This window comes from Zingiber officinale, chromosome 2B, assembly GCF_018446385.1.
Source record: "Zingiber officinale cultivar Zhangliang chromosome 2B, Zo_v1.1, whole genome shotgun sequence".
NCBI lineage: Eukaryota > Viridiplantae > Streptophyta > Magnoliopsida > Zingiberales > Zingiberaceae > Zingiber > Zingiber officinale.
This window is the reverse complement of record NC_055989.1, coordinates 2,612,321-2,684,409: the sequence shown is the minus strand read 5'-3', so window position 1 is coordinate 2,684,409 and position 72,089 is coordinate 2,612,321. Positions and strand designations below refer to the sequence as shown.

At 37.2% G+C, this 72,089-nt stretch overlaps 1 protein-coding gene across 1 annotated transcript; it reads right to left on the bottom strand.

The window, feature by feature from the left end:
• Positions 1-41,103: 41,103 nt before the first annotated feature.
• LOC122045068 (noroxomaritidine synthase-like) lies at positions 41,104-43,124 on the bottom strand. Its single transcript, XM_042605123.1, has 2 exons — positions 41,769-43,124; positions 41,104-41,659 (listed from the first exon to the last, which is right to left on the bottom strand). The coding sequence occupies exons 1-2, from the start codon at positions 43,029-43,031 to the stop codon at positions 41,333-41,335; spliced, it is 1,590 nt and encodes a 529-aa protein (XP_042461057.1). The 5' UTR covers positions 43,032-43,124; the 3' UTR covers positions 41,104-41,332.
• Between the last annotated feature and the right edge of the window lie 28,965 nt (positions 43,125-72,089).

Sequence of the window (72,089 nt, the reverse complement as noted above, 5' to 3'; positions counted from 1 at the left end):
AATTCTTGGCCTAGTGGAAATCCCAACCTTTGCAGATTCTCCACATACCCGATCATTTTGAGCACATAAGGCCCTACGAGAGTTCCTTCTTGCATTCTGCATTGAAACAGTGTTTTAGAAATCTCAAATCTCTCATGCCTTGCTTGTCCTTAATACAGTTGTTTAAGATGTTCAACCATATCATAAGCATCCATGTTCTCATGTTGCTTCTGAAGCTCAGAGTTCATGGTGGCGAGCATGAGGCATGACACATCTACTGCATCATCTTGATGCTTCTTGTAAGCATCCCTATCAGCTCTAGTGGCATTAGCAAGGGGTGCTTCAGGAATAGGCTGCTCTAGGACATATAGTTTTCGTTCTTGTTTCTCAAGTTTCTATACCAGTCCAGAAAATTAACTCCATTGAGCTTGACCTTATCAAGGACAGATCGCAAAGAGAGGGTATTTGTTGTACTTGACGACATAGTAATCTACAACAGTGAAATACAGGTCTTAGTATCATATATCTATCATTTAATTATGCCTTTAATTAAATGATTCTGCCACTAAATTCTAAAGCTTGATAGAAGCAAGTCACTACTAGTTCTATACCCATACGCAAAGACATTCTAGTGGGACAAGATCCACATTATACCTCATCTTGAGTTAGCTTTGGCTAATCGCCCAAGATTTGTATAACTTAGGTAGATAACGTTCACCAATTACATCCTATGTAAGTCTTGTAACCTTAGATGAACAACACTGTTTGTTCGTTTTCCCATCTTATGAAATCCATATTATAATTCATCTTGAGTTAGCTTTGGCTAATCGCCCAAGACTAGTATAATATGTTGGTGCGGGAAGCATCCGACGATCGAACCCGAGTTTTGATAAATGGCAAAGGATTCAAAGTTAAGGTGTTTGGTGATCTAACATGTTGAATGAGTGTTTCAGCAAAGTCCTAGCTGCGGTTAGGCAAAGGGAAAACCCTAGGGGGCGGTAACCCTAGGTCATAGGGGGTGGTAACCCTATGCGGAAAGTCTTGGCAGGTCGATGGTTTCAGGTAAAAGTCCTAGGGGGTGGTAACCCTAGGTGGAAAGTCCTGGTGTCGCGAACCAGGTGAAAGACTGAACTAGCCGGGAAGCGGATGTCCAGCAGAAAGTCTGGAAGCGTCGAGTGCTGAGCAAAAGTCCAGTCGATCTGGAAGATCGTACTGGCAACATGTAAAATCTCCTGAGTGGAGTAGGTGAGGACGCGTTCCCCGTAGAGGGAACAGTAGGCGTCGGGTCGACCTAGGGTTTTCGGGCGGAAACCCGAAGTCAGACCCGGACAGTCTGAAGGCTGTCAATTCATTTGTTTATATATTATCTTTTGTGTTCTAACTCTGTTTTGCAGGAAACTAACACTTTTGTGCAGGGTTAGTACTGACCGGGATCAGTCGACCGAACCTTGGGGATCGGTCGACCGAACCTCCAAGCTACCAGATCAGATCTCCAGAAGTTGGACCGGGCTCGACCAGGGATCGGTCGACCGAACCTTGGGATCGGTCGACCGAACCTAGGATAGGTATCGACTGGATCAAGCCGAGGTGCCGGGTCAGAGGAGACTGATCGGTTGACCGAACCTTGGGATCGTTCGACCGAACCCAGGGATAAAGTTTGACCAGATCGAAGCGGATCGACGGATGGACGGATCAGATGTGGTGGAGATCATCTGATCGGTCGACCGAACGTGGGGATCGGTCGACCGATCCGCTTCGAGTCAAATCTAATCCCGAGGTGATCGGATCTAGATCAGCTTTCACAAAGCTATAAAAGAAGGCATCGGGGTGCAGGAAGCACATCGAACTCGAACAGAAGAACTCCCGTGCGCTACTCCGAAAGCTTTGACGACACTCTGCTGCTCCGATAATCAGCTACCACTCTTCATATTTGTAGTATTGTCGGTATAACTTTTCTTTGAGCTAATTTCTGTATTCATCTACTTGTAAAGATTTACGTGATATAGTTGTTGCCCACGGAAAGCGATCAAGGATCGCGGGCCTTCGAGTATGAATCGCCACAGGCTCCGAACGAAGTAAATCTTGGAGTTCTTTGTGTTGTTTACTTTCTGTTTATTCCACTTCTTTAACTCGTACGTTTTATAATTACGATTCCAAAATTAACACAATAGCCACGAGCGCTATTCACCCCCCTCTAGCGCGTCTCGATCCAACAATTGGTATCAGAGCGGGGTCGTTTTGAATTGGTGCAACCACCTTTCAAAACAAATTTTCGTGGTGTTTTCAGATTTTTCGGAGTCAATTAGAATTTAGCCTTATCGCTATATTCTAATTCTTTTATCGAATTGGTTTTTGCTCGAAGTCGTTGCAACACCGCTCGAGTTCGAATTTATTATCATACTTCCCGCACTGCTAATCCAAGACCTAGTCTTGGTACATTTCTGTCATTTTTTTTGTGTTGCATATTACAAATGGCCCAACAAGAGGGTTTCAGTACTGTGCGTCCCCCGCTATTCTCCAGAGAGGATTTCGGTTACTGGAAGGGAAGAATGGAGACTTATCTGAAGATCCAGTTCGAAACCTGGATGATCATCAAGACGGAACTACAACTACCATCAGATGACGACGGCAAACCTACACCCTGCGAGAAATGGGAACCATCTCTAATCAAAAAGGTGGAAACTGATGCCAAAGCTACCTGCACCCTCCAGTGCGGTCTTACCAAGGAGGAGCTCAACAGAGTCGGCCCGTTCTCTTCCGCAAAGGAGCTCTGGGAGAAGCTGATTGAACTCCACGAAGGCACTGTCGACACCAAGGTAAGTAAAAGAGACCTTTTACTTAATAAGTTATATAATCTGAAGATGCAGGAAGGCGAGACGGCGAGTTCCCTACACGCAAGAATCCAAGACATCCTCAACTCCCTTCACGGAATCGGGCAGAAGATAGAGAATCGGGACGTCATAAGGTATGCTCTAAACTCGTTTCCGAGGAACACATTGTGGGCATCAATGGTAGATGCCTACAAAGTTTCCAAGGACTTGTCTTCTTTAAAATTAGATGAATTGTTTAGTGAATTTGAACTTCATGAGCAGACTAATGCACAGCCAACCGAGAAAGGTATTGCGTTGGTTGCAGGTACCAATCGAACACGGGAACTGAGATCACGTCGAAGAACTGAACCGGAGTCGGAAGATGAACCAGACTCTGATGATGAAGACGATGAAATTACAACTGAGCTGGTAAACCTTGTGAAGAAGCTCTACAAGAAGAAGGGCTTCAACAAAAGATATCTAAAGAAGGTAGTGAAAACAAAGGAAGGTCCACAGAACTCGAAGGTGAAGTTTGAAGTAACCTGCTACAGGTGCAACCAGAAGGGGCACATCAAAGCCAACTGCCCTAACCTGAAGGAGGCCAAAAAGCAAAGAAGAAAGAAGGTCCTTAAGGCGACGTGGGACGAATCTTCTTCGGAGGACGACGACGACGAACTCGAACAGACGAGTTTACTCACATTGATGGCCCGGGATCAGATCGTCGAATCCGAGAGCGAGAGCGAGTCGGAGGCGGAATCCGAGCAAAGCCACGGATCCGTTTCCGTTTCCGAAGGGCCAGTCCCCGCTGTAAGTATCTCCCGTTTAAACAATTTAGTCAATTATTTATTACGTAAATTAGCTAAGTCAAACTTGAAAATTAAGTCACTTCTAAAGGAAGTAACTGTCCCTAAAGAAGTGGCTAACACTAAATCCTTACCTGACCAAAGTCAGACTGAAGTTTCAACTCAAGTTCAAAAACTTGAGGAAGAAAATTCAAGTCTGAAAAATCAGGTCAAGGATTTAAAAAATACTTTAGAACGGTTTTCTTTAGGTTCCAAGAATCTTGACCTAATTCTTGGGACGCAAAGGGCCGTATACAATAGAACTGGGCTAGGATATAAAACTAAAAAGAAATACAAATCATATTTATCGTTAATTAATAAATCAAATAGAAAGGTAATCCAAGCATGGGTCCCCAAGTCTAACTTGGTTAATCAAGTTGGACTTGGTCAATACTGGGTCTCGAAGGATCAAATACACTAACTCGATAGACCCTATCGAGGCTACGATCCAGGGGGAGTAAATACAAAAACTATTAAAATTCAAAATTACAAATTTAAAATTCGAAATTAAATTAAAATTAAAAAATTCAAAATACAAATTTAAAATTCGAAATTAAATTAAACTTCAAAAATTCAAAATTCAAGTTACAAATTCGAAATTAAATTAAAATTCAAACTTCAAAAGAGGAGGATCCAGAATAACTGGCACCCCTAACTAAATTACCCGACAGGGTAACTGAACTTAATTTACCCGGAATGGGTAAAACAAGAGTAGATTACCCGACAGGGTAATTAAGGTTAGATTAAAACGGGCTAGGTTTAACTTGACCCACAGTACTGGTGAAGTTTTTGGATGATAGTACGTTAGGGAAGCTTGGGCATCGCATGTCTAGGAAGACATGGCTTCGACCTGGTGCATTTGGCCAAGTGGAACTGACCGAAGCTACCCTTAAATGGATCCTAACTAGTTAGACCAAGGTTTAGTATTAAGTTCAATGGGTAGGACTATTTGGAAAACCTCAAAGGCATGGTTACTTTAATGAGTTCCTTGTGACTCACCATAGCCCAGAGGTTTATCCAAAGAATGCTTACTTGTTAAACCCAAAGCTAAACCTGAATCTAACATAATGTTAAATAAAACCCTTAAATTAAACCGCAATTCATCTCACAACAATTATAGGAGTACCTGATCGATAATTTAGATTGGGTGAGATGACTAAGTTTAAAATCTAGATCAAAATTAAAATTGATTAAATAAAACTTAATTAAGTTAACTTAATTCAAAATTAAACTTACCTATGTTCAATTTTAAATTAATAACTCTCAAATTAATTTAATTATATCTCAAATTAATTAAATTTAATTTAACTTTAAAATTACTTTCAAAATTAATTTAACTTTAAAATTACTTTCGAAATTAATTTAACCTTAAAATTATTTTCAAAATTAATTTAACCTTAAAATTATTTTAAAATTAATTTAACCTTAAAATTATTTTCAAATTAATTTAACTTTAAAATTACTTTCAAAATTAATTTAACCTTAAAATTATTTTCAAAATTAATTTAACCTTAAAATTATTTTAAAATTAATTTAACCTTAAAATTATTTTCAAATTAATTTAACTTTAAAATTACTTTCAAAATTAATTTAACCTTAAAATTACTTTCAAAATTAATTTAACTTTAAAATTATTTTCAAAATTAATTTAACCTTAAAATTATTTTCAAAAATTAATTTAACCTTAAAATTATTTTCAAAATTAATTTAACTTTAAAATTACTTTCAAAATTAATTTAACTTTAAAATTACTTTCAAAATTAATTTAACTTTAAAATTATTTTCAAAAATTAATTTAACCTTAAAATTATTTTCAAAATTAATTTAACTTTAAAATTATTTTCAAAATTAATTTAACCTTAAAATTATTTTCAAATTAATTTAACTTTAAAATTATTTTCAAAATTAATTTAACCTTAAAATTATTTTCAAAATTAATTTAACTTTAAAATTATTTTCAAAATTAATTTAACCTTAAAATTACTTTCAAAATTAATTTAACTTTAAAATTACTTTCAAAATTAATTTAACTTTAAAATTATTTTCAAAAATTAATTTAACCTTAAAATTATTTTCAAAATTAATTTAACTTTAAAATTATTTTCAAAATTAATTTAACCTTAAAATTATTTTCAAATTATTTAACATTAAAATTATTTTCAAAATTAATTTAACTTTAAAATTATTTTCAAAATTAATTTAACCTTAAAATTATTTTCAAATTAATTTAACTTTAAAATTATTTTCAAATTAATTTAACTTTAAAATTACTTTCAAAATTAATTTAACTTTAAAATTATTTTCAAAATTTATTTAACTTTAAAATTATTTTCAAAAATTAATTTAACCTTAAAATTATTTTCAAAAATTAATTTAACCTTAAAATTATTTTCAAAAATTAATTTAACCTTAAAATTATTTTCAAAATTAATTTAACTTTAAAATTATTTTCAAATTAATTTAACGTTAAAATTACTTTCAAAATTAATTTAAATTTAAATTTACTTTCAAAATTAATTTAACTTTAAAATTATTTTCAAAATTAATTTAACCTTAAAATTATTTTCAAAATTAATTTAACCTTAAAATTATTTTTTTTAATTAACTTTAAAATTATTTTCAAAGATTAATTTAACCTTAAAATTGTTTTTCAAAATTAACTTAAAAATTTTCTTCAAAATTAATTTTACTTAAAATTGTTTCAAATAATTAATTTAATCAACTATCTCACAATCACCCATAGGATTAACTGATTGCTAACTTAAATTAGATGAGATGAAAAACTAGGGAGCCTACTTCAGTCAAACTATCTTTTTATCCATCAACAAGAAACCAATTCATTCACTTTATGTGTAGGAGTTGGATCAATGGATGTTGGATAGTGGATGCTCCAGACATATGACTGGAGATAGATTGAAGTTTACAGAGCTCAAACTAAAGAATCTAGGGTCAGTTGCTTTCAGCAACGAAGGTCAACTTAAGGTAATCGGAAGAGGTAATATCGAACTCAGTTCCGATTTTATTATTCAAAAAGTTCTGTTAGTTGAAAATTTCAATTTTAATCTACTAAGTATAAGTCAATTGTGTGATAGTGGATACTTAGTAACCTTTGACAAAGCTAGGTGTTTAGTCAAAAATATTGAAAATCATGAAATCACACTTAAGGGACTTAGGAAAAATAATATGTATTCAATCAATCTACCCACATCCTCAATAAAATGTTTTCTGACACAAGAAGAAGAAACTGAATTGTGGCACAGAAGACTGGGTCACACTCACACTAGACTCATTTCAAAAATGAGTCAAAACGGTCTAGTTAGAGGTTTGCCCAAATTGAAATTTATTGAAAACTCAATCTGTAATGCTTGTCAACAAGGAAAACAAACCAAATCGACCCACAAGTCAACTAACTTAGAAAGAACTAACTCCTTACTTGAGCTCCTTCACCTTGACCTATTTGATTCACATGGAGCCAAGTCACTAAGCAAAAACCAGTATTGCTTAGTGATAATTGACGACTACTCTAGGTTCACATGGGTAAGATTCCTAAAAACAAAAGATGAAACCTATGAAATATTTAGTAATTTTTGCAAATTAATAGAAAATGAAAAAGACACTAAAATTAAAAGAATAAGAAGTGATCACGGGGGAGAATTTGAAAATCATAGGTTTACCCAATTTTGTAAAATAAATGGATATCAACACGAATTTTCATATCCTAGAACCCCCCAACAAAATGGTCTAGTGGAACGTAAAAATAGAACACTACAGGAAGCCGCTAGGACTATGTTAAATGAATATAATTTAAAACATCAATTTTGGTCTGAAGCAATAAATACTACAAATTACATTCAAAACAGAATTTTAATTAACAAATTTCACAATAAAACCCCTTATGAACTATATTACCATAAAATACCTAACTTAAACTATTTAAAAGTATTTGGGTGTAAAGTTCACATTTTAAACACTAAAGATTACTTAGGAAAATTTACACCAAAATCTAACCAAGGAATATTTTTAGGATACTCCTCAACCAGTAGGGCATTTAGAGTATATAATCAAAGTACCTTCAAGGTTGAAGAAACAACTAATATAATATTTGATGAAGATAATAACGTTAATAAACCTATAGAAGATAATATAAATGAAAATGTTGACATCCATCCAAGAACTATAGAAGATGATGAAATTCAACCTAACGTTAATAAACCAGAGGAACCAATTTCTGACCCAAACATAAGATCATCTAGAGTAAGTACTTCTCACCCACCTGATCAAATTTTGGGTGACCCAAACATAGGAGTTAGAACTAGATCCTCCTATAGAAACCTTAGTCAGATTGCCCTTATTTCCAATATTGAATCTAAAACCATAGAAGAAGCCCTACCTGACCCAGGCTGGATCATTGCAATGCAGGAAGAATTAGCCCAATTTGATAGAAACCAAGTCTGGGAACTTGTACCTAAACTCATAGATAAGTCCATAATTGACACCAAATGGGTATTTAGGAACAAATTGGATGATCAGGGTGATATAGTAAGAAATAAGGCAAGACTAGTAGCAAAAGGGTTTAGTCAAGTTGAAGGGTTAGACTATGACGAAACCTATGCTCCAGTAGCTAGACTAGAATCCATTAGAATGTTGTTTTCCTATGCTACACATAAAGGATTTAAATTGTATCAAATGGATGTCAAGTCAGCCTTTTTAAATGGATTTATCAAGGAAGAGGTCTATGTAAGCCAACCCCCAGGATTTGAAGACTTAGAGAACCCAAACCATGTATTTAAACTAAAAAAGGCTTTATATGGACTAAAACAAGCCCCTAGGGCATGGTATGAAAGATTATCCAATCACTTAATATCCAAAGGATTTAACCAAGGTAGCATCGATCCGACCCTATTTGTAAAAACCATAGAAAAAGACATCTTCATAGCTCAAATCTATGTTGATGATATAATATTTGGCTCAACTAACTCTAACTTTTTAAAAGAATTCGTTAAATTAATGGAAAACGAATTTGAAATGAGTATGGTTGGCGAACTAAATTTTTTCTTGGGTTTACAAATTAAGCAAACTAAAGATGGTATTTATATCAATCAAACTAAATATGCTAAAGAAGTGATTAAAAAATTTAGCATGGAGAATTCAAAGATAATCAATACGCCAATGGCTACTAATGCTAAAATTGACTCAGACTTAGAAGGTAAACCAGTAGATTTGAGATACTATCGAAGTGCGATAGGAAGTCTACTGTACCTAACTGCGAGTCGACCAGACATTATTTTCGCAGTAGGTATGTGTGCACGATATCAATCTTGTGCAAAAGAGTCTCACTTAACCCTTCTCAAAAGAATTCTTAGGTATGTTAAAGGAACTCTAAATGTAGGACTTTGGTATCCTAGATCTGGCACTCTTGACCTAACCGACTATTCTGATTCAGATTACGCTGGATGCAAGTTAGATAGAAAAAGCACAAGTGGTAGTTGTAAATTTCTAGGACAATGCCTAGTAAGTTGGTCAAGTAGAAAACAACATTGTGTTGCTTTATCTACCACTGAAGCTGAATATATAGCCTTAGGTGAATTCACATCTCAATTGCTATGGATGATGCACACTCTTAAAGACTATCAACTAGACTATCATAAAACAAAAATCTCAATTGATAATATAAGTTCCATAAATCTAGCAAAAAACCCAATTCATCACTCAAGGACTAAACATATAGAAGTGAAGCACCATTTTGTAAGGGATCATGTAGCTAAGGGTGATATTATACTCAACTATGTTGAGTCAAAATCAAACCTAGCTGACATCTTCACAAAACCCTTACCTGAACTTGAGTTCAGCTCACTTAGAAGACAAATAGGAATGTGTTTGGTAGAATAGATATTGATTTTCAAACTCACTGTCCTATTTCAAATATGTTATCATTTTTCAAATTCTAGGAAAATACTTATTTCAAAACTCTAATTTCTTAGAATTCTCAAAATTTGGATTTAGCCTAAGTTTTCCCCTAGAAATCATGTTCCCCTAGATTTAAGCCAGAGCATCTCACAAACACCTAGGTATACCTTGTTTGTGTTTGAAAAACTTAGAAACGCGTGAGATGTATAGGGTACAGCCTGGACTCAAGAATGCTTATATTTGTGCATCAATATGAGTCTGGGCATTAAACACATCATATATAGTAATCAAGTCAAGTCTTCCAACCTTAGTCAAATCTAACTGGACCAATTGACTTAACTTGACTAACCAAGTGACAGCTGCTGCCCTCTAGGCAATCAGCAAGTAGCAAAAGGTTAGACAGTTGAAAAAGGATATTCAGTTTGAAGTTTAAGCATGCTTGTACTTTAAAGCTCTGATACTTGATCAAATTACTTTAGGGCTCTGATACCTAATCAAATTAAATTAGATAATTTAATTTGACTCATGCTTGGACTTAAGGACAATCTGAACTAAACATTTCGCTACTCCCTCTTTGCTAATAAAACCTTTTAACCTAAATATTTTTAAATATGCGAATGTTTTTCTGTTACTTTAAAACTTAAGCTTTTATTCTTTTTCAAAAATAAAGTATTTGCAAAAAAAAAAAAAAAAACTTAGTCCAGTGCCCTCTATGATTGAAAATTCAAATATTATAGAAAATATTTCAACTTAGTTAATTGTATGAACATTTTATTGAAAAATCTTTTGTAAAGAACTAAGTCGATTTCTTTTAAAAAGAAAATTTTTCTAGATTTGTTTTCACTTAGCTAAAAGATTACAACAATGAAAATTAATATAACAAAGCTAAGTGTTATAAAAGCTCTTTTAAAAAACCTTTCTAAACTCTCAATTTTTTTAAGTAATGAATTTTCAAAACCTGACTACTTTTATCCCTCTTTGAAAAGTTAAGTATCAAACTAACTCACTTTTCTGAAAAATTCAGACTTCTTTTACACTGATTTATTTTGATATATGGCAAAGGGGGAGAGTAGGAAAATTCAAATTCAAAATCAAAATTCAAAACAAAAAGGGAGGGCTTTTTATTAAGGGGGAGTCTCTAGAATTACAAAGTTAAAAGTTTCCAGCTTAATTGTTCTCGCATTTGTAGTTTATTTACTTAAGCTTGGTTAAAACTTTCTGTATCTATTTGTTATTGCATGTTTTTTCTTAACTTTGAATTTCTTGTTGCCATAATCAAAAAGGGGGAGATTGTTGGTGCGGGAAGCATCCGACGATCGAACCCGAGTTTTGATAAATGGCAAAGGATTCAAAGTTAAGGTGTTTGGTGATCTAACATGTTGAATGAGTGTTTCAGCAAAGTCCTAGCTGCGGTTAGGCAAAGGGAAAACCCTAGGGGGCGGTAACCCTAGGTCATAGGGGGTGGTAATCCTATGCGGAAAGTCTTGGCAGGTCGATGGCTTCAGGCAAAAGTCCTAGGGGGTGGTAACCCTAGGTGGAAAGTCCTGGTGTCGCGAACCAGGTGAAAGACTGGACTAGCCGGGAAGCGGATGTCCAGCAGAAAGTCCGGAAGCGTCGAGTGCTGAGCAAAAGTCCAGTCGATCTGGAAGATCGTACTGGCAACAGGTAAAATCTCCTGAGTGGAGTAGGTGAGGACGCGTTCCCCGTAGAGGGAACAGTAGGCGTCGGGTCGACCTAGGGTTTCCGGGCGGAAACCCGAAGTCAGACCCGGACAGTCCAAAGGCTGTCAATTCATTTGTTTATATATTATCTTTTGTGTTCTAACTCTGTTTTGCAGGAAACTAACACTTTTGTGCAGGGTTAGTACTGACCGGGATCGGTCGACCGTGTTGGGTTTTTCGGGCCGCGAAAATCGCTTTTCGCGTCGCGGAAACCCCGAATCACCCAAAGCCGTAGATCCGTGCAAGGAAAACCGAATAAAATATAAGTACGAGTTTCAAAAACTTTAGATCTACTCCTAGATCTATGTGTTGAGAGCTTTTACCTTTGAAGCGTGCCCTCGCAAAATTCCCGCTCGTCCAAACGGTGCCGGATCTCGAGAGTGTCAAAATAGACACTCCTCTAGAAGTATCCACACGAACAAATTAGGTGGAGATGGCCCAAAACCAAGGTGTGCTAGCACCTATGTGGTTCGGCCAAGGAAGGAGGAGAGGGAGAGCTTGAGAGGAAGAAGATGCAATAATCACTTGAATGAGCAAAATTGAATTCCCATTCCAAATCAAAAGTGGCCGGCCACTTCCATAGTGTAACCCCCCATTAAATGCAATTAATGTGAAGTTATTAAGAAAATGGCTTTGTAACTTCCATGAGGTGGCACCCATGATGATGTGGAGTAACATCATTGGTCCACTTCAATGCCAACTCACCAATGAGGTGGCATAAAGTCAAGTCAAACTTGACTTTTTATCTTCCTCTCAAGTCAAGTCAAACTTGACCAAATCTCTTCCATGGTTGATCTAATCTAACCATTTGATTTAAGCCAACTTAATATAATGAATCTAATTCATTTAATTAAATTGATTCAATGAGTCAAAATCTAAATTAGACTCATTGAACACATGAATCAACTTGAGTCGAACTCAAGTTAGCCCAATTAGGATTACTCTTAATCCAATTTGATTCATCAAATGAATCTAATCCTCTTGGTTCATCATATGAACCTAATCTCCATCTAATTGTTCTAAGTGTGTGACCCTATAGGTTCTTGTAACGTTGGCAATGCCCTAAACCCATTTAGGAACATAAGTAATGAGCGGTATCTAGCAACACATCATTACTACCCAAGTTACAAGAATGTCGAGATCCGACATCACCTTGTGACTACTAATTGTGACTCTTCACAATATATGACAAGTGTCCTTCTATCCTAGACATCTAGATTGATCAATGTGAGGCATAGACCGTGTCATCCTCTGATCAATCTAAATCCTGAACTCCAAGTAGACTCACTAAATCAAATGAGCTCAATATCTCATATTGACTCATTTGGGCATGGCCATGCACTTCGTGGTCTCACTCTATCAGGAATACTGATGTCTCTCCCGTCATATAGGAGAGATAGATCTCATCTACATCACTCACATCCCTCTGCATAATTCGTTACATACCCAGTAATCGCCTTTATAGTCCACCCAGTTACGGGTGACGTTTGACGAAACTAAAGTACATAACTCCTTATGTAGGGATCTATGGTGACTTCAGGTCTAAGGACTAGTAGTTATACTAATAGCCACATGAGAAAGTATATGACACTGATATAACGATCCATGATACTTTCTCATGGTGGGTCATTTAGTATACATTTTCTAATGCATACCCATGTGTCAACTTGATATCTCTATATCCATGACTTGTGAGATTAAGTCATCGAGTTGACCTACATGCTAGTCTTATTGCATTAACATTGTCCCTGAATGCTAATACTCGACTAGGAATGATTAAGAGTAGTGTTCCCTATATCATCTCACTATCGGTTCAACTAACCGATTGATATAGATGAGAACTGTCTACTCAAGGACATTATTATACTTAGTTTATTTGGCACCAATACAAGTAAGTATAATAACCAAAAATCCAAATGCCTTTATTTATATAGAATATGATACAATAAGTCCAAAATACAATCATCAAATGATTGGCTCTAGGGCTCTAGCTAACTGACCGAACCTTGGAGATCGGTCGACCGAACCTCCAAGCTACCAGATCAGATCTCCAGAAGTTGGACCGGGCTCGACCAGGGATCGGTCGACCGAACCTGGTATAGGTATCGACTGGATCAAGCCGAGGTGTGTGGGTCAAAGGAGACTGATCGGTCAACCAAACCTTGGGATCGCTCGACCGAACCCAGGGATAAAGTTTGACCAGATCGAAGCGGATCGACGGATGGACGGATCAGATGCGGTGGAGATCATCTAATCGGTCGACCAAACGTGGGGATCGGTCGACCGATCCGCTTCGAGTCAAATCTGATCCCGAGGTGATCGGATCTGGATCAGCTTTCACAAAGCTATAAAAGAAGGCATCGAGGTGCAGCCAGCACATCGAACTCGAACAGAAGAACTCCCATGCGCTATTCCGAAAGCTTTGACGACACTCTACTGCTCCGACAATCAGCTACCACTCTTCATATTTGTAGTATTGTCGGTATAACTTTTCTTTGAGCTAATTTCTGTATTCATCTACTTGTAATGATTTACGTGATATAGTTGTTGCCCACGGAAAGCGATCAAGGATCGCGGGCCTTCGAGTAGGAGTCGACACAGGCTCCGAACGAAGTAAATCTTGGAGTTCTTTGTGTTGTTTACTTTCTGTTTATTCCGCTGCTTTAACTCGTACGTTTTATAATTACGATTCTGAAATTAACACAATAGCCACGAGCGCTATTCACCCCCCCTCTAGCGCGTCTCAATCCAACATAATATGATTTACATCTTATGCGATATGCCTTTAAGTTCTCAATCCAATTGAGGTAACTTAATTAAGTCATACCCAAAGGTCCGTAGTCGGACATCATAATTGTCCTGTCGCACTCTACCAAGATAAAACGACCTACTTTGCTTTGGCAAACCTGAATATAGATGATCGAGGTAGTAGTGAGTACCAAACTTTGGTAGGCTGTTGGAGTGTATACTGAGAGCCTAAGCTTTGTAAACATTCATTATGAATAAAGAATCACATTTGGTCTAATTATATACATTTGTTTGTAGTTGTTCATTTAATTTATATTGTAGATAACATAGTATGTGGTGTCACATACAGAAGATGATGTTATCGGTACCTTATAAATTATAAACAGTAGCTCACGACCAGAATGGAAAGGAACAAACCATTAGAAAGTCGTAGTGTAATTAGGTATTAGTTTATCTTGACTATATAATTACACTAGTACACTCAGAGTGTATTGAGTAGGACCATTTGAGGTCGTTCCTTTTATACTGACTTTATAAAGGAACAAAGACCTTAGTTATTATGGAAGTGTGTGCTCTTAATCCTAATATAATAACAAGCACATATGTTTGATATTTATTTCTTTAATTTATCAATGGGTGAGATTTAGTTCGATGAATCAATAAACCCGATAAATTGGGAAATGGTATCACTCATAGTGTGTGTTGTTGATTATAGAAGGAAACCGTGTCCTAGTGATACTAGGTTGATAATGTCCTCAAGAGGAGCTCATAAAGATTGTCATGTTAAACCTGCAGTGGACTTAGTCCGACATGATAATAAGGTTGAGTGGTACTACTCTTGGACTTAGATATTAATTAAATGAGTTGTCAATAACTCACTTAATTAGTGGACATTCGATATCTTAAACACAGGAGACTAACACACTCATAATAAGAAGGAGCCCAAAATGTAATTTGGGATTGGTGCGGTAGTTCAATGATAGTTCTCTAGTGGAATGAATTATCATTGATAAAATTAAGTTGTGTGTTGGGCAACACGGGATGCTTAATTTTATCGGGAGACCAAAACCAATTCCTCCTCTCGGTCCCTATCGTAGCCTCTTATTTATAGAGTACTATACCCACCTATACCCACCTTCTACACCCACCCAAAGGGGGCCGGCCAAGCTAGCTTGGGAATCAAGCTAGGGCCGGCCTAGGTATGATTTTGGGTGGCCGGCCCTAGCTTGAACCCAAGCTAGTAGGGCCGGCCAAATAAAATTAAAAAAGAAATTTAATTTTAATTTTTATTATTATGTGGAAGATATATTTTAAAGAGAATTAAAATTAAAATATCTCTCTTATAAAAATCTACAAAAGATTAAAGAAAGAGATTAGATCTCTTTCCTTATTTGTAGATTGGAGAGATTTTTATTTTCTTTAAAATTATTCACATGTTAATAAAATTAAAATTATAGATATTTCCTTTTATTAACCATGAAGAGATTTTAAAGAGAAATTTTATTTTTAAAATTTCCGGAAACAAATTAGGAAGTTTTAATTGTTGATTGAAACTTGTCCTATTTGCCTTCCAATGATGTGGCCGGCCATCACAAATTAATTGGGGAAATTTTATTTTATTTCTCTCAATTAAATCATGACAAGGAAATTAAGGAAAATTTATTTCCTAATTTGCCTAGGCCAAGGAATATAAAAGAAGGGGTGAGGGTGCCTTCACAAAAAACAACCTCTATTGTTTTCTCTCCCTCTTTCCTTGGTGTTGTGGCCGGCCATTACCCTCTCCCTCTCTTCCTCTTGTGGTGGCCGAACCTCTCCCTCTCCCTTGGAGTTCTTGTGGTGGCCGGATACTACTCGGAGAAGAAGAAGAAGAAGGAGAGAAAGCTAGCATCTCTTGGAGCTTGGTTAGTATTTTGTTTTTCCTCCTTGGTGAAGTTTCCCTTTGTGGCCGAACCTTGCTTGGAGGAGAAGAAGGTGGTTGGTGGTTTCTCATCTTGGAAGATCGTTGCCCACACAACGTCCGAGGTTAGAAGAGGAATACGGTAGAAGATCAAGAGGTTTTTCTACAAGGTATAACTAGTAATTTCTATTTCCGCATCATGCTAGTTATTTATGGAAATAATACCAAATACAAGAGGCTTACGTTCTAGTATTTCGAATATGTTTTTTCGAAGTTGTGTTCTTTTGTTTCTTTCTTTTCCTTGTGATTTGATTGTTCTCTTTGGTTAACCTAAAGTTATTTTAGGAAATTAAATATTAGCTTTCTATTAAAGGTTTTGTCTAGTCGGTGGTGGTTGCTCCCATATCCAAGAAGGCCATGTGCCTCGCCACGTCAAGACTTGGGAACCTTTTATGGAAATTGATATTTAATGGAATTAATAACTTAAGGAGACTTGGGTCGAACGTGTTAAGTTCCGCAGAGATCCAAGTCAAAACCTAAAGAACAAATAGATTAAGTTTTGGATCAAACGTGTTAAGTTCCGCAGGCGATCCAAAATTTAATTTAAAAGAACACATGGTAGCTAGGAAAAGGTTCAGACCTTTGTACAAAATTTTTGTACAGTGGAACCTCTAGGTTTTCCGAGTAGCAACCAACAATTGGTATCAGAGCTAGGGTTTTGCCTCTGTGTATTTGGTATTTAGTTTAATTATGCACATGTCATACATAATTTAGGCAGGATAATAGTAGGATGTGCTAACTTTGTGGATGCAGGATCCAACTATTATGGCTTTTAGTTAATTATGTGTGTGATTGGACCCTTGGACATGTCAAGGGCAATTTATATGTGTGTGCATGATTGTATTAAAATACAGCAGGAGCTGTATTTAGTTTTATTAGGATTTTATTTTTGATCTAGATACATGTACATTCCTTTTATGGAATATAGGATCAAAATGTAAAATTCTATTTATGTCGCGGATCGAATCTTGCAAAGCGTGGAACCTTCTAAGGACCAGAGGCGCAGCGGAACTCGGAGCAAGATGGATGCGACAGATAGACCCGGTGGCGGTGGCCAAATATGGCAGCAGCTTCGGATGACAACACACGGAGGACAATTAAAGATAAAAGCCATAATAGTTGAAAATTAGATTTTCTATTTATTGCTTTGTGCTGTGTGTGCATGTTAGTTTACAAGTTTAGTAGGCTAGCATAGTTAAAATTCCTCATTTATAAATAACTAAGTGGGAGAGGGATTTTTAAGTAAATCTCATGGTCTCCATTACTGGTTTGTAAGTGATGCAAACAAGCTTGCGCGTTGGCTCTAAGTGCCTTCCTCCATAACGGATGAGCTTGTTTGCGGATCACTAGAACAGACTTCCATTTTTGGATGACTATAGGAAGTTAATTAAGAGCGTGTGATCTTCCCCAACGGAAGGGGCATAATCTTATTAATGGACTTAGTGTCAAGTAATGGTGTACACTTAGACACATCTAATAGTATCCTCCCCAACGGAGTCACTGCTATTATTTGTGTGACCAAATAATACCAACTATTAATTTTATTTGTCAAAAAGTTAGGTTGACAAGATAATAAAATTAATGGGTTAAAACCCTTCTTTTTACAAATGTTGAATTTGTATACGTCCACACTAACGTGGCATACAAAATTCACGGTGTTTTAAGGTGTTGGTTAATTTAAAATAGTATTGTTTGAGGAATCAATATTATTCTAAATTTAGAGTTCTGACCAAAAGTTATTTGTGATTCTTAGGATGACTTTCAACCCACTGTCCATCATACTTCAACAAAATAGACTTACTGGACCAAATTACATAGATTGGAAAAGAAACCTGGATATTGTTCTTACTGCTGAAAGCTATAAATTTGTACTGACTGAGCATTGCCCTGATGCACCCACTGGTGAATCTACCCAAGAGGAGATTGAATATCATAGGAAATGGGTAAAAGCGGATGAGATGGCGCGGTGTTACATTTTGGCTTCAATGTCAAATGTATTGCAACATCAGCATAAAGATTTACCAACGACTTATGATATTATGAACAATCTCAAGGAACTCTTTGGTCATCGGGATAGGGCTTCTAGACAAGAAGCTATGAGAAAGATAATGACCACCATGCAAGAGGGTACTCGTAAGGGATCATATCCTAAACATGATGGCTTATCCGAACGAAATACGATCCTTGGAGGAGAAATTGATGGGAAACCCGGATCGATATGATCCTCCAAACCCTACCTAGAAGTTTTGAGCCCGACTGAACTATAATATGAATAAAAGGATTTATTCATTAGGGAAACTGAACTTCAAGCAGAAGGGTTATTTCACAATGCTCAAATTCACTATGTTGAAAATGGTTCTACTTCTAAACCGAAGGTAAGAAGAAGAAGAAACAAAATGGTTCAGCAAAGAAAGTGAATAAATCTCAGACGGGATTTAAAACTGGAATGAAGAAGTCAAGGGCAAGTGCTTCATCTATAAGCAGGTAAAAGCGGGCTGTCCTCGTAAGAACCAAAACAAAGGTATATCTCATACTCTAGTTGTTGAAACATGTTTAGCGGTGTTATCTACCAACACCTGGTGTGTAGATACGGGAGCCACTGATCATGTCTGCAATTCCTTCGAGGGGTTTCAGGAAACCCGACGACTATCTGAAGGGGAGATTACCGTCTACATGGGCAATGCTACTAAGGTGGCAGCTGTTGCAGTGGGAGACGTCTACTTATCTTTTAGTAGAAATAAAAATTTGGTTTTAAGAAATTGTCTTTATGTACCCAGCTTTAGAAAGAATTTAATTTCGGTTTCCAAACTGTTTTAGATGGATATTCGTTTCTTTCAGAACGATGTAGTTATTAAAAGAAATAAAGTGATTATCTGTTCTGGTGCATTAGTTGGCAATTTGTATATTTTAAATCCAAATTCTTCCACAAAGCAAAACATGGAAATTTATAATTCATCTTCTAATTCTAATAAGAGAAAAGAACCTTCAGAAATGAATCAAGCATATCTTTGGCATCTAAGGCTTGGTCATATTAACTTAAGTAGGATTCAGAGGCTTATAGCCGATGGACTTTTAAGTTCATTAGAGTTGGAAAATTTTCCAACTTGTGAATCTTGCTTAGAAGGTAAGATGTCGAAGAGGCCGTTCAAGGCCAAGGGGTATAGAGCCAAAGAAGTGTTAGAGTTGGTTCACTCTGATTTATGTGGTCCTATGTCTGTCCAGGCAAGAGGAGGTTTTGAATATTTTGTCTCTTTCATAGACGATTATTCAAGATATGGATACATTTACCTAATGCGCCGCAAGTCCGAGTGCTTTGATAAGTTCAAAGAATACAAGGCTGATGTGGAGAAACGACTAGGTAAAAGTATCAAGACACTACGGTCAGATCGTGGTGGCGAATACCTCTTAGGAGAGTTTAGGAATTACTTATCAGAGGCCGGGATTCAATCCCAATTATCTGCACCTGGAACACCCCAACAGAATGGTGTAGCAGAACGAAGGAATAGGACTCTTATGGAGATGGTTAGATCAATGATGAGTTATTCAGAATTACCAAATTCGTTTTGGGGATATGCTCTGGAAACAGCAGTATACGTTCTGAACTTAGTACCTTCTAAATCAGTTTCTTCTACTCCCATAGAATTATGGAATGGGCGAAAACCGTCTAAGACATATTCGGATATGGGGTAGTCCGGCACATGTCTTGAAACCAGATCTTGATAAGTTAGAATCTCGTAAGTTCGCGTGTTTGTAGGATATCCCAAAGGAACGAAGGTGGTTTATTTTATAGTCCTAAAGACCGTAAGGTCCTTGTTAGCACCAATGCCCAGTTTTTAGAAGAGGACTATATAATGGATCACAAGCCCAGTAGTAAAATTGTTTTAGAAGAACTTAGAGAGGACATGTCTACTTCAGTACCAACAGTACAAGATGAAGTACCACAAGAGACTGCAACACGTGTCACACATGATACACAACCACAGACAGTGCCTCGTCGTAGTGGGAGGGTTGTAATGCAGCAAAGATTCATGTTTTGGGAGAGTCTTGGACTTGATCCCTAGTGAACCGATCATATGACTAAGCACTCCAAGATATAGATGCAAGATCTTGGCAAAAGGCAATGAATTCAAATAGAGTCCATGTACTCTAATAAGGTCTGGAGCTTGTAGAACCACCGATGGTGTAAAAGCCGTTGGATGCAAGTGGATCTACAAAGGAAAAGAGGGATGGGAAGGTAGAAACCTTCAAAGCTAGGCTTGTTGCGAAAGGGTACACTCAGAAAGAGGGAATCGATTATGAGGAGACCTTTTCACCGGTAGCCATGCTTAAGTCTATCCGGATACTCTTATCCATTGCTGCTCATATGGATTATGAGATTTGGCAAATGGATGTCAAGACAGCTTTCCTTAATGGAAGTCTTGAAGAGAACATCCATATGAAGCAACCAGAAGGATTTATTGAAAAAGGCAAAGAGCATCTAGTATGCAAGCTCAATCGGTCCATTTATGGACTAAAGCAAGCTTCAAGGTCTTGGAACATCCGGTTTAATGAAGTAATCCAGTCATATGGATTTATTCAGTGTCCGGATGAGTCTTGTGTATACAAGAAGTGTAACGGAAACGTGGTGGTATTTCTTGTACTATACGTAGATGATATTTTGTTAATTGGCAACAATGTCAAGGTATTATCAGACGTAAGGGTATGGTTGTCCAAACAATTTGATATGAAGGACTTAGGAGAATGTGCACATATTCTTGGGATCAAAGTTATAAGGGATCGCAAGAAAAGAATGTTGTGTCTGTCCCAAGCTTCATATATAGATACAATCCTTGCTCGTTTTAGCATGCAGGATTCCAAGAAAGGTTTCTTACCTTTTAGGCATGGAGTAGCTCTATCTAAAGAGATGTCTCCAAAGACATCAAAGGAGATAGAGGACATGAAAGCGGTTCTTATACCGTAGGAAGCCTAATGTATGCAATGTTATGTACGAGACCGATATCATTTTGCCGTAGGCATGGTCGCAGATATCGAGTAACCTCGACAAGGACATTGGATGCGGAAGCATATATTAAAGTACCGAGAAGGACTAGGGATTATATGCTAGTTTACCAAGCGAATGATTTGCTCCTGTGGGTTACACGGATTTCCAATCGATAGGGATAACATGAAGTCTACATCAGGCTATGTGTTTACTTTAGGAGGTGGAGCCATTTCATGGAGGAGTGTTAAGCGAAATGCGTTTCGGACTCAACCATGGAAGTCGAGTATGTAGCAGCCTCCGAGGCTACTAAAGAAGTATGGCTCAGAACTTTCTAATGGACTTAGATGTGATTCTGGTTTGCCCAAGATCATCACAATTTATTGTGATAATAGCGGTGATGTTGCAACTCGAAGGAACCACGAGCTCATAAGGCGAGTAAACATATTGAGCGCAAGTACCACCGATACGAGATATCGTGAAGCGAGGAGAAGTTGTCATCGCCAAGATTGCATCACGGATAACCCGCGATCCTTTCACTAAGGCCCTTCCTACAAAGCTTTCGATCGGCATGTGGAGGGAATGGGAATCGGAGGTATGGTAGAAGATATGGCAGCTTAGTCATTAGTATAAGTGGGAGATTGTTGGAGTGTATACTGAGAGCCTAAGCTTTGTAAACATTCATTATGAATAAAGAATCACATTTGGTCTAATTATATACATTTGTTTGTAGTTGTTCATTTAATTTATATTGTAGATAACATAGTATGTGGTGTCACATACAGAAGATGATGTTATCGGTACCTTATAAATTATAAACAGTAGCTCACGACCAGAATGGAAAGGAACAAACCATTAGAAAGTCGTAGTGTAATTAGGTATTAGTTTATCTTGACTATATAATTACACTAGTACACTCAGAGTGTATTGAGTAGGACCATTTGAGGTCGTTTCTTTTATACTGACTTTATAAAGGAACAAAGACCTTAGTTATTATGGAAGTGTGTGCTCTTAATCCTAATATAATAACAAGCACATATGTTTGATATTTATTTCTTTAATTTATCAATGGGTGAGATTTAGTTCGATGAATCAATAAACCCGATAAATTGGGAAATGGTATCACTCATAGTGTGTGTTGTTGATTATAGAAGGAAACTGTGTCCTAGTGATACTAGGTTGATAATGTCCTCAAGAGGAGCTCATAAAGATTGTCATGTTAAACCCTGCAGGTGGACTTAGTCCGACATGATAATAAGGTTGAGTGGTACTACTCTTGGACTTAGATATTAATTAAATGAGTTGTCAGTAACTCACTTAATTAGTGGACATTCGATATCTTAAACACAGGGAGACTAACACACTCATAATAAGAAGGAGCCCAAAAATGTAATTTGGGATTGGTGCGGTAGTTCAATGATAGTTCTCTAGTGGAATGAATTATCATTGATAAAATTAAGTTGTGTGTTCGGCAACACGGGATGCTTAATTTTATCGGAGACCAAAACCACTTCCCCCTCTCGGTCCATATCGTAGCCTCTTATTTATAGAGTACTATACCCACCTATACCCACCTTCTACACCCACCCAAAGGGGGCCGGCCAAGCTAGCTTGGGAATCAAGCTAGGGCCGGCCTAGGTATGATTGGCCCTAGCTTGAACCCAAGCTAGTAGGGCCGGCCAAATAAAATTAAAAAGAATTTTAATTTTAATTTTATTATTATGTGGAAGATATATTTTAAAGAGAATTAAAATTAAAATATCTCTCTTATAAAAATCTACAAAAGATTAAAGAAAGAGATTAGATCTCTTTCCTTATTTGTAGATTGGAGAGATGTTTTATTTTCTCTTTAAAATTATTCACATGTTAATAAAATTAAAATTATAGATATTTCCTTTTATTAACCATGAAGAGATTTTAAAGAGAAATTTTATTTTTTAAAATTTCCGGAAACAAATTAGGAAGTTTTAATTGTTGATTGAAACTTGTCCTATTTGCCTTCCAATGATGTGGCCGGCCATCACAAATTAATTGGGGAAATTTTATTTTATTTCTCTCAATTAAATCATGACAAGGAAATTAAGGAAAATTTATTTCCTAATTTGCCTAGGCCAAGGAATATAAAAGAAGGGGTGAGGGTGCCTTCACAAAGAACAACCTCTATTGTTTTCTCTCCCTCTTTCCTTGGTGTTGTGGCCGGCCATTACCCTCTCCCTCTCTTCCTCTTGTGGTGGCCGAACCTCTCCCTCTCCCTTGGAGTTCTTGTGGTGGCCGGATACTACTCGGAGAAGAAGAAGAAGAAGGAGAGAAAGCTAGCATCTCTTGGAGCTTGGTTAGTATTTTGTTTTTCCTCCTTGGTGAAGTTTCCCTTTGTGGCCGAACCTTGCTTGGAGGAGAAGAAGGTGGTTGGTGGTTTCTCATCTTGGAAGATCGTTGCCCACACAACGTCTGAGGTTAGAAGAGGAATACGGTAGAAGATCAAGAGGTTTTTTCTACAAGGTATAACTAGTAATTTCTATTTCCGCATCATGCTAGTTATTTATGGAAATAATACCAAATACAAGAGGCTTACGTTCTAGTATTTCGAATATGATTTTTCGAAGTTGTGTTCTTTTGTTTCTTTCTTTTCCTTGTGATTTGATTGTTCTCTTTGGTTAACCTAAAGTTATTTTAGGAAATTAAATATTAGCTTTCTATTAAAGGTTTTGTCTAGTCGGTGGTGGTTGCTCCCATATCCAAGAAGGCCATGTGCCTCGCCACGTCAGTACTGGGAACCTTTTATGGAAATTGATATTTAATGGAATTAATAACTTAAGGAGACTTGGGTCGAACGTGTTAAGTTCCGCAGGAGATCCAAGTCAAAACCTAAAAGAACAAATAGATTAAGTTTTGGATCAAACGTGTTAAGTTCCGCAGGAGATCCAAAATTTAATTTAAAAGAACACATGGTAGCTAGGAAAAGGTTCAGACCTTTGTACAAAATTTTTGTACAGTGGAACCTATAGGCTTTCCGAGTAGCAACCAACATGGTAGGCATATGTAAATGACCTAATTACGATAGCTACACATGCGTCACTTGCATTATGGCATATCATGACATATATCAACATATACACAAGTTTAAACGTGACATGGTTATGGCCCCCATAAACTACGATCTTCTCAAGCCAATGAGAAGAGCGATAAGTCAACCTAGGTCTAAGCCGCTTCTCTAAGCGCTTCCTTGGTTGTCATGTGTTTTTGTCCTTCCTTCCCTTTTCACCCGTCTTCCAGAAAATTAACTCTTTCTAATTTTGTACATTACAAAATCAAAAGAAACTCGAGTTACATTCTAGTGTAATCAATACCAACTATGTTTCGTTCTAAACAAAACATCTCTAGCCGAGACCTTGTTGGTCACACACCAACTTCGTTTTGTTCCAAACAAAACAACTCTATCCGAGATCTTTTTAGTCACACACAAACTTTCTATCAAGAGTCAAGATTTGGCCGAGTTGGTAACACACCAACTTTCAGTCATGACTCAAGATTTGGCCGAAACTCACAATTTTGCCAATCATAGAAAACTCTATCATGCAATTTCTATATCATATATAAAAATTCTAATAACTTAGCATATCCCTTCGCAAGTGGCTCTGATACCATTGTAAGGGAATAGGTTGCTAAACATGCAAACGCACAGCAGAAAAACCTATTTCCTCCAGAAGATCCATGCGAAGGGAAACATAATCTTATACTAAGTTAGATCTAAAGACATGATAGAGTTATACCTTTGAAGCGTGCTCACGATCTCCTGACAGCTCGGATCACAGCACGATCAAGCGTTTGCACCTCTACGATATCCACACGAACAAGTCTTGCCTTCGTTTGTCTCACAAACTCAACAAGATGGAGATCAAAACACCTAAGGTTGTGCTAGCAACCTCAACTAGGAGTTTCGGCCAAGAAGAGGGAAGGAGGAAGAAGAAGATCAAGGAGACCTTTCACCTTCTCAAGTGATCAAATCTTTTGAAAAATATCATCCAAATGATATTTATAGCCATCCCATGGAATACCAAGAGTCTCCACCCTTTCATCTTCTAATCCAATGGCTCAAAATCAACCATTCAATCCAATGGTTGAATTTTGACCATTCAACTTCCTTGTTGAACTCAAGTTCACCCAATGAGTCTAATCCATTGATTCCCATGCAATTCGACTCAATCCAACAATTGGATCTATTTGAGTCTAACTCAATTAGTCTAATTCGGATTACACTTAATCTAATGAGTGGGTTCATTCGAGTCTAACTCAATGATTAATCCAAAAAGCCTAATCATCTCATGATTGGCTCTTAGGGCTAATTACTAACAAATATGTTTTAAGGATACTACATCTAATGCAAGCATCGACATCTTCCTCTCCCAACTCGGCGTCTGCTTGAGCAACTTGCATCCCAATTTGGCTGCCCTCGACATCTTTCTCTCTCGACTTAGCATCTGCTTGGGTGACTTGCGTCCCGACTCGGTAGCACTCGAAATCTACTTGGGAGAATTTATCCCAACTTGACTACCATCGGCATCTTCCTCTCCCAACTAGGTTTCTACTCAGGCGACTTCCGTCCAACCTCGGCAACACTTGGAATCCACTCGGCAGAACTCATCCTGACTCGACATCACTTGGTAGTGGGGTGGCTTAGTACTTAGCGACTTGGGTACAAGTCGCTAATCGAGCAATTAGTGACATTCTGACTCAGACTAGACACTTCATTTAGACCACCGGAAGTTTGGCAAAACCAACTCTACTGGTAGCTTGAGATTATCCACTCAAGCATCTCAATAGATAGGACTGATTTGATTCTATAATTTCAAATTCAATAATTTTCCCTTGTATCTTCGACAATAAGAATGCCCAACAATCTTAAAACAAGCCTGATTCTGTCTGAAAGCGGGGAAGATGGCTTGCTGGACAGGTGGCTCTAGCGTTGGCTAGGTGAAGACTCCTCACTGGAAAAGATGCCTCCGAACGATCCTGAGTGTCAAAATGAACGTTAGCAACCGGGCCAGGGAAGGGATCCCCGGTGCAGGCATTTGACACTCAAGTCAGTGATCGGTAGAAGACAATGAACAGTAGGATTAACAGTGGTTATGGACGTACAAAGTTGAGTAGCCTTGCATACCCTCGCTTATATAATGATACTGTTCCTTTATACACGAATCCCAATAAGTTTTCGAAAAAAGACAGACCATAAATATGCCCTGACACCTTTCCTAAAATGGACCTGCAATCTCTATGTTTGGCAAGGGAAAACTTCTAATATACAGCTTGCATATGGAATATTCTCTGTCATCTGTGGCACAAAATGTCAAAAAAGAATGTGAGACCGTTGGGCTGAGGGACTCTCAATATGCTTAGCTGGCAAACAGGCCAAGTCCCTCCTGTAGTCTGATTGGCTATCACATTCAAGTGTTACCGAGTCGAACTTGAGGAATGTTGTTGGGAGCTCATCCTTCGCTTGACCTCTCCATTTGGCTCCAGAGTTCGGTCGAACTGAGTGGCTAGTTCATCCGATCAGACCATAGGTCTGATTGGCTAAACCACTGAACTGGAATAATTGATCATGCTATCCCTAAATGATGAATAAGACTTGGCTCTGGAAGATACTGACTCAGCTCAGGGCTTCACCAATATTGAGGGATTGGGAATCCAACTGGCCTATGGGACCGATCGGATAACCTCTCGGATGAGATGACCGACCTTACTAGCTCTGAGTGTTGACTCCTCCTTGACTTTGACTGCCATGTCAACCGACCTCTTAGACTTTGACCTGACTCGATGGCCCCGCCTTATTCACCACATCAAAACCCATTTCCATTGAGATGGCCACGAAGAGTGTTGAGGTGCAACTGACTTAATGTGTGACATCTCCCTCCATCCCAATTAGAAATGTTCTAATCAACCACGGGAAAATGCCAGAGAAGTTCACTGGGTTGAACTTTAAGCGATAGCAACAAAAGATGGACTTCTACCTAACCCTGCTGAATCTTGCTCGATTCTTAATCGAGGAACCTCCCAAGCATTCTAAGAATGCTATTGATGTCTAGACCATTAGTGTAGTGGAGGCATGGACTCACTCTGAATTTCTATGTCAAAACTACATTCTCAACTATTTTGCCAGCTCATTGTATGTTATGTATAATATAAAGAGAACAACTAAGAAGTTGTGAAAGCCAACGTGGTTGAGCATGGTCAAAACTCGAAATGGAAGAATCTCAAGTCTTCTAAGATGGGACCCACAAGAAGCATAAGCAAAAAAAAATAAAAAATCTTTGGGAAGTTCTTCAGTTGTGATCAAGTCAGTCATAAGTCTTCAGAGGGTAGAAAGCCGGATAAGAAGCAGGAGACTAACTTGAATGAGGGGCTAGAAATGGATGACCTCTGTGTTGTGGTCTCTTGCACCTAGTGGGCTCAAATCTGTGATAATGGTGAATCGATACCAGTGACACCATACATATATGTTGCAACAAGGAGCTGCTCCACAACTTTGAAGAAACCAAAGATGGGGAAAATTGTTCATAAGGAACTCAGTAACCTTTGACATCATTGACCAAGGAAAAGTGGTACTGAAGTTGACCTTGGGCAAAGAATTGACTCTTAATAATATGTTATATGTTCCAGAGATTCAAAAGAATCTAGTGTCTAAATTACTATTAAGTAAGTATGACTTTTACATTATTTTTGAATCGAACAGAGTTGTTCTATAAAAAAAAAGAGTGTTTTTAGGAAAGAATTATGTAACTGATAGGCTATTCAAGCTCAGTGTAATGGCTATTAGGCCTAAGGTCAATAAAATTGAAAACTTCCATTTATATGCTTGAGTTTTTATATTTGTGGCATGGTAGATTAGGATATGTTAACTATGATGTGTTGCAAAGTATACCTATCCGAAACGCAAGTGTGAGATTTTTGTTGAACCAAAAATAAAAAGGTCATCGTTTCAACATGTTGAAAGAAGCAATGGACCACTCAGTCTAATTCACTCTAAACTGTGTGACATAAAAGGTACATTGACATGTGGTGAGAATAAGTTCATCACTTTTGTAGATAATAATATAAAATATTATTATGTGTATCTTTTCAAAAATAAGGATGAAGGTATAGAGAAACTTAATCTTTATAAGAATGATGTTGAAAACCAACTTAATAAAAAGATTAGATGGTCGGAAGTGACCAAGGAGGTGAATATGTATCACCGTTCACTTAGTTATATGCTGAACATGAGATCAAACATAAAATAACAGTTCCTTATACTCCTCAGTAAAATATAATTGTTGAGTAAAAGAATTAAACTCTAAAGAAGATGATAAATGCTTCTCTATTAAGCTTTGGGCTGCTAGAGTTCATATGGTGCCAGAGCCCGAGGGGAGCTATATTAATAATAAATTACCTTTTAAATAAGGTATCCCAGAAGAAAATAGATAAGAGATCTTAAAATTTATGGAGTTATGGAATAGAAGATAACTATCCTACAAATATTTACAAATGTGGGGATGTTTTGCCAATATTTTGGTGCCTGATCCAAAAAGGATTAGGATAGAACTAAAGAGCTATTAATTATATATTTATTAGATATGCACATAATAACAGTGCATATTAGTTTTTTATGTATGAATCATAAATATCAGATATACATAAGAACTCAATAATAGAATCGATAAATGCCTCATTTTTTAAGCATTTGTTTCTGTTTAAGACGCAAGAGGAAGCAAGTTCCTAAAAACGGGTATATGAAATAAAAGAGAAAGAAAAAGATGATGAATCAATTGAGGTTGAGCTCAGATGAAAAAATTCTACAGAACGAATTTTATCACTTTCATATTAGAAAGTGCCCCAAAGTTACTTAGGAGCAAAGCTCTTCCTATAGAGCTCACTAAAAAGAGATAATTACATTTGAGATAGACTCTATCTTGTAAAATCACACTTGAAAACTTGTTGATCTTCCTTTAAACCTTTAGGTTTCAAGTGAATCTTCAAGAAAAAAATGAAATCAAATAGCACAATTGATAAGTATAAGGCTAGATTGGTAATTAAAGATTACCAACAATGAGAATGCCTCGATTACTTTGATGCGTATTCTCCAATGTTGAGAATAACTTCCATTAGAATATTGTTGGCTATCAATGTTATATGGAATCTAGAAATATATCAGATGGATATAAAGGTAGTTTTTATAAATGGGAATTTAGAAAAAAAAATCTACATGAAGCAACCTAAAGGCCTTTCTATGTTAGGGATAAAAAATAAGGTATGTAGATTGATGAAGTTATTATACAACTTGAAACAAAAATCGAAGTAGTGACATGAAAAAATTAATAATGCCATGAAGGATTGTGAATTCAAAATTATTGAATATGATAAATATATCTACATGAAAGCCATAGAGAATGACTATGTCATCTTGTGCCTATATATAAATGATGTACTTATCATTGAAAATAATGATAAGATAATCAAATCTACTTAAGGCATGTTGAACTCAAAATTTGACATAAAAGACATGAATCTCGCTGATGTGATTCTTGGAATAAAAATTCTTAGAACAGTAGAAGAACTTGTTCTTAGTTAGTCCCATTGCATGGACAAAATTCTTGAAAAATTCACCAAAGGTAATACTGCATTGGCATGAGAGCTAATAAATACACGTCAACATCTATCAAAAAATAGACAATGTATCTCTCAAATAAAGTACTCTTGAGTGATTGGAAGTTTGATGTACTTAATGAGTTATACACGACCCGACTTAGCCTACACAGTAAGTAAACTGAGTAGATAGATGAGTAATCCCGATGTTGAGCACCGAAAAGGAATAATAAGAGTACTAAGATACTTAAGGTATAGTCGTGAATATGGATTGCACTATATGAGATATCCTATAGTGATCAAAAAATACAACGATGTGAATAGGATATCTAACATCAAAGACTCAAAGTCTACAAGTGGATATGTATTCACTTTGGGATATATAACTATTTCATGAAAATCTTCTAACCAAACCTTAATAAACAGATCCAAAATGGAATTTGAGTTTGTAGTTCTTGACAAATATAGTGAAGAGACTGAATGACTATAGTAATTCTTTGAAGATGTTCCTAGATGGTCAAAACTGGTGCTGACAATTTACATATATTGAGATAATCAATCATCAATTGGCTGGGTATAGAGCCATTTATATAATGGTAAGTCTAAACATATATGTCATAGACATAATACCATTATACAACTATTCTTAACTGAAGTTATCATTATTGACTATGTGAAGTCAAACAATAATCTAGCAGATCTGCTAACCAAAAGGTTAAATAGAGAGCTAGTTGCAAATTTCATCGCGAGGGATGAGCTTGATGCCGATGAGAAATGTTGGTGTAAATAAAACTCAATCTATGCAGACTGGAGATCCCGAGAACTAGGTTCAATTGGATAACATAACTGCACCAATAAAGTGACTCACTATGGAGGAATGACCCAATAGATCAGTGAATAGAGGTTAAGTACACAACTTTTAATGATTTAGTAGAGTAATATGGAATACTTTTAAGAGATCACATACCTGAGAAAGAAGTAGGTGTTGGACCCCGTGGGTATTTTGATATGATCAACCAAGTTATGCTAGGTCTTGCTTGTTATTTGATCCCTGTGTCTAAGTGTGCAGGAACTTAGGAGCGCAGGAAGTCGAGCGGAAGACGCAGTTAGTGAGAAGGATGACACGGGAAGGGAGCCGACAGGCTCGGTGCATCCGAAGGACGAAAGAGCTGCAGAAGAGTATACTGGTGGACGAGAAGAATGTGCACGGCGTTCGAGGGACGAGAAGCCGAGTCGGAAGCTTGCTCGAGGAGAAGGCCGGAAATTGGGTTCGGGTGAGCCCTATTTCGGTTGGCCGAAATCACCCAAGCGATCGGAGCTTCGGAAGAAGAGGAAAAAGAGAAGCTGAAAGCTATTTATACCATGCAGGTTGAAGGCAGTATTTATACCATGTAGGTTGAAGGCGCCCTCAACATCATTGAGGGTGACCTCAACATTGAAGGCTCCTCCATCACCTTGAAGGCGCCTCAGACCAATCTGAGGCGCCTTCAAGGGCATTGGAGGAGCCTCAGACCCAGTTTTCGTGATCTTTTGCAATCGGATAGAGCTTAATCCGGTCAAACTGCTTGGAGGCGCCCTCAACCCTCTTGGAGGCGCCTTAAACACTCGGGATAAGATTTTCAAGAGCTATATAAAGACCCCTGGAGCTAGGAAATTAATGAATCAACTCAGTATTCAATTCCTAGCAATAGTTTAGAGCTTTCAGTGTGTAAAAGGCTTCTCCGCCTTCAGAGAAGGAGATCTTTTCTGAGCTTTTTCATCGCCTTGGATTAACAACCCCCTGGGTTGTAACCAAGTTAAATTCCTCTTTATTTCTGTTAGTTTATTTCTTTATTATTATTGCATTTTTTGAGTTGAAAGAAACGAGGAGGGTATTTTTATTGTGCAGGTAATTCACCCCCCTCTTGCCGGTCCTGCTGCACCAACAAGTGGTATCAGAGCCCGACAGCCTCAGAAGGGCTAACCGCCGACTGAAGCACGAAGATCAAGACAATGGCCGGAACAAGCATTCATCCTCCAAAATTTGACAGAGACTTTGCTACATGGAAGCGAAGAATGGAGGTATTCTTTAAGATTAAATTTGATATTCTTCTTACTATGAAATATGGTTTTGTAGCCCCCAAAGACAAGGAAGAATATAACTGGACGAAGAAGGAGCAAGCCAATTTCGTGGCCAACGGAAAGGCAGAGTTCCACCTGCTCAGCGTCTTGCCACCCCAGGAGGTAAGTCGGATCGGAAGCTACGATTCTGCTAAAGACCTCTGGGAAAAATTCCTGAAGCTCCACGAATGCAGCTCAGAAGCAAAGTTAGCAGGGCGCGACATCCTCCGGACTCAGCTGACGAATCTCCGGATGAACAACGGCGAGAAGGTAGCGCAACTCCAGGCGAGAATTAAGGAGTTGATAACTCAACTGACCAATCTCAGAGAACCGGTAACGAACCTAGATTCTATCCGGTATGCGCTCAATGCCTTCCCAAGAACTCCAGAGTGGGCTTCCTTAGTAGATGCTTACTACATCTCTAAGGACTTTGAGGTAAGTACTTTAGAAAGTTTATTCTTTATATTTGAACTTCATGAATCAAGAATTGCAGAACCTAAAGAGAAGTAAAGTCTCAATATTGCCCTACAAGCCGAGATGGACGATCCCGACTCTGAAGCGTCAATCGACGAAATTGAAGCGGCATTATTGGTAAGGAAGTTGAATAAATTTGTTAAAACTAATAAATTTAGATCGCAGTCGAGGAAGCATCAACGCAACAAAAGGATGGTCCGATGCTACAACTGCAACGAAGAAGGGCACATCAAGGATGCTGCCCTAAATTAAAGAAAAGGGACAAGGAGAAGTCTCGAAGACCGACGTTCTCCAAACGCAAGAGTCTGAAGGCTACATGGGATGAATCTTCATCCTCAGAATCTGAAGTCGAAGCCTTCTCGGGATTAGCACTGATGGCCAACCATCTTTTTGAAGAAACCAACTCGGAGATGAGCATAGATGAAGGGGGAGGATCATCAGAAGAAGAAAACTACGATGAAGGGGGAGCATCACCAAGTGAGGTAAGTAAGGTACGTGCTCTAACCTCTACTCAGTCCTTTCAATTTATCAAAGTGCTTACGAAAGATCTAGCAAAATTAGGAAAAGAAAATGCTGAATTAAAATTAAACTTAACAAAAGCATGTCCTCTAGAAATGTATGATAATTTGAAATTAGAATATGAAAAATTGAAATTGAAAAATTGAAAAATGATCATGCATGCCTAAATAAATTTCCAAAATAAAAAATTAAATTTATGGAAAATTGAATTGGTATATTAGAAAACACCAGGGTTAACTTAGAAAAGTTCTCAAAAGTTATGTACCCTTTAAGGTTTTAAAAAATCCAGTAGGAAGGAACCTATACTGGGTTCCAAAATCTTTGCTACTTTATTTTTTTTTAAGTTAGAGCTTACAGCGAAAAAATTAAACGTTAACATTTCTTTATGAGACTTTGTCTAAGGAAGTGGTTGTTGCTCCAATAACTAAGAAGGGCTAGTGCCTCGCCATGACCTGGAAGCCAAAATATCGAAATAAAATGTTTAATTAACTTTCTGGTAAAAGCATTAAAATTAGAATTAAATAATGCTTTAAAAAGTTTTCCAAACATCTTTTTTAAAATTCTTCAAAAATATTTTTTTTCTCTTAAGAAAAATGTTTGTTACTTAAAAAAAAAAAGAAAGATTTTTTTCTTAGAAATCATTTTGAAAATGTCGTACTTGGATTTTAAAAATCATTTTTTTTACTTAAATTTTTTTAATAATTATTACCCCATTCTTTTTGTTGTGATCAAAGGGGGAGAAAGATAGGTACAAGTTTAGGGGGAATTTTTAATATTTTTACTTAAAATTTAATTTTAACTTGCGTTGCAAATTCTATTGCAATCCTTATACTTGAACTGCTAGTTTAGTAATTTCTATAAATTATTGTTTATCTATTTTGTTTCCCTAACTTGAACTTGGGTTGATGCACATCAAAAAGGGGGAGATTGTTGGACCCCGTGGGTGTTTTGATGTGATCAACCAAGTTAGGTTAGGTTATGCTTGTTATTTGATCCCTGTGTCTAAGTGTGCAAGAACTTAGGAGCGCAGAAAGTCGAGCGGAAGACGCAGTTAGCGAGAAGGACGACACGGGAAGGGAGCCGACGGGCTCGGTGCATCCAAAGGATGAAAGAGCTGCGGAAGAGTACACCGGTGGATGAGAAGAATGTGAGCGACGTTTGAGGGACGAGAAGCTAGGTCGGAAGCCTTCTCGAGGAGAAGGCCAGAAATTGGGTTCGGGTGAGCCCTATTTCGGTTGGCCAAAATCACCCAAGCGATCGGAGCTTCGGAAGAAGAGGAAAAAGAGAAGCTGAAAGCTATTTATACCATGCAGGTTGAAGGCGCCCTCAACATTGAAGGCGCCTCCATCACCTTGAAGGCGCCTCAGACCAGTCTGAGGCGCCTTCAAGGGCATTGAAGGCGCCTCAGACCCAGTCTTCGTGACTGTTTGCAACCGGATAGAGCTTTATCCGGTCAAACTGCTTGAAGACACCTTCAACACTCGGGATAAGATTTCCAGGAGCTATATAAAGGTCCCTGGAGCTAGGAAATTAATGAATCAACTCAGTATTCAATTCCTAGCAATAGTTTAGAGCTTTCAGTGTGTAAAAGGTTTCTCCGCCTTCAGAGAAGGAGATCTTTTCTAAGCTTTTTCATTGCCTTGGATTAATAACCCCTGGGTTGTAACCAAGTTAAATTCTCTATTTACTCTTTATTTCTGTTAGTTTATTTCTTTATTATTATTGCATTTTTTGAGTTGAAAGAAACGAGGAGGGTATTTTTATTGTGCAGACAATTCACTCTCTTTTGTCGGCCCCGCTGCACCAACAGAAGGGCTACTTTGAAGAGAATTGAAGGCACAATTCTTAGAACTTTTCATAGAACCAGACTTGATTTATGGTTAAGAATGAACAGATTCACGAGAACTGAGTTATATTAGGGAGAATTTTGAGTGAGATATGTCAATGCTTACACAGATAACAGAACAATTGAAGAATATCGTGTCTACTATCATCTAGTAAATAAATATATATTCACAAGAGAAGGTTTAAAAGGTAAAATTTACTTGTACTATACTGGACTCAACTATTGAATGTTATCATATACTATATTTTTATTCATGTGAGGAATTGTTAGAAATGTAAATGGAAAAGAGATGAAATGGATTGGATTTTAGTCTCATATTGAAAGTTTGATGACCTTATTGTTAGTTTATATTGCTTCAGAAGCATGTAGATTGTTAATATAGGCATGGGGAGAAGCTCTCTCTCACGCGTATGTGTGCATGGGGTGCAAATCCAAGGCCCAAAACACTGAACCAAGTTAACTCGTGTGTAAATATGACTTGTGTATCAGATCGGTTAGGGTAAAAATTTGCCCAAGAGAATAAACTAACATTTTATCATTCAATTCAATCTTTTGCTTGCTCAAGTAATAATTGATGCATTAACTTAAAGTTAACAAAGAATTTGTAACCACCTGAGTGCAATGGTCAACTATTAATGGAGTTGGCAATAGTGTTTCAATTTAGACAATAAAGGCAATAAATAGCATTTAATCGACCATTTATCGCAGCCAAAGGGAGAGGCACCCCTATATAATTAAGGAGGCTAACTCTTAAGTAGAAAAGCAGAAAAAAAAACTCCATCTACTTTATTTTTTTCCCCAGTTTTCTCTCCCTGCCGTGTATCTGTAGGACCATAAAGTGTTGGGGGGGGGGGGGGGGGGGGCACGAGTCACTTTTTCATGTTTTCTAAAATCATGAGAATGCACAGCGAAAAAAAGAAAGAAAGAATCAAACGGTAACACAAGTTTGTTTTACTTAGTTTGAAGTCTTCGACGACTCCTACTCCAAGGTGTAGGATCGTAAGAAATTTAGATATCTCCACAATTGCATGATATTGTCCACTTTGGGTCTAAATCCTCATGGTTTTGCTCTTAGGCTCTACCCAAAAGGCCTCATGCCAATAGAGATATCTTTTCTCTTATAAACTCATGATCTTTCTCATATGTTTTCAATGTGGGACTATGTTTATAACCCCAACAATCCCTCCCTCAAACAAAAGACCACAGGCTTTCCACGTCCGATTCTCGACCCACCAGGTCTTCCTGCCCCTTTGTGCACAGTCGACGGTTAAACCTTCTGGTAGTTTGGGCTCTGATACCAATTGTAGGATCGTAAGAAATTTAGATATCTCCACAATTGCATGATATTGTCCACTTTGGGCCTAAGCCCTCATGGTTTTGCTCTTAGGCTCTACCCAAAAGGCCTAATGCCAATGGAGATATCTTTTCTCTTATAAACTCATGATCTTTCCCATGTATTTTTAATGTGGGACTATATTTGCAACCTTGCAACCCCAACACAAGGCTCACACTCATTCAGTGCTTTCGTTGAGTAATCACTATAAGCTCGAATAAGTTTATAAAATTTAAGTATAAGAGCAATTAACTAATGATACAGACAACAGGAAGAATAATTGCATGAGTGTGTTGGTTGTCGGAGCAGCCTTTCGGTGTCGTAGGAGTCTTCTCGGAGCAGCACATGAGTACAAAAGTCAGAGCAAATAATGTACTGAAGCTTCTAGTCGAAGTCCTTTTTATAGGCCTTTTTTAGGTGCCCGGACCACCCCCAGAAGCCTCCAATGAGGCCTATCTGATCTTGGGACTTTGTTGACTTATCCATGTCTAGGTGTTGGTCCTGATCTGGGCACTCAGACCACTGACGTATCCCTACCTCATCGAAGCTCTATCTTTGAAACTTCATCCATCTCTAGGGACCCGGACCGGTTCAAAAGCTTAGATGTTGATGTGTGTCGGCTTATCATAGTCTATCACCTCAACTCAACTAGTTGCCTATTCAGCCCCTTTCCAGGCGCTTCGACCAACTTCGAGCACCCGGACCTTCGGGCACCTGGACTGTGTCCAGGCATCTAGAGCCCTTTTTTAGTCATCTGATTTCTTACATCACAAGGTTAGTACAACCAAGTATAATATGTAAAACAGAGTTAGCATAATATAAAATAAAATGATTATTAATTAGTTCCTATCTTACCAAGACCAGGATCTAGTCATGGTCTCAGCTTAGACTTCCAAAATAGCTCTAAGCTGGACCAATGCCTATAGTCCCACTGGGACTCGTCCTCACTGGATCACTCTTCTCCAGTTACTTACCTCACTTACTAGTTATAGTTACTTAACTTGCCTCCTCGACCCACCAGGTCTTCCTACTAGAATTGTGCATCCTGACTTCAGCCAGTTGTCTAGAATCAAACATCCCGAATGGACTTCAGCCGACTCTCTGGTCCTTACTAACCCTAGTTGGACTTCCTGACAAAATCAAAAGAGCTCACTTCATCGATGCTCATCTCGAAAGAGCTCACTTCGTCTGCTTCTCCTTAATGACTTGCCATCAATGCAGGTCCGGCGTGTGCTTCGATCTCTGACGACGTTTCATCCCACATCGCTTTTAGATTTCTATGATTTGTCTGGATTGGCTTTTTGTTCTTCTCCTTGTTCTTCAACTTTGGGCAGTTGTCTTTGACGTGCCCTTCTTCATCGCAGTGGTAGCATCTTACCTTTCTTTTTATTCTTTTATCCTGCACTTGATTAAACTTATTAGTTTTAATAATTTTTTTAAACTTTCTTATCATAAAAATTGTTTCATCATCATCGAGAGACGTTTTAGATTCTGATTCGTAGGCACCGATTCTGTTGACTTCTTGCGAAGGTAGCACGCTCAGTAAATGAAATTCTGCTCATCCATTGGCTACGAAGTCTGCTTGCTCCTTCTTAGTCCATTGATATTCTTCTTTGTCCTTTGGTGCTACAAAACTATACTTCAAAATTAGTAATAAATGAAAGTTCATTTTGAAAAATGCCTCCATCTTTCTTTTCCAAATCGTGAACTCCCGTTCGAACTTAGGCAGGTATATGCTCGGTCCGCCCATCTCTTGTGCTTCCATCGACGGTTAGTCCTTCTGAAGTGACCTTACTCTGATACCACTCATTGGTCCCTTGCGGCCGACAAGAGAGGGATGAATTACCTGAGAATCAAAATGAACCTTTCTCAACTTATAGCGTGATTAAAACTAACACTTGTATAAAAAGAATTAGCAAAGTAATTAGGAAAAAAGAAGAGGCATAGAAGAATTTACTTGGTTTGTAATTAGAAGATTACTAATCCAAGATGTTGAAAAAGCCCACTAAAGTCTTCTTCAAGCGAAGATGCCTCTTACAGTGTTGACAGCTCACACAGTAGCAGAACAGACAAAGAAATTGATTACAAATGATGATATCTAGCTACTGGGATCGGGGCTATATTTATAGCCCTGATCAAGGTGTCTAGAAGGGTTTTAAGCGCTTGGATGTGGATAAAATTTTATCTACATCGTACCGATCGCAACAAGTATCTTTGTGATAAACTTTTTGATCCGAGTGCCTGAACCAGGTCCGATCACTTGGACCAAGTCCGGTCGCCCGGACCGGGTGAACCAACTTGACCAGGGGGCGAGCCCGAGGCGCCCTGGGTCCTAGCAGTCCAGACGCCCGGACCAAAGTCAACTTCTGGTTAACTTTTTTTCCTGGTCTTCGGCTCCAGCTCCTCTCGCTTGGCTGATTTCAGCCATCCGGAATAGGGCTCACCCAAACCCATTTTCTGACCTTCTCGAGCAACTTTCTTCCCCGCCTTCTCATCCCTTGGAACTTCTGCGCGCTTCATTCTCGTCTCACATCACACTCTTCCATAGCGCCTCGTCACTCGGACCCACCGAGCCCGTCGACTCTCTCATGTGTCGTCTTTCTCACTAGCTGCGGCTTTTTCTCTTCTTTTTGTGCTCCTGAGCTCCTGCATACTTAGACACAAGGATCAAACCATAACAGGACCTAACTTGACTTGGTTGATCACATCAAAACTCCCACGGAGTACTAATAGCCTGTTGTTGTGACCACGATGATCTTCAATTAAATATGATGTTCGACTTTCTCAATCGAAACATGTTGGCTCTAATACCCACTAACGCCTGGAAGGATATTGATTATCTAGTAGACTAATGAGAAGGAGGATTTGAGGAGAAGATATGAAGAGAAACGAAAAAAATAAAGAGAAATCCATCATTTTCTATATTTTATCAAAAAAAAATTATCAAACATAGAGGATAATCTCTCAAATAATTAAATGGACACTTATATAGACAAATTTTGACTCATAATAAGAAAAATTATCAAAATTATCTTAAATACCGCCAAAATCAAAATAGTAAAAATGATGTTTGGATCTTTCAAAAAGATACTAAATAATATTTTTCGAATATGAAAATTGAGGATTATGGCAAGGGTGGAGCCACGTTTGTGGCTACCTGAGTTGTAGCCTGCGCCCAATATGGGTGAGAGAGATTTACTTGAGAAGGAAGGAAAATGAGGGTAAGAGAAGGCTAGCCTAGGTTGATATCAGCAGAAAGAGGAGACTACCCTGGATGATGGTGTAAGCATTGGCGGAACGAGGAGGCTAATCTAGGATGACAACGTCAACCTTAGTACTCAAGGCCCATAGCTCAAGTAGATCATCCGAGCTGACTCTACTATTAAATTACGAATACCATCCGATAATAAACCTACGTACATGAACCGTTTCATTTTAGACAAACATCATCTCATGCTAATACCTAAATAAAAAATTATTACCTTCAAAATTCCAAAACTCTTTGGAAAATCTGTAGGGTCGATACTGCCTAATTATAAAAAAGTATCATCTTTAAAAGTCGAGCAGACGTTAGGAAATCTTTAGGGTTCATACTGTCTAAATAAAAACTTTAAAAATTTGAAAAGTCTTTAGAAAATCATTCGGTTGATACTGTCTAAATAAAAAATTATTACTTTTAAAATTCCAAAAGTAATTGAGAAAAGATAGTTTTATCATTTTAACGATCATTTAATACTGATCCCATAAATATAAAGGAAAATAAATACGCATATAATAGGATAAATTTTAGATGATCAGTTCATAAAAATTAATCCATAATTATTATATAAAAATAGTATGCATTACGTCATGTAAAGAAAGGGAGATCATTAAAATAAAACAGAGAAAATGACATTTTCAATTTTATAATTTATATCTTTTTTAATTTTAATTTTGTTATAAGTTAATTTATGTTTTTAGTCCTGTAATTTGTAATATTTTTTAATTTCAATCCTTTTTACTCTAAAATTATAATTTTTCAACAAAAAATATCTAGTATATAGTTGGAATATAAAAAATACACGAGTCATACAAAAAATCAAAATCTTCAAATTCAATTTACAATTCATCATTTTCCGTTGAAAAATTTCAACTTTAGACAAAAAATAATTGAAATTGAAAAATATTAAAGTTATATGATTAAAAATATAAATTGACTCATAACATGATTAAAATTGAAAATAATGTAAGTTACGTAATTGAAAACATGATTAAAATTGAAAATAATGTAAGTTATCGTAATTGAAAACATAATTTTCTCAATAAAAAAAAAAAAGGTAGATCCGCTACCTTAGCGGCCCCCCTAGTGCCGGCCCCACGGATATGGAGGGAGGTTCATGCAGGTACACAGGCCATAGGCGCATGGCGGGATAGATGTATTAAAATAAATTTGTTGTCATTCTCAATTAATGCGCGCATTAATGTCCAACAGAACAGGAAGTTGTGCACTTTCATCGCTTAGGGAATTGCTGTCACTTTCTCCTCCACGAGAAGGTCAACTGTCGCAGTCGAACAACTTTAATCTGAATAATGAATGAGTAGATATATAAAAGAAAGTTTTGAAAGGTTTAATAGAAGTATATATATATACGGAATTACTATGCTGCGGACAAAGTCCTTGCGGATCGCTGCGGACATGCTTCCTGATCGGTCTGTAGACCGATCAGGGAACCTCCTGATCGGTCTGGTGACCGATCAGGAAGCATGTCCGCAGCGGTCCGCACGGGCTTTGTCCGCAGCATAGCAATTCTCTATATATATATAGAGAGAGAGAGAATTATTACAGAATGATATGCTGCGGACCAAAGTCGACGGACTGCTGCGGACATGCTTCCTGATCGGTCACCAGACCGATCAGGAGGTTCCCTGATCGGTCTACAGACCGATCAGGAGGTCCCTGATCGGTCTGGTGACCGATCAGGAAGCATGTCCGCAGCGGTCCGTAAGGGCTTTGTCCGCTGCATAGCAATTCCGTATATATATATATATTATTTTATTTTATTAAAAATCTAGATTATTTATTAATTAATCGGGATGAACTCAAAATAAAATTATTTTAATTTTTTTTACATTTCTCATTAAAAATAATTTTAAAATCTATTAATAATTTTCTCAAATTATTTTATATAAATATTATGTACTTTCTCATAATTCCCACAATAAATTTTAAAATTCCTAATGATAATTATAATATTAAATTAACTTATATATTACATTATACCCGTAATATGTGTCCTCGATGTATATATCTTGATTATTTTATTTTAAAAACAATATTACCATACACATACATGAAGCTTAAATATTAATTAACACACATTACATTTTTTTGATTGTACGTAGTAGTAATTATACTTCCACAATCTTGCCAATCCTTAAATACGATCAATAAATTAGCGTTCCGATCATGCACTTTCAGCTATATATATATTTATCTTCCTCCATATTCGACGATTTCTATTAATTCATTGTCCTCCTCTTGAGCTTCACCGGCAGTCCACCCTTCATCTGCAGAATGATGGAGAGCTTGGGCTGGCCGGCGGCGGCGCCCTCCACCACCTGCACCTGGAAGTTGTACACCATGGCCGCCGCCACCGTCTTCATCTGCACGAACGCCACCTCCTTCCCCAGGCACGTCCTGGCGCCCGAGTTGAACGATAAGAACTTGTAAGTCGGCTCGTGCTTCACCTTCCCCTTCTCCGAGATCCACCGCTCCGGCCGGAACTCCGCGCTGTCCTCGCCCCACACTCCCTCCAGCCTCCCCAGGGTATACGCTGACAGCAGCACCTGTCCAAATCATACCATCCATATATGAATTGATTTAATTTTTGGAATAATGATTATTAATTATATTAATTAATTAATTAATTAATTAATTAGAGCATGCATGCAGCACCTTCGTCCCGGCAGCCACCTTGTGGCCGCTGGGCAGCACGTCGTCGCGCAGCGCCGACTTGTGCTCGAACGGCACGGACGGATAGAGCCTCAGCGTCTCGCACAGCGCCGCGTGCAGGTACACCAGTTTCCCCACCTCCTCGGCGTCGAACACGACCAAGTCGTCGTCGTCGTCGTCGTCGTCGGAGCTCCGGCGCAACTCCTTCAGTTCCTCGAGAATCTTGGATTCCACCTCGGGGTTCTCCGACAGCATCCAGAAGAACCACGTGATCGCCGTGCCCGTCGTGTCCCTTCCGGCGAGCATGAAATTGAGCGCCGTGTCCCTTAGGAACTTCGTCGACGTCCAGTCGTCGGAGTCACCGCCGTCGCCTTCATTAATATTGCTGTTGATGATGTACGATGAGAGCAGATCAGCTTTCTCGGCGAGATTCATGCTGCCCTTGTCGATCCTTTTTTCCGTTAAAGTTTGATTGATGAAACGATCGATTTCCTCGCGAGCGGCGGCGAGCTTCTTCTCTTCCCCGACGTTCAGGCGCTTCATGAGCTTCCACCACGCCCGCGGGGCGGCGTGGCGGAGGAAGATGGCGCCCATGGCGTCGTCGATCGCCCGCGCGAAGGGGACCGTCGGGAACCCGGCGGAGAGGCAGCGCGGGTCGACGCCGAACACAAAGGTGCACGTCGCGTCGAAGGTCAGCCGCAGGAAGAAGTCCTGCAGGTCCAAGACGGCGCCGCGCTCGGCGAAGCCGGCGGCGAGAGGAAGGAGGTCGGCGGCCACCTTGTCCCGGATCGAGTCGGCGACGAAGGCGCGGAACGGGCGGCTCGACACGACGGCGTGCGCGCGGCTGCGCTGCGCCTTCCAAGCCTCGCCGTCGGAGTTGAAGATGCCGTCGCCGAGGATGTCGAAGATCTCCGCAAACTCCGAGCCCTTGGGGTAGTTGGAGAAGTTGAGGCCGAAGATGTGGTGGACGTTGGCGGGGTCGGCGGTGCAGAGGTAGTCCATGCCCAAGAACCAGGGTCCCCGGAACCAGAAGGTGTAGCCGACGCGGCGGTGGAGCTTAACCGCCCAGTCGTGGACGCGGTGGAGGTTGAGGAGCGCACCGGGGAGCATGCCGACGACAGGCCAGTTCAGTGGCATCCGGTCGCGCCGCCCCCGCCTGAAGAGGCGGGCGAACCAGCCAAAGAAGAAAAAGAAGGAGAACGACACCGCGAGCTCGGTGTAATCGAGCAAGAGGAACTTGCCGGCGGCGATCCAGCTCCTCCCCATTGCCACAGCGGCTGCCTGTTTACTTCAGAGTGGAACGAGAAGGATCGTTTAAGTTTTGGTGCTCTCTCCGTCCCTCGCTGCCTCCCGTCTTATTGAGCTCCGGTTTGACTGTTGGGTTAATGGCTAAGCTAACTAGAATTAACAACGTGATTTAATTAATTTGTCGCTTCCTCTCAAAATGTTAAAAAAAAAAATAGACGTGGGGCCAAACAAAAGTGGTTAATTGGCAGGCGTCATCATTTAATTTTAGTATAATTTAATTAACTAGATCACGCATTTAATTAATTTAATATGATATCACTCATTTTCATTTGTAATTTTTATATCAAAATTGTACGTGTCTTCATTTTTATTCACAACTTTGGCTGCAGCAGCATTAATTCAATAATAGTGTAGACTTCATCACTATCACTATAGGTTTCATATTTTTCTGGTGTAGTCGTCATCGGGATTATGATGCAACGGTAAGGATTATCATTCGGATATTCAATAGTTTGTAGAAATTTTTCTTTCAAATAGAACATACAACTAAAGGATGCTGAGTTCTTGGCAGGGCCGACCCTGAGGCATGTCACCGGGGGCGATGACCAAAGGCCTCCGATTTTTAGGGGCCCCTAATTTGACATGCATATATAATATATATTATATATACTTAGATTGTTTTAATAAAAACCTATAAAATATATTTGATTGGATTATTTTAATAAAATCCCAAAAATATATATATTGTTGAATTGTTTTGATAAAGGTCCAATATATATATATATATATATATATATATATATATTTTCTATTAAAATTTAAGAAAAAAACTAAAAAAGATAAGAAAGAAAGAAAAAAAAGGTAAACGATCCTTTTTTTCTCTTTCCAAGATTTTATTTCTGGTACAATTCTTTCTTCATTAATTTATTTATAGAAGTCATAAGACTCTAAAGAGTAAAGAATGAATCTTGAACGTTAATTTCCTCCTTTCTTCTCCTTTGAATCTCTTCTAATTTATTAATTTTAGTTTCATCAACATCATCATTCATCAATATATAAACTTACAACCTAAGTTACCTACTTATCTATATTTTTTCTTATTATCAATATTCAATATTGATTTTTAATATTATATTGGAGTCAATATTTTATGATTTTTTTTTTACGGATTTGAAAGAGTTTAAATAAATCATCCCAATTTTAATCATCATAGAATAAGTTTTATCGATTGCTTCAAGCACAAACCAGCCTTTATTGTTCTTTGACTATTATTTTTACTGCTTGTGTTTGTTTCATTGTTAGCTTTGTTGCTAGTTTTGTGTGTTTTATTTTTACATTTGAAATTTGTAATACAAACATGTTTCTAGAAAAATATCAATCTTAGAGTTAGAAAAGAAACAAAAGATAAAGAGTGGAACAAATTATTAAAACTCACAAAGGTGTTCTTCGTAAGTTTTTTAAAGCTAGCTCTTCAATGAAAATTCAGTTGATGAATTGTAAGAAGAAAGTCAAGAAGAACTAAATGATCATGTAACAAATGAGTAGTAATTGAGTAATAAAAAAGAATTAAATAATCATGCAATCAATGAGGGGTAGAATTGAGAGAAAATGATGAGCATAATCATGCAACGAATGAGCATGAAGAATTGAGAGAAAATGATGATAATGATTTGAATGTAAATGTCTTGACAATTTTATGTATCGAAAATGAGATATTAGAAAAACTTTATTTTGAAAACCTTATTGATGATTTTACTTCTCAAAATGCTAGAAGATATAGATTTTTTATTTCATACTTATTTTTTTTATTTGTAGGTATTACACTTTTTTTTGGAGAAACTTAGGAAATATATTTTGTATGATGTTGCATTTTTTGAAAAATTTTGAGAAATAAATTTTGTATGTACTTGATCATATTTTAAATGAAATATATTAATTTTCAAGTTTTTTTATTAAATTATGTTCAAATTGTAAGTTAGTAAATTTTTTTCCTAAGAGGTCATTTTTCTCTTTTCGCCCAAGGGCCCTCAAAAGTCAGGACCGGCCCTGGTTCTTGGACTGTCCGCTACGAGTGTTTCCCGATTTATTCTGATGATCCATGAAAAATTTTTATGAGACCGAATCGATCATCCGAGACTCAATTATTCAGCTTTATTATTATTATTATTATTAATAAGTCGAGAGTACGATGTAATGGTAAAGGACTCAGAGCGCGAGGTTATTTTGTGATAGGAGTCGATGCGAGGGTTCCTCTCAAGGTATCCATAGTCAGTAAAATCTAGATCCTTCATTGTATATCTATGTTACATTAAAAGTAAAAAAAATTAATTAACTTTCCATTATAAAAAAAAATTCTCAATAATTCATTGATCTAGTATTTTTTTATTATATATATATTTTATTTCTTTTATATTTTAAATTATATATAATCGAATTTTTTATAAAATTTAAATTTATAAATTAACAACGAAATAATGCTACCTAACTTTTTTTTATAAATATTTTATTATTTTTATTTGTTTAAATAGAAATAAAAAAATATTTAATAAAAAAATGAAGAAGCGGCTCAGGCTCTAAGAGCCACTTCTTTGAAATCAATGATGGGAGGGAGCTCCTTCATAGCATCCACGTCACAGTGGAAACTCTTCACCCTAGATGCTCTTAGGGTATTCATAGTCATAGAACATCTCTATGAGTTCTTTCGTTGTCATATATGCACCACGTCAAAAGTAAAAAAGTTCCACATACATTTCCATTATCAAAAAAACTTTTTAACAACTCCTTCATAGATTCCACATTTTTCATTATATATATTTCTCTCACTTTCTATTCTATAATTATATATAATTAAATTTTAATAAAATTATAAATTATTTTTTAATATTTTAATAATTTTATTTTTAAATCAGAAATAAAATTATTTAATAAAAAATTTTAAAAAATAATGAAAAAGCGACTCCATGAATACGGAGTTGTTTCCTCATAACTACACGAAGGAGCTCCCTCCACTCTTTCACTGAAGTCACGTCACGGAACTTCCACTATAGATACTTTTAGATAATAAGATTCAATAAAAAAACAAGAGGAGCGTGCAATTCTTCGTAACATTGAGGATTCATCGATACTTTTTTATTTATGTTGATGACTAATAAATTGTTTTTATAAAATTAATTAGATCATAAGTGTTACATGAATTATAAATTATTTTTATAAAATTAATCAAATCATAAGTGTTACCTAAATTATAAAAAAATGATAAAATACTTAGAGAATAAGTAAGAACATAAGATCATCCACACTGAGAGCTCTCTGTGATGTGGCATCAGGGAAAAACCTCCCTCCCATAGTGGAGGGAGGTTTTTCCCTTTACACGAAGAAGCGGCTCCGTGATTACGAAGCCGCTTCTTCGTGTTTTTTTATTTTTTATATATATTAATTTTATTTTATTAATTATAAAAAGATGAGGAGAAATGAGAATTATATATAATGAAAAGTGTGGAACCCATGAAGGAGTTGTTGAGAGGTTTTTTGATAGTGGAAAGATGTATGAGGTTTTTAACTTTTGATAAGGCGTAGACGCGGCAACGAAGGAGCTCTCAATGGGCTCTAACCGCTGTGAATGTCCTAAGAGTTCAAGTTATAATAAGAAATAATATTACAAATGTTCCAACTTGAGATAGTTGATGGCTGAGCAACCAGTGCACTCTCTTCTAGTTCACAGTCGAATAGTCCGAGAAGAGAAAGAAAGAGGGAGCTAGATCATCAAGAGTGACCGAGAAAGGGAGAAAGAGTTAAAATGGAGGTCAAAGTGTCTTATTTCGCATCTCGACGCTCAAGTCAAGTCTATAGCAAGGGAGGTGGAGAAGAAAACAGTAATGAGAAGAAGTGGTTTGTAAATGTGTTTGCACAGATATGTAAGCATACAATGTTAAAGGAGGAATAATGTTTCTCTCTGTTAGGACCAAAAGAATTCAGATAGAGTATGATATTATTCACTTTGGACCTAAGTTCTCATAGTTTTGTTTTTGGGCTCTACCCAAAAAGCCTCAAACCAATGGAGATATTTGTTCCTTATAAACTCATGATCTTTCTCATGTGTTTTCAATGTGGGACTATATTTGTAACCTTACAAACAACAATCCCCTCAAACAAAGGACCACAGGGTCCCCCTTCAAGTATTGGGTCACTCTTAACCTGCTCAAGAACTCCCCTTGAGTATCGGATCACTCTTTACCTGCTCAGGGCCTCCCCTCAAGCATCATATCACTAACCTACTATGGGCATTCCCTACTTTGTTTAAAGTTTTGCCCACATGGTTTGATCTTGGATCATGGCTCTGGCTCGTGTTTTTTTTTACGGTTAGTCCGGTGAAGAGCGTCCTTGCTGTGATACCAATTGATGGATCGAAAAAATTTAGATATCTTCATAATGGTATGATATTATCCACTTTGGGCTTAAGCCCTCATGATTTTGCTCTTGGATAGAGCCCAAGAGTAAAACCATGAGGGTTTAGACCCAAAATGGATAATATCATACTATTGTGGAGATATATAAATTCTTTTTCATCCTTCACTCTCCTCATTAATTTGACATCATATCCCAGTAAAGAAAGTGTCCCATCATCATATCGCCAATGTATCATATGTGTTGGTGCAACCTTAGGTCAAGGTTGACCTGGTTGACCCGACTCGAGGTGACTTGACTCGAGTTGTATTTTGATGTTTGACTTGGGGAGATTGTCGGTGCAACCTTAGGTCAAGGTTGACCTAGTTGAGTTGCATGTTGATGTTTGACACTCGTGAGAGAGTTCTATTCTTGAGGTGAGACAAGAATAGATGATTGGGAGATTATTGGTGCAAACCTAGGTCAAGGTTGACCTGGTTGACCTGAAAAGTCCAAGTATGGAGACTTGGCACTGGAAAAGTCCAAGCAGGGAGCTTGGCACGCGAAAAGTCCAAGTATGGAGACTTGGCACTGGAAAAGTCCAAGCAGGGAGCTTGGCACGCGAGAAGTCCAAGTGTGGAGACTTGGCACGGGAAAAGTCCAAGTATGGAGACTTGGCACTGGAAAAGTCCAAGTATGGAGACTTGGCACGGAGAAGTCCAAGAAGGGAGCTTGGCACGAGGGAAAGACCTAACTGGGATGCTAGGCAGGTAGAAAGTCCTGGTGAATGAAACCAGGCAGTGGAAAAGTCCTAACTGGGTTGTTAGGCAAAGTCCTGGTGAGTGAAGCCAGGCAGTGGGAAAGTCCTAACTGGGATGTTAGGCAGTTGGAAAGTCCTGGTGAGTGAAGCCAGGCAGTGAGAAAGTCCTAACTGGGATGTTAGGCAGTGTGAAAATCCTGGTGAGTGAAGCCAGGTGGAAAGTCCTGGTGAGTGAAGCCGGGCAAGGGAAAATCCAGATAGATCAAGGATGATCGGACATCTGGTGTTGAGGAAAGTCCAAGTAGGTCAAAGGGATTGACCGGACACTTGGCGAGGAATTCTAGCAGGTCAAGGGAGTGACCAGATGCTAGGGATGAAGTACCAATAGGTCTAGGTTGACCGGATATTGGTTTGGAAGGTTTGGGACTTGGTTTGGGCAAAAACCAAGCTCTGGATCGGTCTGCAGACCGATCCAGTGATACGTTTGTGTATCTGATCGGTCTGGTGACCGATCAGATAACAAACAGAAGGCTGTGGGCTTACTGATCGGTCTGGGGACCGATCAGGGACGCTGGGATCGGTCCGGGGACCGATCAGATTCCACACAGAGAGTTGGGCAACTCTCTGTGAAGCCTTCTGATCGGTCTGGGGACCGATCAGCACAGGGCCTGATCGGTCCCCGCGACCGATCAGGCAAGCCCCAGACCGATCAGGCTGAAGCCTGATCGGTCCAGGTTCTAGCCGTTGCGTAGCAACGGCTAGTTTCTGCTGTGTCTTCTTCGCAGGTATAAAGGGGTCGAGGGCTGCTGCTGCGATACTACTTCTTCTTCCTTCCTGTTGCGAAGTGCTGTTGTGCTTGAGCTTTGTTGAGCTCCTCCTTGTCGAAGCTTCGCGTGAGCTTCATTCCACGACTGGATCAGCTGCTGCTGAGTTGCTTGTTGCATCTGTCCGTGAAGTTGCTACTTCATCCGGGACCCCAGTCGACGAGAAGGCAAGCTACTGTGTTTACATTCCTGTTGTATTTTGTTCTTGCTATTCTCTTGTACTCTTAGCTTGCTGTTGCAAGTGATTGTGGCGAGGTTTCTCCACCCACAAGGAGTTTGATTTAGCCGGTTTTCCGGGGACTCATCCACCGACGGATTGATAGGCTTCGTCCACCTTACGGACACGCCGAGGAGTAGGAGTTTCATCTCCGAACCTCGTTACATCCTTGCGTAGAGGTTTGATTTCTTCTCCTGTTTTCTTTCTGCATTTAGTTTCCGCTGCGCTAACCCTAGTTTGTAGAAAGAAACGCGAGGAATTGGGGTCGGCTATTCACACCCCCCTCTCTAGCCGTACGAAGAGATCCTAACAAGTGGTATCAGAGCCCGGACTGCCAGAAGGTTTAACCACCGACTGTGCACAAGAGCTATGGTCTGATTGAACCATGTGAGTACAATATTGACCTCGAACAAAGAAAGTGGGGGCTCCTATGTTCGGATCAAGAGGACCAGACACCAGGCAGGAAGTCCTAGTTGCGGCTAGGCAAGGAAAGTCCTAGTAGGTCGGGTGGACCGAGGGGCAGGAAGTCCTAGTTGCGGCTAGGCAAGGAAGTCCTAGTAGGTCGGGTAGACCGAGGGGCAGGAAGACCTGGTGGGTCGAGGATCAGACGTGGGAAGCCTATGGTCCTTTGTTTGAGGGGGGGATTGTTGGGGTTGCAAGGTTGCAAACATAGTCCCATATTGGAAACACATGGGAAAGATCATGGGTTTATAAGAGAAAAGATATCTCCATTGGCATGAGGCCTTTTGGGGAGAGCCCAAGAGCAAAACCATGAGGGCTTAGGCCCAAAGTGGACAATATCATGCAATTGTGGAGATATCTAAATTCTTTTCGATCCTACAAGTGGTATCAGAGCAAAGGTTTGCTCTTCATCGGATTAACACCCGGGGAGCACGAGCTAGAGGATGGATCTACTCGGAGAAGATGTCACCATTCCACCCTTCTACGAATGCGGTGACTTCGCGTATTGGAAGGTAAGGATGAAGTAATTTCTTATGACTAACATAATGAATTGGTTTTGTGTACAAGAAGGTTTTATTCCTCCGGTGGATAAGGAAGGAAAACCACTTGAGAAAAAGGAGTGGACAAGAGAACAAATTCACAAATCCGAAATCAACGAAGAGGTAACGAGAATAATTGAATTTTCATTGCCTACTAACATCTTGTGTAAGATAGGTTACAACAATGCCAAGGAATTATGGGATAACTTGGCCAAGTACCATGAGGAGAGCTCCACTTCAAGCCATGAAGAGGAGCCTAGTGAGCCAAGTAGCTCACATCATGGAGGGAGCGAATTGGGAGTTGAGGGCTACTCAACATCCAAGGAAGAAGAGGAGAGTTCCTCTTGTTCAAGATCGGAGCAAGAAGAAGATTCTACCTCCGGAAGGGATGAAGAAGAAAGCTCATCTCCATCCACAAACCTAGGTAACTCAAACACTTTAATTTCGAGCAAATTACATATATTATGCTTTGAGTGTAGGGAGTATGGACATTACAAGAGCAAATGTCCAAAGAGAGTTAGGAAGACTCCACCGGCGCCTAAGGTCAAGGAAGCCGGAGGCCCGATACGCAAAGGCAAGGAGCACGTGGTGTGCTTCCAATGCAAGCGAAGGGGACACTATAGGAGCCAATGTCCGAAGGGGAGGAAACCTCACAAGGACAAGGGATGCACATCGATAGGGGGAGCTAAGGCAAACCCTAAGGTATCTTTTAAGGCTCATTCGTGCAATTCTAGTAGGATACATGCTAGTAATTTTATTGCATTAGTCAATAATGATAAGCATGTTAACACTAAAAATCAATATATGTGCTTAGGTGCTAAACATGTCAACCTAGATAGGGATACTACTAGGAATGCTAATCCTAGGATTAACACTTCTAAGGTTAAGGAAAACCTAAGTAGAAACCCTAAATCAACTAGACACATGCCTAGGAACACCTCAAGAAAGAATGACAAATCAAAGCTTGAGGTATTAGAAAAGGAGAATCAAGTCTTGAGGTCAAGGCTTGATACCCTAGAAAAGGCCCTTAAAAATTTAGAGAAGTCAACTCTAGGGCCTAAGGGTCAAAAGTCCAAGGACAAGAAAGGTATGGGTCACAAACCTAAGTCCCAAGTGGTCAAGCCCACCTATCATGATGTTCCATTCGATTATGGAACAAAACCTAGGGCTAGGAAGACCACCACCAAAGTCACAAGGGGAGTAACCCCTAGAGTTGATCTTGATGAGTCCCAAATGACCAAGGCTTCAAAGCCTAAGAGGGTCATTAGGAGGGTTGCTAGGGAAGTTATCCCTAGTGAATATTTAGTGAACCCAATGAGCTCAAATAGGTATTGGGTTCCTAGGAGCATCTTCTCTACCCCATAGATGGGTTAGAGAGTGTCAACTCCGATTAGAAGGGTAGTTAACCCAACTTTGAGGAAATTGACACTCAAGGAGCATTTTCAAGGTTTTGAGAACTTTTGAAAATGAAATGGAATTATCATTTACTCCTTTGAAGAGTTAAATGTGCCTAAAGATTGGAAATTTCATGTTTAATCTCAATTGGCACAATTTGGGAAAATCTAGAGAACTCTCGAGGAAAAATGAAACATGCCAAGTTTTGAGGATAAATTTGATCTTTAAGTGACATGAATTAATCTAGAGTTCAAGAAGTGTCAAAATTAGGATTTTGGCATTTTGGGGCAATCTAGGATTAAATTTGAAGTTAGCCAAGTGGTTAAGGATACTTAGATAGGTAATCTAGGTATATTTATTTATGCTAAATCTTGCCATGATTGTTTGCCCTCACATGTCATGACATCATGTTTAGTTTTATTATCATTTGAAATGTCATGATAATGCTTAGGCTAGTTTTTATGTCATGTTTATGTAAGTTTCAAACTTTATGCCATGACATCATGACATTGGCACATGTTTTCATTTATGATACCATTTTATGCCATGTCATCATCTCTTGCATTAGTAATCAATTGAATTGATTTAAGGATGAAAAACACATTTTGATATTGAGATCAAATTTGTGTTTAGAAAATGCATGAGACCTTAGTCTAAGATACCTAAACTCATATCTCACATCAAAATGGACATGGATGTGTTTGATACACTTTAGATGTGTGTGAGATATTAGGATCATGAGTTAGGATCAAGGTGCATAGTTCTTGTACCTAGATGAGCCTAATTCAAGAAATGGGGATCATAGGGAAAGCTTGTGTACAAGTCATGTACATTTAGCCCTAAGATTATGGTCCTAAATTAAAAGGTTTAAAATCATTTTGAAATTGATTTGGAAAACCTTGATGAAGCCATCTTAGTGATTGCATTCATCATTGAACATTGTGATACAAAGTTGAGTTAAACTTGAACTATTTCAAAGTTTTTGAACTTTGTATCAAGATTTGAAAATGGAAGTTATTTTCATCGAAAATTATTTTTCCATGATAGTGTATGTTATGAGGAATGTATCCTCAAAATTTTCATTGAACATTGTGATACAAAGTTGAGTTAAACTTGAACTATTTCAAAGTTTTTGAACTTTGTATCAAAATTTGAAAATGGAAGTTATTTTCATCGAAAATTATTTTTCCATGATAGTGTATGTTATGAGGAATGTATCCTCAAAATTTTACAATTTTTGAAATTTTCTGTGATTTTCTAGAGGTTTCTGAATTTCGGGAGAAGAAATCAGAAATCTGATATCAGACTTGTGGACCGATCAGGAGGTTGCTTGATCGGTCCAGGGGATGCTGGATCGGTCACTGTGACCGATTTAGGGAATCCCTGATCGGTCTGGTGACCGATCAGGGCGTGCCAACTTGCCTGATTTCAGTCTGTTGTCTGAAATTTCAGCTGTGGGAGTTGAGTTTCGGGTTTCTAAAGGTTTGAAACTCTCCAAGACATTGTTGGTGCAATGGTCAAGGGGGAGTTGACCTTTAGGGGGAGTTTTTAACTAATTGTCAAGGGGGAGTTGACTTTGAGAGGGAGTTTTGTTTACTCCTTAAAGATTTTTGAGGATTAGTGACATAGGATTGTCACTAAGTTGATTGTTGAGTTTAGTATCAAGGGGGAAATTAAGAGTTTCAATGAAAGGTATGAGACTTTCATTAGGAGGAAACTCTTGACCTTGATTCTCTCTTTTTGATGTGTGTCAAAAAGGGGAGAGTGTTCATTGGAGAATTATTGGAGAACCCAAGTTAGGTTATCGGGTTAACCTAAGCTAGGGGAAGAATGTCAAGGAATGTTCGAGGAAGAACATTGGAATTCTTTTTGATGTGTGTCAAAAAGGGGGAGAATTATTGGAGAACCCAAGTTAGGTTATCGGGTTAACCTAAGGGGAGAATGTCCAGAGAATGTTCAAGGAAAGAACATTGGACATTGGAAGATGGTTGGAAAACCTAAGTTAGGTTATCGGGTTAACCTAACTTGATTATGGGTTTTGTCAAACATCAAAAAGGGGGAGATTGTTGGTGCAACCTTAGGTCAAGATTGACCTGGTTGACCCGACTCGAGGTGACTTGACTCGAATTGTATTTTAATGTTTGACTTGGGGAGATTGTCGGTGCAACCTTAGGTCAAGGTTGACCTAGTTGAGTTGCATGTTGATGTTTGACACTCGTGAGAGAGTTCTATTCTTGAGGTGAGACAAGAATAGATGATTGGGAGATTATTGGTGCAACCCTAGGTCAAGGTTGACCTGGTTGACCTGAAAAGTCCAAGTATGGAGACTTGGCACTGGAAAAGTCCAAGCAGGGAGCTTGGCACGCGAAAAGTCCAAGTATGGAGACTTGGCACTGGAAAAGTCCAAGCAGGGAGCTTGGCACGCGAGAAGTCCAAGTGTGGAGACTTGGCACGGGAAAAGTCCAAGTATGGAGACTTGGCACTGGAAAAGTCCAAGTATGGAGACTTGGCACGGAGAAGTCCAAGCAGGGAGCTTGGCACGAGGGAAAGACCTAACTGGGATGCTAGGCAGGTAGAAAGTCCTGGTGAGTGAAACCAGGCAGTGGAAAAGTCCTAACTGGGTTGTTAGGCAAAGTCCTGGTGAGTGAAGCCAGGCAGTGGGAAAGTCCTAACTGGGATGTTAGGCAGTTGGAAAGTCCTGGTGAGTGAAGCTAGGCAGTGAGAAAGTCCTAACTGGGATGTTAGGCAGTGTGGAAATCCTGGTGAGTGAAGCCAGGTGGAAAGTCCTGGTGAGTGAAGCCGGGCAAGGGAAAATCCAGATAGATCAAGGATGATCGGACATCTGGTGTTGAGGAAAGTCCAAGTAGGTCAAAGGGATTGACCGGACACTTGGCGAGGAATTCTAGCAGGTCAAGGGAGTGACCAGATGCTAGGGATGAAGTACCAATAGGTCTAGGTTGACCGGATATTGGTTTGGAAGGTTTGAGACTTGGTTTGGGCAAAAACCTCGGATCGGTCTCGCGATCGATCCAAGGGCTTAGGTATCTGATCGGTCCGGTGACCGATCGATAACAAACAGAAGGCTAAGCGATCGGTTGGACCGATCAGGGAGCCTCGATCGGTCCCCGGACCGATCAGGACGCCGATCGGTCCGGGACCGATCAGATTCGAGAGTTGGGCAACTCTGAAGCCTTCGATCGGTCCGGGACCGATCAAGACAGGCTGATCGGTCCCCGCGATCGATCAGGCAAGCACCAGTCAGCCTGATCGGTCCAGTTCTAGCCGTTGCGTAGCAACGCCAGTTCGTGTCTTCTTCGCGGTATAAAGGGGTCGAGGTGCCGCGATACTACTTCTTCCTTCCTTGCGAAGTCGTTGTGCTTGGGCTTTGTTGAGCTCCTCCTTGTCGAAGCTTCGCGTGAGCTTCATTCCACGACTGGATCAGCTGCTGCTGAGTTGCTTGTTGCATCTGTCCGTGAAGTTGCTACTTCATCCGGGACCCCAGTCGACGAGAAGGCAAGCTACTGTGTTTACATTCCTGTTGTATTTTGTTCTTGCTATTCTCCTGTACTCTTAGTTTGCTGTTGCAAGTGATTGTGGCGAGATTTCTCCACCCACAAGGAGTTTGATTTAGCCGGTTTTCCGGGGACTCATCCACCGACGGATTGATAGGTTTCGTCCACCTTACGGACACGCCGAGGAGTAGGAGTTTCATCTCCGAACCTCGTTACATCCTTGCGTAGAGGTTTGATTTCTTCTCCTGTTTTCTTTCTGCATTTAGTTTCCGCTGCGCTAACCCTAGTTTGTAGAAAGAAACGCGAGGAATTGGGGTCGGCTATTCACACCCCCCTCTCTAGCCGTACGAAGAGATCCTAACAATATGGTCATGTCGCCCACGTTCTATATTTGTAGAATATCATATGGGGTCACGTTATATCAACCATATTGCTACATATGTTCTGACAACTCATGAGCTATTCCATTTACTATGCTAGTCTATTCCACAAGCTACGCTAGTCCATGTGCTACCCTATATGCTATGCCAGCCACCTAACAATGAGATAGTTGGGTTGAAGGGCATGACCTATTAAGTGAAGCATTGTTGGATCAACAGGAATGAGGTGAGTGTCCTATAGGCGGGATTATTCAATTGACGGAGTTGAGCAGGAAGGAACAGAGTATCCGGTCGGCAGGGCCGAGCAAAAAGGAATAGAGGATTAAGCAGGGCTTCCGGTCGGCGGGGCTGAGAGGATTAAGTGGGTTGATTGGATCGGTGGAGTCGAGAGGAGCCTCGAATCAACGAGGCCAAAAGGGATGAGCAGATTAGTAGGACTAAATGAGCACAATGGCCGCACCCTTGGGAGAGATTTAATTAATTCGTCTCAAAATGGAAAAATTAGCTGTGGAAATAAGAAAAGTGCAATACAAAAAAACAACAATTTAGGGACGAACATTTGGGATGAATATTATTAGTTGCAAATTTGCGACGGATTTTGCAACAAAAACCTAATTCGTATCACATTAGCAATGAAAATAGCAACAAAATACATTTGTCACAAATTAGCAACAAATATATTTTCATCGCAGAATTCGTTCCCAATCAGCGTCGAAATATAAAATTTGTTGGAAATTTTATAGAATCTGTGATGAAAAAATTTCTTCATCGCAGAAGCTGAGATAAACAAAGCAATTTTTGCGACAAATCTCTGGATTCATCACTAATTGGCAACGAATATATGTTCATCGCTAAATTCGTCACAATTTCGGATGAAATTCCTTATTCGTCCCAATTTTTTTTTTCAAAGTTATACTTTTAAAAAATGGAAGATAACCCTAAAGAGCTCAAAATGATACGAAACAAGGTTCTATGGGTTCGTCTCATTCTTCTAATCTTACTAATGGGCTCAAACATAATTGACTAATACACCGACATTTATAAATTTTTGGAACAGGAATTTAATATTTATTATTCATTAGGGATAACAAATTTATAAATGCTAGTATATTGGTTAAAAATTATGTTTGAGTACATTAGTAAAATCAGGAGAATGATACGAACCCGTAGAAACTTGTTTCATGTTATTCCGTGCTCTCTAGGGTCATATTCCATTTTATAAAAGTATAACTAAAAAAAAATTGGGATGAATTTTGGAATTCGTCCCTAATTTTTGACGAACCTAAAATTTTGTCCCAAATTTGGGATGAATTTCCAAGTTCATCGCAAAATTTAAAATTTTCAAAAAAAATCAAAATAAATGTGTCCAAAATATGGAAGATGGACGTAGAGAGCTCTGAATCATATGCAACAAGTTCCTATGGCTTCGTATCGATAATAATGACCTCAAATATTATTTTTATACAAAATATATTTAGGTAAGTGATTTTTGGATATCAAAATTACTTTACCATTTTCAAACTCTAGCTCTTTTTCCCTAAGTCATACGATTTATAAACGCCATCTAATTATTATTATGAATAAAAAATTTTATTAGATATTTGTGGTCATCATTATGATAAGGAGATTGATACGAATCCATAGGAACTTGTTTTATGTGATTTGGAGCTCTCCAGGTCCATCTTTTGAAAAATTTAAATTTTACAATGAATATGAAAATTCGTCCCAAATTTAGGACGAAATTCCAGGTTCGTCTCAAATTAGAGACAAATTCCAAAATTTGCCCCACATTTTTTTTAGTTATACTTTTAAAAAATGGAAGTTGACCTTAGAGAGCTCAGAATAATACAAAACAAGTTTCTATGGATTCGTATCATTCTCTTGATCTTAATAATGGGCTCAAAGATAATTTTTAACCAATATACTGATGTTTATAAATTTTTTACCCTAAATGACTAATAAATATTAAATTTTTGTAACAAAAATTATAAACGTCGGTGTATTGGTTAAAAATTATGTTTACGCCTATTAGTAAGATCAAGAGAATGATCCGAACCCAAAAATACTTATTTTGTATCATTCCGAGCTCTATAGGGTCAACTTCTATTTTTTAAAAGTATAAATAAAAAAAATTGGGATGAATTTTGAAATTCGTGCCTAATTTGCGATGAACCTGGAATTTTGTTCCAAATTTGAGACGAATTTCCAAGTTCATCGTAAAATTTAAAATTTTCAAAAATCAAAATAAATACATCCAAAATACGGAAGATGAACCTAAAGAGCTCCGAATCACATACAACAAGTTTCTATGGCTTCGTATCGATCTCCTGATCATAATAATGACCTCAAATATTTTTTTCTTCAAAATATATTTAGGTGAGTGATTTTTGGATATCAAAATCACTTTACCATTTTCAAACTCTAGCTCTTTTTCCCTAAGTCAAATGATTTATAAACTCCATCTAATTATTATTATGATTAAAAAATTTTATTAGATATTTTGAGATCATCATTATGATCAGGAGATCGATATAAATCCATAGGAACTTATTTCATGTGATTCGGAGCTCTCTAGGTCCATCTTTCGCATTTTGGACATATTTATTTTGATTTTTAAAAAAATTATATTTTGCAACGAACTTGGAAATTCGTCCCAAATTTTTTTTTCTAGTTATACTTTAAAAAATAGAAGTTGACCCTAAAGAGCTCGAAATGACACGGAACAAATTTCTATGGGTTTATATCATTCTCCTGATCTTACTAATGGACACAAAGATAATTTTTAACCAATATATTAATATTTATAAATTTTTTATCCTTAACAACTAATAAATATTAAATTCTTGTTCCTAAAATTATAAATATTGGTGTATTAGTTAAAAATTATGTCTGATCCTATTAATAAGATCAGGAGAATGATACGAATCAATAGAAACTTGTTTCATGTTATTCCAAGTACTCTAGGGTCAATTTCCATTTTTTAAAAGTATAAAAAAAAAATTGGGACGAATTTTGGAATTCATCCCTAATTTCCGACGAACCTGGAATTTCATCCCAAATTTGGGACGAATTTCCAAGTTTGTCATAAAATTAAATTTTTCAAAAATTAAAATAAATACGTCCAAAATGCGGAAGATGAACCTAGAGAGCTCTGAATCACATGCAACAAGTTCCTATGGTTTCGTATCGATCTTATAATCATAATGATGACCTCAAACATTTTTTTATACAAAATATATTTAGGTGAGTGATTTTTGAATATCAAAATCACTTTACCATTTTCAAACTCTAGCTCTTTTTCCCTAAGTCATACAATTTATAAACTCCATCTAATTATTATTACGATTAAAAATTTTTATTAGATATTTGACATCATCGTTATGATCAAGATATCGATACTAATCCATAGGGACTTGTTTCATGTGATTCTGAGCTCTTTAGGTCCGTCTTCTGCATTTATTTTGATTTTTAAAAAATTTAAATTTTGTGATGGACTTGGAAATTCGTCCCAAATTTGGGACGAAATTCCAAGTTCGTTGCAAATTAGGGACGAATTCCAAAATTCGTCCCAAAAATTTTTTTTAGTTATACTTTTAAAAAATGGAAGTTGATCTTAGAGAGTTCAGAATGACACGAAATAAATTTTTATGGGTTCGTATCATTCTCCTGATCTTACTAATGGACTCAAAGATAATTTTTAACCAATATACTGACATTTATAAATTTTTTACCCTGAACAACTAATAAATATTAAATTCTTGTTCCAAAAATTATAACCATCAGTGTATTGGTTAAAAATTATGTTTGAGCCCATTAGTAAGATCAGGAGAATGACATGAACCTATAGAAACTTGTTTCATGTCATTCCGAGCTCTCTAGGGTCAACTTCCATTTTTTAAAAGTATAACTAAAAAAAAATTTGGGGACAAATTTTGGAATTCGTCCCTAATTTGCGATGAACCTATAATTTTATCCCAAATTTGGGCCAAATTTCCAAGTTCGTTGCAAAATTTAAAATTTTCAAAAATCAAAATAAATGCATCCGAAATACGGAAGATGGACCTAGAGAGCTCCGAATCACATGCAACAAGTTCCTATAGCTTCGTATCAATCCCTGATCATAATGATGACCTCAAACATTTTTTTCTACAAAATATATTTAGGTGAGTCATTTTTGAATATCAAAATCACTTTACCATTTTCAAACTCTAGCTCTTTTTCCCTAAGTCATATGATTTATAAATTCCATCTAATTATTATTACGATTAAAAAATTTTATTAGATATTTTAGGTCATCATTATGATCAGGAGATTGATACGAATCCATAGGAAATTGTTTCATATGATTCGGAGCTCTCTACATCCATCTTCTGCATTTAGTTTTATTTTTGAAAAATTTAAATTTTGCGACGAACTTGGAAATTCGTCCCAAATTTGGGATGAAATTCCAGGTTTGTCACAAATTAGGGACGAATTCTAAAATTCATCCCAATTTTTTTTAGTTATACTTTTAAAAAAATGGAAGTTGACCCCACGAAATAAATTTTTATGGATTCGTGTAATTCTCTTGATCTTATTAATGAGCTCAAAGATAATTTTTAACCAATATACTGACATTTATAAATTTTTTACCCTGAACGACTAATAAATATTAAATTCTTGTTCTAAAAATTATAAATGTCGGTGTATTAGTTAAAAATTATATTTGATCCCATTAGTAAGATCAGGAGAATGATACGAATTCATAGAAACTTATTTCATGTCATTCCGAGCTATTTGGGGTCATATTCCATTTTTTTAAAGTATAATTTGAAAAAAAATTTGGGACGAAATTTTGACTTCGTCCCTAATTTGGGACAAACTTGGCGACGAATTTATTTTCGTCGCCAAAATCCCTAATATTTCCGATTGCTACCCTGCCCTAATGCTTTATCTCCTCTCCTCTATTCTCAGCTTGTTGGCGGCGGTGGCACAGGCATCTCCATCCTTTCCGACCATGATCTCCGCTAGGTAAAGTTCATTTCTCCTCCTCTCTTTTTTCCCAAGCATATTGGGGCATACCGCGGTGGCCGCTACTTGGTCGCGATGACTGTTCTTGCACGACAGGCGCAGGGCGCTAGGTCTAGCCCTTGCTGGCCCTCGACCGACTAGGGTTGGCATCTTCTGCCCCCTGTATGCCATTGGCGAACCTCGGTAGCTGCTGGTGGCCTTAGCAGTTGCTGCCAGCCCGAGGGTTGCTGTTGGCCACCTAGCGATGCTGACGGCCGGTCGCTGCCCCCTGTGATGCCTAGGGGGGCTGCTGCTGGTCTCCTGCTGCCGTTGGTTGCCACTGCCGACTCCTAGCGGCCGCTACCAGCCCCCATCGGCTGCTGCTCTCCGTCGGTGTCGGAGGATATAATTTTTTTTTAATCTTATATATAATTGTAAACATTGTATTGTTGTTTCTGTAAGTTTGCACACTGACGTGGTTTGGAGAGACGCTCGTTGTTGTTCTCCTTTGTTAGGTATATGTATCTAAACTTGTTTATTAATAATGATAGTAATAATGATACTGTGTTTGTCTATTGTGCTATCTCTTGTTTTTATTTTGGTTGTTATATAGTATTTTGATATGTATGTGCACTTGGTACATCTTTACCATCAGTTTGTTGTCTAGAAGTTTTTATTAATGTAATTTATTGTAAACAGACAAAATGCAAAATGAAAGAAATTAGATGTATAACAAGAATTTGTTTGACCATCGGGGTTTAACTGATAAGTTTATCACTGCTTGAGACAATTTTTTAATTTTACATGTAGTCAAGTTGAGTATATGGATGGTAATAAGATAAGGTGTTTATGTAGAAAGTGTCACAATGGTAAATTTTTACCCTCTGATAAAGTTGAAGAACATCTTTGTAAATTTGAATTTACCCCGAATTACTATAATTAGACATCTCATGGTGAACCGTTCATATCTGATGAGGATTATGAATGAAACATATAAGTCTCAGTTAGTGGTGATTAGAGTTATTATAATAAACTAAATTCATATCAGAGGATGATAATTGATACAGCAGGTCAGAATTTCAATCCCGACATGCATGGTACAAGTTCTAGTTATCCTCCACCAGTTGAACAAATGTTTAATACTTATACATCACCATTGGAGGAGGTAGAAGTACCAGGTGTTGATGAAACATATATTAAATTTCAAGAAGTGTTGAGAGCTGATGATGAACCATTATGGACTGGTTATGACACTCACACTAAATTATCTCACCTACTGTTGAATGTCAAGTCAGAGTTTAATGTGTCTGAAGATTGCTTTAATAGGGTTGTTCAAACTTTTGAAGAGGCATTACCGTGTGATAATATATTGCCTAATGAGTTTTACAGTATGAAAAAACTTATTAAAGAATTAGGTCTTCCGGTGGAAAGAATTGATGTATGTCGAGATGGTTGTATGCTATATTGGGGAGATAATGTAGATGCTTGTAAATTCTGTAATCAAGATCGGTACAAGAGCACCGGAAGGAATCAACAGCAATGTAATGCATATTAAGAAGAATATTTTTGATAATCTCACAAATACCGTGATTGATATTAACGGAAAAACCAAAGAGAACCTGAATGCAAGAAAAGATATGCAACTCATTTGTAAAAGGCCCACTCTTGATGTCGATGAAAATAGTAGGAGACCAAAGTCAAAGGCAGTTTATACATTAAATAAGGATCAGAGACTTATTATGTGTGAATGGTTAAAATTATTAAAATTTCCAGATGGGTATGTCTCTAATCTTGGAAGATGTGTCGATATGAAAGAATGCAAATTGATTAGTTTGAAAAGTCATGACTATCATATAATCATGCAAAGACTCATTCCTATTGCCTTTAGGGAACTCTTACCAAATTTTATATGGAGTTCTCTTACAGAGTTAAGCATTTTTCTACATGATATTTGCTCCACAGTTTTGAGACAATCACACATGGAGAAATTAGAAAAAGACATTCCAATCATTTTGTGTAATTTGGAAAGGATATTTCCACCCTTATTTTTTAATTCCATGGAACACCTTTTAATTCACTTGCCATATGATGCCAAAGTTGGAGGACCTGTTCATTTTCGATGGATGTATCCTTTCGAAAGGTAAATTTTTCATCTTCTATATTTCGATAATCTGAATGCATAAAAATTTACTAATTTAATTATATATTAATATCTAATACAATTTATTTTATCATAATCAGATTCTTATATCATTTGAAGAAAAAAATAAAAAAGAAGGCACATGTTGAAGCATCTATTGTTAATGCATACATTGTCGAGGACAACTTTTGCATCATATTATTTTGAGCCTCACGTTCAGAGCAAAAGGCGAAGGATAGGAAGAAATGATGAGGGCCCTATTGATCCCAATTTAAACTCATTCTCAATTTTTAACTACCTGGTCGATCAAGTGGACTATGTAAGCAGAGATACTTAACTGGTCAAGAATGGTGAGCAACCCATACATATATTTTACTGAATTGTTGAGAAGTATCATCATCATATTATATATATATATATATATAATTTTATATCGTAACATTTAGAGTTATAATTTATTTTTTTATAGTAGGATATTTGAAAACTTATATTCTGATTTGTCGACATAAGAGTTTGATCGCTTATGTCAAGAAGAATTCGCACCATGGTTAAAATCATATGTAATTAGTCAATTTAAATTTGGTTTTCGCTTAAGAATTTTGTAATAATTGCCGTATTTGAATTAGGTTCTTGATAATCAAACTCACATTGAGCAAGAATTACTAATCCATCTGGCATGGGGTCCAAAAGTAATGGTACGCACTTGGCCAACTTATTTCATAAATGAATATAATTTTTATACTCAATTATAGAATGGGAAAAACTACAATGAATAGTGAAGTTTGTGTTAAGTCATCCAATGATGGAGATGCAAGCAATGATTTTTATGGTTTGTTGGATGAAATTATAGAGATAGACTATCCTGGCCCAGAAATGCGAGTAATTATATTCATGTGTCTTTGGTTTAACCCTATCAGAGGGATGAAGGTGCATCTATGATATAATTTGGTTAAAATAACCATTTATGTTGGCACAACACAACAAGCAATTCAAGTTTTCTATGCTTCATATCCTAGTATGAAAAGTGGCAAAGTTGATTGGTGGGCCGTTTGCAAAACGAAAGCATGGAAAAAAATTGAGGAATGTTGGGAGGACATTGCTTATCAACAAGAGAAAGTTATGAATACATTTCATACTAAGGAATATATTATTCCAACATTGCAAGATCACAATGGAGTAGTTATAAATGTGGATACAACTGAAATTAATGATGATGATGAGGAGGAGGAGGAGGAGGAGGATAACAACAATGACGACGACGAGGATGGTAATGATAATGACAATGACAATGACAATGACAATGAGGACATTGATTGTTTGTAATGGGATTTTTAGGAGTAAATTTAGTTTTAATCTGCAAATTACAAAACTCATAGCTCCATTAGTTTATCTCTCTCAATTAGTATAAAACTATTTTATTTTTTTATTTATATATTTTATCGGTTAATTCTCTGTATTTTTTTTCTATAGGTGATTAGAAGTTATATCTTATCGTCGTCTCAGGGGCTTGTGCACTCTCTTATTTTTAGGAATTATGGTAAGTTTTTTTTCCCCATATTATTCATTATGCATCATATTTGTATTTACTTTATCATATTTTTGAATTTTCAGAATATGGCGGGATGGTCGCAGACGGAGATCTCAAGTTAATTACAGCACTTGCAGACACTGTTGCTACGCCCCCATCTGATCAAGCAGCACTGTCGCATACACATATGCCAGTACCATGGCATACACCTATGCCAGTACCATCACATATAGCTATGCCATTACCTTCCTCTATAGGATCACCTTCTCCTTCGACAATGTCTTCTCCTTCCACAGTACCTTCACTGATTGAGTCGCCAGTACCCTCTTTCATTCCTTCCTGACACTCAGTTGCTGAGAGGCCAGACACTCGAGAGTTTATATCCTCTTGTGGAGATTCGTAAGTAGAATCAAACTATTCCATTTTTTTTTAACTATTTTAATTATTTAATATGTTTTTGTAATTTATAATAGATTGGATAATTCTGTCCATGTTATTCACGAGATTAATAGAATCGTGAATAACCATTAGAGAGGAGACTCGATGAGTTATACAAGCACTCAAGCACCGACAAGAGAGCTATGTTGGAGTGAATTTAAGGTATATCTCAATCATTTCATATCTTAAATAAAAGTGAATATATAAATATTTATTTTTCTTCCATTACAGCAATCAATTCACTTGGGAAATGATTGATGAGATGGAAATAGAGAGGATTTTCATGAAAAAATGTGGCGATCACATTCGCCATGTACTTAATCATGCAAAGTCAAGGGGGAATAACCACCATTCATCACCGAAGAAAATTGGATAAGGATTTCAAATTTTTGGGAAAGTGAGGAGTTCAAAAAAAGAAGTCACTAGAATAAAATAAATCAATCTTTTAATTCTGAAGATTTGTCTGTGACATATGCGGGAGGTTTTATCAATGTGGATGAGCATAGACGCAGATTGATAATTTTTTAACTCTCCTAATATTTTCTTAATCTATTTTACACTATTTAATTATTTCTAATTATCTTTTTTAGACCAAAAATTAGAAAATGAGCCTAATTTTATAGATACTTTCACTCGTAAATTTTAGAAAAAAGATAAGACTTGGAGCGGGGACATAACTAAAGCAATTAAGGTTTGGATAAACTTTGAATCTTAATTTATAACTTAGATTCTATTATTAATGTACTTACTCTAACTTTATACTCTTGCGTTACTAAAAATTTATTATTGTAAAAAAATTTTATTTTTTTTATTACAATACAGGAAAAATATGTTGAGCTAAAGGCAGCACAGAAATGTCAACTTCTGCTAGTGCTGATATTGAGGGGACTGAGCCGTCTGTTGGTACTAATTTCAATTTATGGCTACAGGAGAGTGGAGGGCTAAAAGGGGGAGGAAAGATATTCGGAATGAGTTCTTTGAGCAAAACCCATATAGTTAGTTGTATATCTCCTTCCTCCTCCTCACATACCCAGCAGATGCATAACTTGACTGAAGAACAAGACTTTATTATGTGACATCTTTAGTTAAGTTCTATTCCAAGTCAAATTCCTCCCAGTGACAGTGATGATGATAATGGAGGTGGTGGTGATTCTTCATAAATTTATGGTAAATTTTATGTTTGGATTTTTTTTTCATGTCATGTTATAGTTGATTCTTTATTTTTATTTTACCTCAATGCATTGCATCTTATGTCATGTTTGGTATATTTTTACAAGTACATCATTTGTCATAACTGTACAAAAACATATTCAAAACAATACTATGAGTTTGACATTGGTAGGTATTACAACAATCTACAAGAAATATGAAACAAAAGATTAACTAGAAACATGAGTCTTGAACAAAGGATATGAATTGCAAACAACTTTAATTTCACCTTGATACTTTGCATTTTATGTCATGATGATACTTTATATGTTATGACAAACAATCTTAGTAATAAATTTCATTCGTGTATGTAAATGTTAGATACATATATCATTAATATGTTTGATACATTTTTTTTTTTAGTTATGAATGTTACTTATTGTTTGTTTGTAATTTGAAGCAGGAAAAGAAGCACGGAAGGCGACCGAAGCTCCTGAGACATGACGATATGTATTTTTTTTTCCTTTGGATGCCTTATTACATTTGTTGTTTGGATTATGATAGAACTTTCATGTTTGGATATTATGATTTGTTAAACTTCTTGTTCTTTGGATTTTGACTATTTATATATATGAATATTATGTGTTTAGTTTTGGGATGATTTGTTTGGATGTAAGATATGGATGTGTTGGATATTATGTATTTAGTTTTGGGATGATTTGTTTGGATGTTGGATATGGATGTTTTGGATATTTGTTGAAGATGTTGCAGATGTTGAAGATGTTGTAAGTGTAATATGTAAATAGGTAATAGAAAAATCAAGAAAGATTTTGGAATTTTTTTATATTTTTGGAACAAATTTTGCGACAAATTTATTTTTGTCGCAAATTTATCGTAAATTTGCGATGAATATAGATTTGTCCCAAACTTCGTCGCAGATTTGGAACAAAAATTAGCTTTTCATCACAAATTTTGGCCGAGAAAAGAAACAACTTTTGCAATGAATCAAGATTCATCCCAAAATTCGTCGCAGATTTGGGACAAATTTAGTTTTTCGTCGTAAATTAGGAACAACTTTTGGGACGAATCTAGATTCGTCCCACAATTTGTCGCAAATTTGTACATTTTTTTGCTGGACGAGCCTAAAGTGACATTTTTTGGGGACAAATCTAGATTTGTCACAAATCTGTGACGAATTCAGATTCATTGTAGATTTGCGATGAATCTTGATTATGCAATATTTTTTGTCACAAAAAAATTTCATTGCAAATTTGAGATGAAAATATATGTTTGTCATAGATATAAGATTATGAAATTTGCGACGAATTAATGTTCATCAAAATTTTGCAACGTCATTTTTAGGACGAATATAATTTCATCCCAAAATTTATTGTAAAATAATTTGCGATGATTTTTTTTAACAAATTCATCCTAAATTTCATCGCTAAAAACGTATTTTGTTTTTTTAGTGGTGGTTGATTTGGAGTCGTCATCGTTCTAATTTAAATATAATTTAATTAACTAGCTCACACATTTAATTAATTAATACTATGTCACTCATTTTCATCTATAATTTTTATATCAAAATTGTACGTGTCTTCATTTTTATCTACACTTTAACTAACTCAGAAGTTTGGATGTATTAGCATTAATTCATTAATAGTGTAGACCATACTATCACTATTAGCCCTCTAATCATTGTAAAGGTTTTATGTTGCCTAATGTAATGCAATAATAAATATTAAGAAAATAAACAAGATATCAATTATATAATTTATATTTAAATTTTATTTTTAGGATTAATCGGGAAAATTTAAACACTTAAATTATTAATAATTAAATTAGGAAGGTTTGATGTCCATTTGATTGAGTTTGATTAAATGCATTAACTAATTAGTTAATTGATTATTTGTTTATTATTTGGTGCACCATCATCATAAAGCTTTTAATACTGATGACGTGTCCATGTATAATATGTGGTTCAGGTTTAGGGTGATATGGGATGCTCTTATCCAAATCCAAACACTCGGTAACTCACAAATAATAAGAAGAAATCAAACATATTCTATTATTTAAAAAAAAAAAATCTAACATTGATGATAGAAAGATTTATACTCTCATCAAAAACAGGCGAATAAAAAAGAGAAATCACTATTCAAATCACAAATCTTGGTAACTATATTGTCACGGACAACAGCAATAATAATAAAAATAAGTCAGAGATCTTCCTCTTCCTCTTGTTTTCTTGCATGCTCCAGTGATGCAGTGCATAAGTTTTGGGATAAAATGTGAAAGGTCATAATTTTAACTTTTAAATTTATAATCTTTACCTATTAAATTTTAACTCATTCAGATATCTATAATATTAATTATGGGATGGAATCCATGATGATCCAATCCTAATCTCAAAAATACCATTTAAAGTTTTTTTTTTTAATTTTCAAATAATTTTAATCTTTTAAAAAATATTTTTCTCTTTTACATAATTGAGATTGTGAAACTAATTAAATTATTTATTAGTTGAGGTTAGAATAATTCTTTTTTCTCAATATACTTTATTTTGATATATCTAAAAAACATATACTTGGTGCTATGAGATAAGTATGGTAATATTTTTTTATATATCCTACAGGACCGGCCCTACACGTATTTTAAAGGGCCTAAGGTAAAAAAAAACTCCATTAACTAAAGTAAAAAATTTCATCTAAATCGAAATGTTTAAATACATACATTACTATATAGTATCAATGAGCGAGAGCGGCAATGTGACGACTGTAACACTGGACAATAATTATTGATGTGGACGAAGAGTTTAATTAGGATGAGTAAAAGTAGATTTCGAAATATTAGAGTTTACAGAAATAGATATAAAAAAAACTCGTAAAGGAGGAATAAAATATCTACTCTCATACGTATTTTTCTCTTCTTTGATAAACTATTTTTATAATAAAAAAATCATAATATTTTAAAATTTATAATTAGATTTTTTTAAAAAAAATTTCTAATAAATATAGAAAATATTTTATATATATATTATGTTTTAAAAAATGGTTCCACTGAAGATGAGGTCTGTGCGCCGGGGCCGCACCTTGACAGCCCATAGATATACCCTACTACATTACACACCCTGTACACATTTAAAAAAAATTGATTTAAACATTTTTATATTTTTAATATTAATATTATAACCTAACTATTAAATTTTAAAAGGAAATCACATACCCCAACTAAAACAAAAATCAGATAAAATAATAATAATAATAATAAATTCAACTAAACCATCTTATAACACTACATAAAAAACACTACTCATCGGAAAAACGACAATCTGGTAATTTATAATCCAACTAAACCAACTTATTGCTTCTGTTTTCTTTAAAAATAATAATAATAAATTCAATTAACTTCATTAATTAGTCCTGAGGTCCGGCCCCATGGAAGCTAATAAAAAAATTCAAAACTGAAATTGATTTGTTTTTGAATTGATTTGATTTTTTCCGGTGAAGTTGTGATGTTTCAGCTTCTCTCCTTTATCGCCTTACTGGTACTGATGGCTCGTAGCCTCCTTGGGTGATGTGATGATTAAAATATAGAATATTATCATATGAGATTTTAGGGTCGAAATTCGATGTGATCGAGCATCATCTTCCCATGTTTTGGTTATTTGTACTAATGGCTAGTAGTCCCTCGTAATTTAACTCCTCGGTGTTAGCCTAGGGATGAATTGATGAGGACATTAGGTGTGAACGAATCATCTTTTGCCACGTGGTACTGATGGCTCGTAACCATGCAACAGTCAAGTTCCTTAGGATTACTAGCTAACTACAGTAGCATATATTTATCATGCACGTACGAACTACAGGCAGCCCTGCTGCAACTTTGTTCAGCTCCAGTATCTTTCTCATTATTCTCAGCGGAATCACTGCTCTTAACGATAATGAATTATGATGGCTCCAATCAATCAAACTGCATCAGCATTTGGGCGCTAGAATTTAGTAAATACAAAAAAAAATAGAAATTTCTAAAAATAGTAAAATAGATATTTGGAGTCTCCAAAAAAGCCTTAAACATTATTTTTTGGATCCGAAATTTGGCGATTACGAGTTTACCCTGTAACGAATATAGATCCCCGAGAGGGCTATAAGTGAAAAACTAGAGTTTCGTTCTGATTCTTGAGTCAAAAGTTATGATCATTTAAAATTCGGGAGGTCTTCTTGGGTTGATCCTGCATCAGTCATATTGAGTTGAAAAGAACTCGTTCTCAAGTTCATAATAATATCATTAGCATCCACCGAATAAAGAGTCGAGTGGTTCACATTGAATACATCAGAAATCTTCAAGTGACTAGGAAGGCTCAATCGGTACGCATTGTTATTAATCTTCTATAGTATCTCACACGATCTAATATGGTGGTTCAAAATATGCAATAGAGGGGGGGGGGGGGGGGGGGGGAAAATAATAGAGATACAGGATACAATTTGATTTTACTTTGTTCGTAATTCAATGACTATTACTCCAAGATCCACAATCTTTGATCGCTTCCTAGTGAGCAATCAACTAAAGTTCTCTCTGAGAACTTTTGGAGAAGTAGCAAACTTGTACAATTAAAAGGAGAAAGTAACATCATTACTATCTCATTAAATGAATGCAAGTAATAAAACAATTCTACTAACAACAAATATTAGAAGTATGAGCTTTGGTTGTCGAATGCAAGTAATTAAAGCTTTGGTTTCCGAGGGATGAGAAGCCGGAGCGGAAGCTTACTTGAAGGCCGAAAGTTGGGTTCGGGTGAGCCCTATTCCGGATGGCCGAGATCACCTAAGTGAGCGGAGTCAAAGCGGAAGACCCGGACCAAGGCGAGTGAAACTGAAGCAGAAAACTGGGACCAAAAGTCAACAAGATGTTGACTTTCTTGGTCTGGGCGCTCGAACTCGCCAGACTTCGAGCACCCAGAACCCTTCAGGGTGCCCGGACCTGAATTGTTATTCGGATCGTGTTAAACACGATCTATTATGACGGGAATAAAGTTTTATCCCCCTTCAGGTGCCTGGAACAGTTCTACGTGTCCCAACCAGGGCTATAAATACAGCCCTGGTTCCAGAAGCTAAAACAGAACACTTGTAAACAACTTCTTCTGTCTAGCTTTTCTTTTTTAGTGCTTTAATTACTGTAAAGAGGCTTCTCTGCCTGAAAGAGAATTTAGTGCGCTTTTCAACTTCCTTGGATTAACAATCTCCCTGGTTGTAACGAAGTAAAACCCTTCGTGCCTCTTCTTGTTAATTTTACTTTCTTAAATTTTATGCAAGTGTTTAATTAAGCTATAACGTCCGAGGAAAGTTCATTTTATCTTGTAGGGCTATTAACACCCCTCTAGTAGGCCGCCACTGGTCCTAACAATTGGTATCAGAGCTAAGTTTGCTTCAGGAGGACTAACGGTCGAATGAAGCACACAAGATGGCTGGATCGAGTATCTACCCACCGAAATTCAAGGGGAAATTCCCGAGCTGGAAGAAAAAGATGGAGGTATTTTTTAAGATAGACTTTGAACTATTAATAATTATGAAATATGATTTTACAGCCCCGAACGACAAAGAAGAATATCAATGGATGAAGAAGGAGCAAGCCAACTTCGTGGCAAACAACAAAGTAAGTTTCATCTGCTTAGCATTTTACCACCTCAAGAAGTCAAGTGTATCGGAGCCTACGAGTCAGCCAAGGAGCTCTAGAAGAAATTCCTAGAACTACACAAAGGGGCCTCAGAGGCAAAACTAGCGAGACGAGACCTGCTCTGAAACTAGATCAGCAACCTCCGGTTAGAAGAAGGCAAAATCGTTGCACACCTCCACTCAATAATCAAGGAGCTCATTACTGGACTCACGAATCTCGAAGAAAAGGTAACCAATCGAGATTCGCTAAGGTACGCGCTTAATGCATTTCCTAGGACTCCGGAATGGTTGACCTTAGTAGATGCATACTTCATCTCTAAAGATTTAGAGCTATTCACTTTAGAAGAGCTTTTTTCAACCTTTGAAATTTATGAGTCAACATGTGCAAGTCTAAAAAGGGAATCGAGGCAAAACATTGCCTTAAAAGTAAAAATGGATGAACTAGATTATGAGGCATCACTAGATGATGACGAAATTGTTGGTTGCTACTCGGAACACCGTTCGGTTTCCCTTGTACAAAAATTTGTAGAAGCACAGAACTTAACCTAGCTACCCATGTGCTCTACTGAAGTTAAACTTGGATTGCAAACGATGCTTAACATTATTAATCCAAGTTGCTCTTCAGAAGTTAAACTTGGATTGGAAATGATACTTAACATTGTTACTCCAAGTTTAACCGATGTGATCTTCCTAA

What these genes read in the sequence shown, in the direction of transcription:
- LOC122045068 (XM_042605123.1), bottom strand. Translation starts at nt 43,031, where the DNA reads ATGGGGAGGAGCTGGATCGCCGCCGGCAAGTTCCTCTTGCTCGATTAC. An exon ending in AGGTGGCTGCCGGGACGAAG is followed by an intron (nt 41,660 to 41,768) that starts GTGCTGCATGCA and finishes TGATTTGGACAG; the next exon opens with GTGCTGCTGTCAGCGTATAC.